This window comes from Diabrotica undecimpunctata, chromosome 4, assembly GCF_040954645.1.
Source record: "Diabrotica undecimpunctata isolate CICGRU chromosome 4, icDiaUnde3, whole genome shotgun sequence".
Lineage (NCBI taxonomy): Eukaryota > Metazoa > Arthropoda > Insecta > Coleoptera > Chrysomelidae > Diabrotica > Diabrotica undecimpunctata.
In genome coordinates, this window is record NC_092806.1 from 43,859,056 (window position 1) to 43,931,144 (window position 72,089).

The following is a 72,089-nucleotide window of genomic DNA, read 5'->3' on the forward strand; positions in this document are numbered from 1 at the left end:
AAGCTTAACGATGGGCCTTACAATAAACAGAGATAAAACGAGAATCATGATAATTGACAGAGCTAACAACAATCAAAATCATCTGGTCATGATAAACAATATCGCTGTTCTAGATAAATTTGTGTATTTGGGCTCATTAATAACCAACAAAGGAGGCTGTACTGAAGAAATAAAGCGGCGGTCAGCAATCGCAAAAAGCGCTATAGCAAAATTAACAAAAATTTGGAAAAGCCATGAAATAACTACCGATACAAAAATGAGACTAGTAAGAAGTCTAGTTTTTCCAGTTTTTACTTATGCATCGGAATGCTGGACCCTTACTGAGAAAGACAAAAAGAACATAGATGTATTTGAGATGTACTGCTGGAGACGAATGCTGAGAATACCATGGGTGGCCCGAAGAACAAATGAATCCATACTGGACCAGCTAAACATAAAGAAAAGACTAAGAACACAAATATCAGAACAAATAATAAGCTATTTTGGACATGTGCTGCGAAGAAATGGTCTTCAAAAAATTTACAATCCACGGAGAAGTAGAAGGCAAAAGAAATAGAGGTAGATCTCGCACACGATACACGGACCGTATTGTTGCTACCATTGGCGCTCCATTGTCAGAATGTGCTAGAATGGCAGAAGATAGAAAAACGTGGAGGAACATTGGGAAATTTAGCTAATAGCTTCATGATATCACGATACCTGCATCAGGTTAACGACTAAGAAGAAGTTCTTGGTAAATTTTTCCAAGAAAGGATAAGTGGTTTCACCAGTGTTTTTCTCAATTCCTCAAGAAAAAAAAAACGGTTTAAATACGTGGGTCATATTGACCGGAACGTAGTATAGGTAACAATTTAATTTTTATCAAAAAAATTAGGAAGTTAATTTTTTATCTCGAATGCAATTGAAAGACCTCATATTAGGTAATAAAGTCACGAAACACCAAAACGTTACACCGCGTAATAATTTGCAAAATAATAAATTTTTTTTGGGTCAAATAGACCCGATCAGGACAGCAGGGTTAAACGTTTTCGTGAACTTTTACATCTAAGCCCTTTATTCAGTATAATTATTTAAAAAATGTGTGTTTATAAGAAGATATAAAGCGATATGTCTCTATCGATCCAACATACCGAGGTCACCAGTAATGTGTAAATGTCTTACGTCACCGCTGGAGTGTTAATTTAAAACCTCCAATTTTCAACTTTAACCCTTTGGGACTCAGTGTGACTTATAGATCGCAGCGACAGTTTCAATTTGCCTGATGTTCCAAATAAGTCCCGTTTTACATTATATTCTTCGATATCGGAGTTTATCGACTACACTGCACATGTTTCTCTACTAAAGTGATATTGGCAACGTTGGATGGCTCAGTTCGTTCGTAAGTATGACGCAGTCAACACGTGGTTCTTACTTTTCGACGTTTTTACAGTTAAAACAACTTGTTTTCGACACAATCGTAAGGTAAGTTTGTTGTTTAGTGTATGTAATTATTCTACGCGTTAATCTGAGATTCGTTTACTTTTGTAAATTGGCAAATTTACATCAGAAATCACATGGGATTTATGTGTCCCACTGGGTTTGTTGGACGGGCCTTTTATATCCCATTGGATTTTTCAGCATGTCAAGAAAAAGAAAGCTTACTCAAAAGGAATTGCAAGAACTGGCTGATAATATAAGCGACATATCTTCATGCGATGACATAGATGCAGAATCTAATATATCTTCAGAAGACGACGAAGAAGATCCATTCTACGACAGTGATCATTCTTCTGATGAGTCGTATATGGCATCAGATGATTGTTCTGACAATGAAGAAGAACACACTCGCTCATCAGATGGATCAAATACGTCTTCATTTGATTCTCCCGAAAATGAAGAAGACGAGAATACTTGCTTGCCAGATGGGGAAGATTTAATTGAAGGTAAGAAAGCCATTATCAAAATAAAAAGAAAAGAGAACTCCCTATGGTATGGACATCAGTCGCAGCTGATCATAAACCGAGATTTGCTGTTCCTCCTGAAATACCTTGTGTAGTTGATGAATCAATTAATATGAATTCGTCACGTCTAGAAATTTTCTTGGAAGTATTCCCTCGAAGTTTATTTATTTTTATTGCGGATTGTACAAACGAGAGAATTAAAATGTATAATCGCAAGGAAGGAAAGTCTGAACCGCTTACTGATGCTAGTGAAGTAATGATTACTATTGGTTGTAGTCTAATAATGTGCTACAATAGAGTGCCTAAACTAAGACATTATTGGTCTTCGCATCCATCTGTCGGAAATAAAACGATAAGTACTGATAAGTATAAAATATCAAAAAACAGATGTTTATTCATTCTCTCCAAACTTTACTTCAATGGTTCAAAGAAACCCGAAGATTGCAGTAAGATATATTATGTAGAAGAACTGCTCTCCTGTTTCAAGTTCACATTTCAGAAGTATCGAACCGATAGTATTAGACAATCAATCGACGAGAGTATGGTGAAGTTCAAAGATCGGTCGTCCCTAAAACAATACGTACCTCTAAAACCAGTGAAAATGGGTATAAAACTATGGTGCAGGTGTGATTGTAAGACAGTATACACATATGATTTTAACGTTTACTCTGGAAAGGAAGTTGAACAAGCTGATGGAACTCTAGGTAAAAGAGTAGTAAAAATGCTATGTGAATCGATACGTATTGATAATGTTGTTGTGGCTTTTGACAGGTTTTTTACCTCAGTACGTCTAGTGGCCACTATTAAACTCGCTGTAGTTAGTACAGCCATTACAAATAGACAGAACATACCTAAAGAGTTCTCTATAAAAAGCAAAATGAACATGGGAGACCCTGTATTTCTAACAAATGAGTTCCAAACCATAGCCACAAAATGGCAAGATACCAAACAAGTATCCTTGTTGAGTAACTGTCATAAGAGTAGTTGAGTAACAACTATTGAAAGGAAAAATAAAAGTGGGACCAAAGTGGACGTTCCTTTTCCTGCTGCTGTTGCTTTATACAACGAAATTATGGGTGGTGTGGACCTGGCTGACCAAATGAGTGGAGTGTATGAAATGGACAGACGATCCTGTAAATGGTGAAAAAAAATTTTCTGCCGATTGCTTATGGTGTCAGTGGTAAATAGTTGGGTAATATATAATGATTTACATCTGCTGAAACTGCTAAGAGACGGCGTTGTGTTGGTTGCTCAAGAATGAGTAAAGAAAGAAGAACCACAACCATCTGCACAATGTGCGATGTAGGTTTGTGTAAACATTGTTTCACATTATATCACACATATTAAGTTACATGAAAGTATTTTTATGCATATTTTTGTAAATATTTCTGAAATAAAGTGTTCATTTATTTGTGGCCGTAATCTTCCAATATACCCTACGGGACATAATAATCCCAACAAACATTCCCATTGGGACATATATATTTCACTATTTTTTTGTTTTTTATGTAAAAATTTGGTTTGGTACACTTTAAAAACCTTCTATGGTTACCAGTACAAAGAAATAATTAAAGTTGAGATCGTAACAACACAAAAAAAATTGGGTCCCCTAGGGTTAATTTGGTTTGATAAAGTGTTTGTTCGCACTTTTTAATCAAAATATTTAAAATATATGTTATTTTTGTTTACGCTTATTCAGTTTACGCCATATTCCTGAACTAGCAAAACATACTGATGTTTGGATTCCTGATAGACATAATCTGAGGTTCCATTTTTTCCCCGGAAAAAGTTTTGCCAAGTTTATATAGCAATATATTTTTTAATAGATCCTAATAATTTAATCCATATCCTATTTTAAATAATTTAACTTATGTTACATTAATTTTCTCATCTAGTGTAAGAAATATTCGTTATTTAATGTAATACTGGAACTTAACATTTTTATTATATTGGTAATTTTAAAATATAAGGTATTATCGTTACAACAATCATGCCAAATTTTTTTCAAGATACTTATCTTCACACAAAAAAATAATAACCAAAATATTTACTTACAATACATATTCGACTGGGTCCGCTGCATCTCACTGAATGCATTTTTAATTTCCAACCGCCAAAGCAAAAAAGCGCTTGTAAAGGAATAAATCAGCATAGGCAAAAATCTCACAATGTCCATTGGTTTGGAAGTAATTCCTGTTCTTCCGCGTATCAAAACTCGATTGAAAGAGATCTTGCATCCCATTCTTTCATTCTTTGACCTTACCCCATGCAACTTGTAAAACCGAACCGATTCAAACCATCTGCCGCATACAAAAACTCGACAAAATTATGTTAATTATCCTGCACCTTAAAATAATGGAAACTTTAATCCTTATCCAAGCATGACAGCAAGGATGAGTCCTATTACAATTTTTTTGAAGTGAAAAAAATTAACGGAAATGTGACTGGTAATAACGGAAGTATATTACCTATGAATTTGACAAAATGTTTGACTTATAAAATCGTTCTCTTTTTACAAAAGGGATGTAATGAACTAATGTAGATATAATGTAAACCAATTAAGAAATTAAAGAACAAAAATTATTGATTTAATGCTAATAAAATAGTCTTTCTTTATCGTAGGCTAAGTTCCTTATAAACATTTTTACTGATTTTTTTTGATTATTTAATGCCGTCTTATAACTGATTTTTCACAAATACACAATAAAATAAAAACGTCATGGTTTTTTAAATGAGACTGAATAAGTATTGAATAAAAAGTATTTAAATCAAAATGGCCTAAGAATGTTTAAACAAAGTTAATTTAAAGCAAACAAAATAAATGTACTAACATAAAAGCTGAAATGGTATTTAAAGCAAAAAGCATAAGGCTCTATCCCTTTCTTTTGCGATGGAAATAAGTTTGTTTACTACTCGTTCCTTAAGAGTTATTTCTAAGAATTAAGCTTCACGACCTGTGTAGATGTTGCACTCGAAGGCATATTCAATAAACAAGTCTGACCTAAATCACATTTTGATTATTTTTTTACTAGTTTTAGCGGCATATACTGTTTAATTGACGATAGACCTTTGAATTTCTATGCCTATGGAATCAAAATATCCCAACAAAGTGGAATAATTCAATAACTGTAGTCTTACACAAGAGGGGAGATATAGCAGACCTGGAAAGATACAGACCAATCAGTCTCCTTAACCATCTTTATAAATTATACACCCGAATAATAACGAACAGATTAGAGACAAAGCTGGATTTTTACCAACATCGGGAACAAGCCGGTTTCCGCCCTAATTACGGCACAAACGATCACCTGCAGTGCCTAAAACCCTGATAGAAAAAACTAACGAATATAACCGTCCCTTGGCATTGATATTTGTAGACTTTAAAAAGGCGTTTGATACAGTGGAACTACCGTCCATCTTAAGAGCACTACAAGATTGCAGGGTCGACCACAGATATTGTAATATAGTTAAAAATATATATAAAAATGCCACAACAACCGTAAGTCGACATTCAGCAACTAATAAAATAAAGATAAAAAGGGGAGTCAGGCAAGGTGATACCATGCCACCAAAGCTGTTCATTACCGTTCTTGAGTATGCATTAAAAAGACTAACATGGCAACAGAAAGGAATATCCATCGATGGAGAAAGATTAAACCATCTACGTTTTCGGACGATATCGTGCTTCTGTCAGATAATCTGGGAGAGATCAAAGACATGCTCCAAGAACTGAATGACATACTACAAGAAACTGGTCTGGAGATAAATTTCGAGAAAACCAAAATGATGACCAATATGGTTCCCAGCGAAGAGATACAGATCAATAACAACAAGGTAGAATTAATCGATAAATACACATACTTGGGTCATGAAATTAGAATAACCAGAGACAACCAAACCTGCGAGCTAAATAGACGAATCATGTTGGGATGGGCGGCATATGGAAGTATGAGAGACATTTTTAAAACAAATACCCCAATTCACCTGACAAGAAAGGCATTTAAGCAATGCATCTTACCAGTCTTGACCTACGGAGCAGAGACCCTAACTTTAACGAAAGCTACTGCCGAAAAACTGAGGGTAACACAAAGACGAATGCAAAAATCAATGCTGGGCCTGACCTTGAACGATCGCGTGAGAAATGAGGAGATACGCCGAACTGGCGTAGACGATATTATACTGCGAATCAATAAACAAAAGTGGAGGTAGGCTGGACATGTTGCTAGAATGGAAGACGGAAGATGGACGAAGAGATTATTGGAGTGGAGACCAAGAGCTGACAAGCGAAGTCGAGGCAGACCACCCACCCGATGGACCGACGACCTAAAGAGAATAGAAACAAACTGGATTGCAGCAGCTAGAGATAGAGAGAACTGGAGACCTTCGGAGGAGGCCTATATCCAACAATGGATGTGAAAACGGGGCTGGATGATGATGATGATGATGACTGTTTAAGTGACGATATACCTTTGAATTTCGTCATGGACTTGACGATACTTTGAAAATTTCTGTCTTGTTAGTATTTTTAAAACGTATCTTTCAAGCATTCCTATGTATAATTGCATCAATGTAATAAATTGAAGTTTACGTTGGTATCCTTGGTGATACAATATACATGTTTATAAGATATAAGGTTAAATCAGTCACGGGATATAGAATTTTGAATAGAAATGTTTTCAAGTAAAGGATGAGTTGATCAATAATCATTGATTTGTAGTACACGGTTGTAGCACATAACTATTCTGCAACCAAGAACTTTTTGGGGCCCCAAAATTGACATTCTCAGACAATATTATTTAGAAGTAAAAAAATCATTTTGGACTGTATGTAAACTAGTGGTACATATATTTACCACATGAAATTTGGAACATGACTAAAGTAAGAAAAAAACTACAAACAAATGAAAAATGTTTTATCGCTCTCCAATGGCGCTACAGCCCAAATCGAGCCTTTGCCTCTTCCAAACTATGCCTCCAACCTTGCCAGTCCCGCGCCGATCTCCTCCAGGTTTTTACGTCTAGCAAATCTTACAGGTCTGCTACCAATTCATCCTCTTACCTTTTCCGTGGCCTTCTTTTTGGTCTTGCGCCCTGCATTTTACTATCTAGTGCTCTTTTTAGCATTTTTTCAGTCTCCATTCTCACAACATAACCAGCCCATCGCAGTCTCTGAAGCTGAAGGAATTCTAAGATCGCAGCTTCTTTAAACAGTCGTTAAAGTTTATGATTATATCTGGATCTTCATACTCCATTTTCGTTTTGTAAAACGAAAAATGTTTTACTTTTATCAAAGCAAAAGATAAGACAGTAAAAAATAAAAATAAATATGTTGGTAAAGCACTTGAAAGGAAAACAGTGTAACAAGCATACAAAAAAATGTTAAAAACAATAATTATAAATCTAAAACATGATTCAATACTATTGGGAACATTAGATGAGTTTAAAAAAGATAATTATGAGGCTAATATTGTTCTAAATAATTGTCCTTGTTCTAACGGATATGAAAAATTAAAAATTATAAAGGAAGCTCTATTAAGTAACCAACTGTTAATTTTAAGAGCTAGAGATTTATTAACATTGATGTTCGTAACTACTTTCTAGATTAAGCGAAAGCCTCTGACAAAGTTAGTCAAAACAACTGCTTTGAAACAATTTTCGGTAAGCTGATGATATGGTATTATCCTGGATATGGATGAATAAGCTTTAATATGGATAAAACCAAATTAATGAGCAAAAATCTCAACGTAAATTACCGTTTTCTGGTTCTGTTTACTCAACAATATCTGTTCTACTTACTCCCTAATACTACCTTAAAAATAGAAAAAAAAAACTTAATGCGAACAAAGTTTTGGGAAATCAGAATATATTTCGAAAGCTGTCTAAAATTTAGATCTCTTGTGAGAGTAATATCACTTAAATTTAATATGATTTTTTTTAACCTTTAAAATGAGAAACATTTGAATGCATTTCTTCAAATGTCATTTATGCACGTTTGCTTATCAAATGCAGATTTTCCTTTTATAAAAAATTGTTATATTCATGATATTTTATAAAAAAAAGTCTTTTATTATGACTTGTTCATTGTAAGGTTCAGTTATTATTGTTTCTTATTTATATGATGTTATTATAAGGTATAATATATGGTGAAGATTAAAAAAATGAAAATATTTCTCACAATACCTCACAATTGGCTACATTCTCGTTGCCTAAATTCGAAAAATCTGTTAATAAGAGAGGGGCAATAAATTAAATCTTAAAAACAAAAATTCAGATTAAGACTTTATTTCAAAACTTAACAATTTCACATATTATTTTGAAGTATAAATTATCACTGAGTTTATATACAATGTAACAAATAATATCAACAATTGCAAATGTACAAATTATGAACCATTTCGTTTAAAACTTAAAACATATCTACTTACAAACTTAAAAATAGTAATGCTGCTTACAAATTGGTTATAAAAATTAGTAAAATAAGAAAACTACATGTTTTTGATCATACAATTGTTAAAAACAGAAATTAAAAAATCCATCTTAATAATCATATCACATGTAAAAGAATCGTTCAAACCGGTATCTTGTGGGGTATAGTTTATATAAGGATATGGTCTATAAATTCGGCGATGATCGAATTAGGAATACCAAAAGGATTGGTAGAATTAATTAAAATGACAATGATGTAAGTCGAATGTAAAGTGCGCGTACAAGGGGATGTTTCAAAACCATTTAAAACCAACACAGGACTGCGCCAGGGAGATGCGCTATCATGCACGCTGTTCAACCTAGCGTTAGAAAAAGTTATGAGAGATTCGGGAGTGAACTTAAAAGGTACGATATAAATCCGTAGTATACAAATAATGGCATACGCTGATGATATCGTCATAATTGGAAGAACCCAAAATGAAGCAGTGGAGGCTTTCACACGTATCAAAAATGCCTCAGAAAACATCGGACTTCTGATTAACATCCAGAAAACTAAATATATGCCGGCCATATCAAGAATTCAACAAAATAACTTAGAGGTGCAACACGAAACGATAGAAATGGTAGAAGAATTCTGCTACTTAGGATCACTGGTGGACTACAAAAATAACACATACAACGAGATAAAAAAAAGAATATGCGTGGCTAACCGCTGTTATTTTGGCCTGGGCCCTCAACTAAGAGCGAGAAGTATGTCAATAGCAACAAAGTGCAAACTTTATAAAACAATAATACGCCCAGTGCTCACATACGAATCGGAAACATGGGCAATGACGACCCGAGATGAAGAGTTACTGCGAGTCTTTGAAAGAAAAGTATTGAGGACCATATATGGCGGAGTAAGCGAACAGGGTCTGTGGAGAAGGCGATATAACTTTGAACTCTATAGACTTTTTGGTGATGCAGATATTGTGAAGACCATCAAAATAAACCGCCTAAGGTGGGTGGGCCACGTTATGCGGATGGATGAGAGTAATCCCACTAAAATAACTATGCTAAACAGGCCGGTCGGAAGAAGAAGAAGAAGGGGGCGACATGTACAGGAAGATCTGAGGGAGATTGGAGTGAGGGGCTGGAGAAGACAGACACTCGATAGGGAAGGATGGAAGAATGTTTTGAAGCAGGTCAAGGCTCACGAAGGTCTGTAGCGCCAACTGATGATGATGATGGTCTATAAAAGAAATCAAGCATTTGGACAATTAAAGTGTCAGAGACGCCTTAATGAGAAGATATATTAATAGCTGAATCCCAAACGACCAATATGATGTCTAGCAAACGTTCCACCTTCCTTTTTATATTTACGTTTTGACCATTCGTTTTTGTTTTAGAAAAGATAATAAAAAATTTCAATAGGCAGTTACATAGAAGAAAACATAAACTGTAATTCAAGTTAAAGTTGAGATGAGTTTTAATGTGAGGAAACACAAATTACTTGGAAACTTGAGATTTGACTTGCTTTGAAGCTTTCCTAAATCATTCGGTTAGGTTCCTTAGTAGTACTTTGCCTAAGTAAATTTAATGCATTACTCAGTATGAACAGAATGGTGAAAACTCATTTCCAATGCAGATAGAAACCCGGTTATTCTTCCATATGTTTTACTTTTATTCGAAAGTTATTATGCAAGAGACACTAAATCTATATTAATACACAACTGTAGCATGCCGACGATACCGTGGCAATGGCTAGAATATTGAGGGCCTATAGAAACTTCTTCATTATAGATTAAAAATGAACGTGGAATAATGAAATAATTTATTTTCTCCCAGAAATCAAGTAATAAGGCTTATTTTATTATTGTCAAACAAAACATCGAGCGTGTACTCCAATATAAATAAAGAAAGACAAGACATGGTTTCGACAACCAAGGATTTCTACTTTTTGGTTTTAATCTTGGATGGCGCCGTGGCTTCCTTATGAAGTTATTTTATTATTACTTCCTCTGTTATGGAACAGATTTGTTTTCACGTTCAGTTATTCACTTCTTTATTTATCTTTATTTACTCTTTATGACTATAAGAAACAAGTTCACGAAAGGTTTCTGTCTAGATGATATGTCGTGAAATGCAATTTTAGATTCCCCATGTTGGTCTTTTCATCGTCTGTTTTGTCTTGTAAATTGCAGAAGGCACAGATTTAATAAAACATCTGAATTTTGGTTTCAACAAGTGACAACCAAGGAATTTTCGGATTTCTACTTTTTAGTTATAAATAATAATATGTATCTTCTAATTGAAATAAATGAACTGTTTACAACGGAACTAAAAATAAGAATTAACCTAAATACACCACAAAATACTCATTTCGAGATGTAATATGTTTAGTACAAAGTATAGTACTTTAATAGCTTACAAAAGCTATAAAAAAGGTAAAGTTATCGAGAAATGGATATTAAATAAATCTTAACTAGGTCGAGTTATAAAGGAAGAAGTATTGACAGGACTGTCAAAAATGACAGATTTGTTGGTCTGTTTTAACAATTCCAGGAAAACTTCAAATTGGAACAAAACGAACTTCCTATTGCCGCAATTTTAGAGGTTTTTAAATTTCCTATTTGTCAACTTTTTGCAAAATATTATTGACAATTTTTATATATAGGTATATATAATTTTATTTTGTGAGATTGAAGAAATTGCTATTTACCACGTGGTTGTATACGATTTATAAACATGTACCTACTTACATAAAAAATTGTATGAACAAAAACAAACTCACAAATTTGGTACATAATATACATCCACTAATTTTTATAACGAAGCAAAATATTTAAAGTAAAAGGGCCTTACATAAAAAGAAATTTTAGTATTAATTGTAAAAAAATTAGTTATTGTTTCAATACTCTTATTTGTTTTTAAGTACTAAATATTAAGAATTCTCTGCCCTTTTACTCTATTTTATATCTTAAATAACTAACATACTTATCGTATAATATTTTACACTATATAAAATTTTTAAAATTGATTACTTATTTTAAAATATGCCAGTTTTTATAATTAACTAGGTACTAATAAATAATTAGAATGCATTTGATCTATATCTTTTATAAGTACAAAATAATGTGACAGATTTCAATATAAAAACAAATTTAATAATACAACCATTATAATATTTCTAAATTATCAAAACACAAAATATAAATTATAACTTATTTTAACTGTGATTGTCTACAACGCGTAATCTTATATACTAAAACGCTAAGCCCTTTTCTTGTCCACCACTTTACTCAAAAACCATATTAGATAATTAAAATATTTTTTCGGAATATTATTAGTATTACGTATGAGATTGTCAAGATATACTTTTGGTACAAAAATTCACTTCCGGTTTTGAGATGACCGGAAGTCAAAATTTACTTTAAGTTTTAGACCCCACAATGTATATATGGATCGAAATCTTATATACTAAAACGCTAAGCCCTTTTCTTGTCTACCACTTTACTCAAAAACCATATTAGATAATTAAAATATTTTTTCGGAATATTATTAGTATTACGTATGAAATTGTCAAGATATACTTTTGGTACAAAAATTCACTTCCGGTTTTGAGATGACCGGAAGTTAAAATTTACTTTAAGTTTTAGACCCCACAATGTATATATGAATCGAAAGGTCTCGTCGAGACGAATCTAAATATGTACTTCCGGTTGCGATCCGACACCGGAAGTGACCCGAAACGCGCATAAAACGTCAAGATAGAGCAAATCTGACACCGGATTCGTGATCAGCATGCAAAATTAACTGCTAAATGATATCCATGTCGACATTTGATGAACTAAAAATTGCATTCCGGTTTTGAGGTCGACTTCCGGTTTCGTTTTTATTAGTCAAATCAATAGATAATTCAACGTAGAGTTCAAAAATGTAAGTTCACGAAATTATCATTTATAGTTTTTGAGTTATTGATAAAAATATTTTTACTTCCGGTCATTGTATATATTGTATATTTTTCTCGCAAAATAAAAATTTCATTTAAAAAACTCGATGTCGAGTTGGTCCGCTAGTGAGTCCTAATACAATACCATTGGGTATGTATATTAGCCCAGGAAAATAGGAAAATAAGCTCTTTTTGTTACACTGATCCTGCCAGGCAAGTGACAGTTGTTTTGAGTAGTATGGACCTCTGTTACAAAAACCTATAGTCCATAAACCTATAGCTTCCTCCTGTCGATTTTTTGGGTTTAATTAGTTAATATCAAATTAATGTCAAAATCGGTAGGTAAATGTTCGCTTTTTTCGTCTATCAGCAAAAAGTGAAGCGTTTGAAACAAATGGAAGACTAAGAAGATTGTAAAAACGTAATAAAAAAAACGTGAAGTCATATAAAAACCTTAAAAATAGCGATTTTTAAATGTTTATATCTTATAGAGAAAGTTGCAAAATTTTGTTTTTTATGAATGTTAAAAACTTTTTTAAAAATAAACTTGAATGTTCGGGTCTTGTAGTGCTAACATATGATCAAAATTTCAGACAAAATTTTTTTGCAAGATTTTGGAAGATTCTGAAAGAAGAAAATTTATTGTATTAATACCATTAAAAAAAAAAGAAAACATTATTAAAAATTGCAAAATAATTTTGCAAAACCATATCAATTTTTGGCTTAGAAACTTTTAGAATAACTTTTTAACCATTGCATGCAAAATAATTATTTTTTCATATTTAGAAAACCTGCAAAAGTTCTCATAGGACAATTTGGGATGAAGTTAGTCCTTTTTTTTTTTAATTGGTAGCAGATTTGTTTACAATAATTAAGAGATATTATTGGCGTAATTTAAAAGAACATACTTTAAAGTTTTAATGTTCAAAATTCAAAAAAGATTTCCCTTTAATGAAATCGTTCACAAAAGCTTTTCAAAAACGGCCGGCTTTGAAACTTGCAGGAGGAGTTGTGGGGAAAGGAGCTGTTAACTAAGTATCTGGTTCTTGTTTATGGATTTCTACGTTTCTTTTTTTTAATTTGTATGTATTTTTTGTAAAAATTATAAATATGAATTATTTACATAATTAAATTTTTATAGTATTAACGAAATAGTATGGCAAGTGTACACCAGATCTCTAAATTCGGAACACAACAAAGCAAAAGTAGCAAAAATATATGATAAGGAAAGGAGAAACCGAATATTAGTGCAGTGACTAGTGAACAGTGTAGTATTGTCCAAGGGGTTAGGTGACTGAGATACAGGAAGCCCTGAAAAAGACGACAAAGAGGATGTTGAAAGCTCGACGCAGTAATAATCGAAGCGGTTCATCTTGGAAGCCTGGTGAGTTTAATATTAATATTTATAATAATATTGATCATAGTTTAAGATTTAATGTATGTATATATAAATATATATATATATATATATATATATACATATATATATATATATATATATATATATATATATATATTATTATATATTATATATATATATATATTATTATATATTATATATATATATATTACCGAAATAATTTATAATAAGCTAGATACAATATATTTAAATACTAATACAACATAATATGTATTGGAACATATGCATAAATCATCAATTTCTTTTAAAGTATAGTCTAAATTATATACTTAACTTATAATATTAACTGTACAAAAATTGCATATGTTTGTACAGATTATAATGCATTATTGAACACATTATAATACATTATTCTAAGAACCGTGAATTAAAATAGTATTTAAGAAATTAGAACAAAATATTGAAATGTTCTTTTACATAATTATAAATAGACATCAAATATTTCAAGGTCGAATAAAAATTCTTTTTTTATTCGAATTTGTTTCTGGCTCAAACATTTTATACAGTGTAAAATTTAATAAATATTTAAATTTATAATTTTTTATCAAAAATAATTTTGTATAAATAATTCGTGGTAAAGATAGGGTCATGTATTTTCAAGGACTAGATTACGAAGACCCTGTTTACCTATTAGAGTAACACACGAAGGGCTAGTCTTGAGATCAATATACACTGGCGACAATTATCTGAAACAAAAAAAAAATATTTAAATATATAAAAAATGATTTAATAATAATAAATAATAACAGTTATAATTTAGGATTTGTGATTTATGATTTAGTAAATAATAATAGTTATAATTAAGGACATTTTTATCTGAAATACGTAACCTACAGCGATTTGTTGGTTAGTAGTGACAGTTTCGTGTATTGTGAACGTGAACATCAGACTGCTTTATTAAATGGACCCGTTTGCTGTGAATCTCAGTTAGATCTTAAAATATCAACTGAGTTGGTAGCGGCATAATTTTTAATTTAATAAAGAAAGGTCGACAGTGTTTTAGAAAACTAACCCCTGCTAAAATTCTGATAGATCTCTTTTGAACTCTAATAATTTTAAGTACATTGGTTGAATTGCCCCATATCATTAATCCATAGTTTAGGTGAGAGTGAAATAAAGAAAAATATGTTATTTGTAATGTCTTAAAGTTGCCAACCCTTGCTAGTTGGCAAATAACAAATTATGAACTTGATAGCTTTTTCTTTAGTTGTGAGATATGAGCTGACCAGTTCAGTCGATTATCAATGGTTATTCCAAATAGTTTAACAGTCTCTTTGTTATCTAGATCGTTATGTAAATTACTTGCAGATATAACCAAATTTTGCGTTTTGTCAGAGTTAAGTTTTAGTTTGTTTGCAGAAAACCTTGTGGTAGATTTAGTACAAACTTCCTCATAAGACATTTTTAAATCATCATTATTTTTTCCTGATATAACGTATGTCATATCATCTGCGAATGGTGTGGATTTGTACGGAGATATGAATTTAGGCAAATCGTTGACATAAATAATAAACAAAATAGGTTCTAAGACCAAACTCTGTGGGACTGTTTTACAGACTGTGTGAAACGCAGTCAAAGAGAAATTGCTATGAGATTGCCGCGTTTAAGCTCCTTAATCACCTCGCTCACAACATTAAACACCGCGTTCGTAGTAGAACGAGCACGTCTGAATCCATAGTGTGAGTTGCTAAAGTAATTATTTGACTCAAAATAGGAATAAAACTTGATCGATAACCTTTTCAATCACTTTCCCAAAAGTAAAAATGATGCTTATGGGTCTGTAATTGTCAGTTTTTAAAAAATAACCTTCTTTGTAGATACATAGGTAGTACTTTTGAGTATTTTAGTATTTCCTTAAATACTCCAGTTGATAGAATGAAATTAATAAGATAAGTGAAAGGTTTATTTGGTGAGTTTCTTTTAAAATTTTGCTATTAATTTCGTGAACGTTTCTACAATTAGAATTACTAAGAGACTTTATTATTCGAGAGACCTCTACTTCCACAACGGGATAAAAAAAGGACATGCTCTCGGAGAAGGATAATTTCTATAATTAAAGAGGACATCGGCGTTAATAGTGGGAAGAGATGTAATTATATTCTCTGCAATACTATTAAAAAATTTATTTATTTCGTCTGGAGGTAGATCAGGTTATACCTAACTGGATCTTGTATTGTTATTTTTGAAATTTACTATTTTTCAGCAGACTCTAGGTTTATTATTAGAATAAGTAATAAAGTTACAGTAAGCTGACCTTTTAGCATTTTGTAATTGCCGATTATATTCAAATTTTTGTTGTTTATATAATTGAACAAATCGGAATCCGTAGTGGCATCTGCAATGTGTTTAATAAGATAAAGACCTTAATTCATTATTAAACCATTTTTATTGGAATTATTGATTCTTTTATTATTATGATGAACGATTTTTTATATACTGATTACACACAATAACGTCTAGGTTATGTTCGACATTGAATGCCATAATATGTTTTTGCACTATCTAAGTTAATCTGTTAGCGTACTCTGATAACTGAGGATTAGAAAGAGACAGTGGCAACTTAAAATTCACTGTTATGTCAATTAGTTCATCCTTTTTAGTTTATTTAATTTCACCGGTAAAACTGTGACTTGACTATCGGACGCCATCTTGTAAACTGAAGGACAATCTATATTCTGAGAAGCATTAGATCCAAGGTGAAATCAATTATAGGGGTAAATATGCAATGTGAATTGCATATTTACCCCTGTTTCAAGTTATTAGTGTCGATGCATACTAGCCCAGGGGGACCGTAGCTTTACATGCCCGCTGAAGGACGCTGACGGTTCGTGTCATTTTAGTAGTGAAAATGTAATTGTTGGTGCTGAGAATTAGAATCGTGCGCCCTATCTTAGAAAGCCAATATCTTTTTATCAGTCGTATAGTCAGTATATGATGATGATTCTTTAAGAACTTAATGTGTCATATCCCTATATCAACGTCCTGTATATATGCAATGCAAAACACGGACAAAAAGATAATGCAACGACGAAATAGGTACAAGTGACAAAAAAACTAGCAAATGTTATAAGAAAGAAATCCTATAAGAAAATTCCTTGTCCAAGGGTCTCCAAAAATGATAAGAGACAATTATCCATCTACCTTTAAATAAAATGCTACAATGTTGATATTAACATCGACATATATTTATTAGATGAAATAAGTAAAATATAAATTAGGTGTTAAATTTGTTTAGAAGACTAAGGTGAAATGAAAGTCAACCAAATTATTATAAGAATATTAATTAAAAAAATTATGAAAACGATTTAAAGAATACAGGAAATTGATAAAACAAAAAGGATGTTGGATTTAATTGGAATGAGTGGAAAAGTCTAGACTGCACAAATTACCAGATTAACACAAAGAATACTTCTAGTGTATATATATCTAGTGGTCTGACAAGTAACCGTCTTTGAAGATTAGGGAGCTGCAATCTCAAAATATATAACTGGTTCTAGAAAGTCTAATCTTTTTACGCATATATGTAACATTTTAGTGTAACGCAGCTATCAATCTATCATTAAACAATATTATTTAATAAATTAAACAAGAAAGGAAACAAAATAAAAGCTGGATAAATATTATGTGACTAATGCTCCTTCACCTTCGTGCAAGCCATCCTGCAGGGAAACATATTTGGTAGGCGAGGTCCAGAAAGAAGGAACACATCCTGGTTAAAGGACAGAATCTGGATTTATATAAAAAATGTACAGCTTTTCTAGGTTGCTTCAGATAAGATAAAGTTTGCTATGATGATCGCCAACATTCACACAGACACAAATCAAGAATAAGAATGTTAGACTACACTGTTAAATTTTGGTTCCATGAATTTCTTAGTGACCGTATATCTATATTGAATGAACCACGTACTGGATGACCTTCCGACGTAGTTACACCAAAACTATAAAGAAGCTACATGAAATGGTTTAAGCTGAGCCGAAAGTGAATGTGTGTGAATTGCCAGATGCCACAATAATTAGTAAACAGCTCACTAGTCCTATTTTAAACCAAGTTTAGGATACAAAAAAATTCTCATGTCGATGAGTGCCGAGTTTGCTGACCATTGAATAAAAAGTGATCATGTGACCACTTCTCACCAGTGTTTGGACCATATGAAGCGCAATTCCTCGGACTTTTGGTCGATTAGTAACAGTTGATGACACCAGGATCCACTACTATATACCAGAGAACAGAACAAACGCACGACAGTGGACTGAAGCCGGCTAAAGTATTTCGAAGCGTCCAAATGGCTCAATGGGCCGGAGAGGTTATGGTCAGTGTATTTTTAAGTGGCAACGGCTTTTCAATTAATTATGTTGATAAAGGTGATACTATCAATAGTCAATATTATTGTGCATTATTTAACAAATTAAAGCAGAAACTGAGTGAAAAAATGCAGAACTGATTGAAAAACCGCCCCATATGCAAAAGAAAAAAGTGTTGTTTCTCCAAGACGGGCTTACAAGAGCCTTATGACAATGGCAAAAATTCATGAGTTGGGCTTCAAATTGCTTTCTTGTCGGACTTTTCTCCTGATTTGATCCCTTCTGATTATTATTATGTGTTACCAAATCTGAAAAGAACGTATAGCAGAACATCAAAAGGCTTTCAATAGTAGAAAAACGGATTCTACACGCGCACTTCATCTTTTATATCATAATCGTTTTTTTAATCACAAATTTCAAATTCTTCACATCCAAAATAAAGGCCTTAAGCTAAGAGAAAAAAGTAATACAATGCTACATAAAAGCTTCGCTTAAAAAAGTTGGTAAAAATAAATAAGTCGTCAAAATATCATCAATAAACCAAGATATTCAAAGATGCACTGAGGAAGTATACATGCAGATCATAAACCGGTAATGGTTATAAAAAAAATTAGATTTTTTATTTTTTAATGATTTGTGTGCTAATGATTTTAATTAATTTACATTAAATACAGTTTCATGATTGGCTATAAAATATCATATTAACTATGAGATTAATTGAAACAAGTTCACAAGAGACGTGAGGTAGTTAATCAATATTAATTAATAATCCAATAGCATATAGACAGACAAAAATATAAAAAAATTCCGAGCAAAATTGAATACGTATAAGTTAACCTGCCTCAAATTCATGCGAATTTTGCATAAAATTCATGGTGATGTGCTTTATATCATACGTCTATCTAGTCGGTGGCCGTCTTCTGCTTCAATATGCCTCTTACAAAGTAAAACCAAAAACGCACAAAAAAAAAAGAGTGAATAACTAACGAACTCATGAAGTCTATAGTAGGAAGGTGTATAAAATATATAAAGAAAAACGAAGGGACAAAATATCAAAATACAACTATAGAATTAGATTTAACTTTAACAATATATACAAAAACTAACTTATTTTTTTTTACAAACAGGCCCAAAAAAATTATTTTTTTTTAAATTATGAAATACTATTGAAATGTCAATAAACTTATTATAAACTTCAATTGTGGCTTATTCCCATTAAAATAGTAATTACTTTAAGATGCCACAAGAAAATAGCTTCATTACCAAATACTGTTACAAAAATTTCCAATTATTGAAAACAATTTCCGATGTCCATAATACGATATCAGTAACATATGATAAATATGAAGAATTAGAATTAAAACCAGTAAGATTAAGATCATTTTTACCGATCATATAAATATATCCGTCTATATCCGTATATATATAACGTCATATTTTATTGCAAACAACACAAATAAACCGTTATATTTTTAATTGTACAAATTGAAAAAGAGAGAATTTAATACATTAAAGAAACAATGTTTTTCTCTTTTTTTTTTTAATAAATTTCTTACTGCATATTTAATGATCGATTAACGACAGTTTATCTCTGTTTTTACATGTTTTTTACTCTGTTGTTGCTGTTATAAAAAAAGACAGATTATATATTCCTTAATAACCTCCTCCTCAACAACAGCATAAAGCAGACATCGTTTTTGCAGAATCCAAATCGATGAAGAATGTAGACAACTTCCGTTCTTCAAATTGAAAAAAATTACGAACCGAATGGATAGACAACCCACTGATGAACATGTTGGAAGAAGAAGCAGTGAAATAAAAACGCTGGCGACACAACAACAATATATCAAGTGGGATATTTATCTGGAAGTCAAGTGATTGCCCCCGATGCTTCAACGGTGATGTAAATTGTCTACTACTAGTAGTAGTAAGTAAACTTAAGCTCCTAAGCATTACTGCTCAGTGGCGGAGAGAAACTGTTTTTTCGATAAAAAAAAATGATTGTTTGCACTTAACGTTTTTCCTGATCTAATATTGGAGCATATTTCCAGCCTACTGTGACTTTTCCAAATATGGTCGATTCAGCCCCCGCTTGTTTGCAATTTCTGATCTCTCCTTTATTTCATGGTATGTATGTAGTTGAATTTTCTCAACTGTAGGTTATCTCACAAATTTGTTAAGCTACCGTCAAAAAATATTTTGAGAATAAACCACAATAATTATTGGAAGTAAAATTGTGTTTTGTGTTTTGTCATAAAGTCAGAAAACCTTTTTCAAAAAATTAAATTATAAAAAATGATAAGGCCTGTAAAATATTAATTTTGTCAATTGGTGGAAACTGAATTCTTAAAAATTTGGACTTACTTTGTCTCGATCTTAAAGGTATCACCCATGTACACTTCTACAGCTAAAGGTCTTGAACATTATACCCTAGACTGACATCAAACTGTTGTATTTTTGGATATTGTAAGTTACGAATATAATGTCATTCTTAATTATTAATGATGTGTCCTTGATATATATCTTACTCGTGTTGGTATTTTCTTATTTCTGACTTTTTTTTTGAGTATTGGTTACTTAGAAGAAGTTTCACGCTATTTTACATGAAGTAACGATATCAAGAAGGGCCTATCAGTGTACTGCAGATTTTATACTGAGAACAACGGATAAACGAGTACGTTTCGACCTAGTTTTACTTCTAAAATGGTAGCATATGATGAAAAATTACAATGTATAATCAAAATAAGTTCATAAAAGACATCACAAACATTTTTAGTTACTAATGTACCGCAAAATATTTCTAGTGGAATGACGAATTTTACGACCAAGGGAGTGATATGTCAATAGAAGCTCCTTCTTTTTCTTCTTCTTTCTTGTATGTAAGCTTTAAAGCCCGTTTCTTCTTCAATATTAGCCTCCTAAATTGTTTAAATTATCGCACCATCTTTGTCTTGGTCTGCCAATACCTTTTATATATATATATATATATATATATATATATATATATATATATATATATATATATATATATATAAATTATGTGCAAAAGATCAATAATCACACACGCGATAGAAACGAATGTAGATATAGCAGAAAAAAAAAGTATACTTAGAATATCAGAAATATGAGCTTTGAGAATATCTGGATAAACATTATGAGACAGAATACCAAATAACCACAATATTAAACGAATAGATAGTGAGAGACTTACTTCGGATGTGACCCAAATGAACAATGTGATCGCAGGCATGAAACAAAGCGACGCATTGAGACAGCTAAAAGTGCTTTCAATAAGATGAAAGCAGTATTATGCAATAGAAAACTGGGAATAGAAATTATAATTTGGACATGCTACGTATTCTCTGCCCTTTTATATAGAGTTGAAGCCGGGACAATTAAGGACGTAACTAAAAAAACACTTGCCAGTTTAGAGATGTGGTGTTATCAAAGAATATGGAAACAAATACGGAAACAGTAAAAAAAATGAAAAAAAAAATACTCAACACTATAAATGAAAGAAAAATAATCTAATTTAGTCACATACTAAGAAATGAGAAACACTAGTTGATGCAATTGGTTATACACGGGAAAGTGAAAGGAAAAAAGAAGACCGGGGAGACGGTGCATATGCTGGTTGAAAAAAATTAAAACGATTGGAAAAACAAAAATAAAACTCTTCAGAACTGCTTCAGGCAGAGTAAAATGGGCTGTGATGATCGCCAATATCCTTAAAGGATGAGGCACACGAAGAAAAAAAAGTGAGAGAGTAGCCTGAATAGCAAGATATTTTAAGACCAACACGCAACCAGGACGACCGTTTAAAAAAAGGCGACATAGCTGGTACGAGTAGTAAACATCAAACATACGACTAAATCTTTAAGGTCGAACATGAATGGGCCTAAGGCGTAATATAAGAAAACGAAGAATTTCAAAAATAATGCTTTAATAAGAATATTTTCTTTATATTCAAATAGCTTATTCTTTATTTGGTCTTAACTAACTAAACAATTGAAATTAATGTAGACGACTTTATTATACCGCAACAATTATCTAGACAAAAAAATACTATAACAATTTTTGGTTACAGCTATTAGTGCTGTTTAACAAAGTATTTAGACTTAAATGGTTACACAAAAATTTTAAAAAGGAAAAGACAGTTAAGATTTGATTATATAGTGCGCTTCTGTATCCGGTTATACGTATTTTGGCCTAATAGGCCTCTTCAGAACGGCTTTCACAGTCACTCTGAACGTGAAAATAAATCTATTCTGTCTTAGGAAGCAACTCTAACATGGCTTCGAATGGACGCAAATAGCGACATCTGGTATAAAATCCGTAAACTAATTTTCGAAACCAAATTCAGATTTTTGCTTTAATCTGTGCCTTCTAAGAATTGCAAGGCAAAACAGACGTTGATAAAGATGTTATTAGAGACATGGGGAATCTAAAATTTGCATTCCACAATATATCTACTCAACTAAGCAAAAATCCTTAGCGAATTGGTTTCTAGTAATCGTACAGAGTAAATCGGAATAAAAAGAAAAAGACAGTTAAGATTTGATTTCACGTGTAGTGCGCCTGTGTATTTGCTTATACATATCTCGGCCTAATAGGCCTCGTTTAATTTTAAATTAATTTAAAGAAAATAAACATTTTATCAATATTTCTTTCATTATAAAATATATGACTATTTAACGAACTCGTCTTACCATTATTGTTACTACCTAGTCAACATCTTAATTCTACATAAACCTTGTGACCCAGTTGGCGTGCAGCCTTTGGTCAACACTTATTAATATCAGTCGGAGATCTAGATAGATTAAATATTCAACACGCAAAGCGAAGACGCGCATTCATAAAGTTACCGATGTTACAAGGACATGAATAAGCCTCGCTGAAAGGAGCTTATAAACACTTCAATAAAGTTATAGCTGTGCTATGGGATATCCGATAGTTCTTAGTCTCCTGTGATTAGAAATAAGAGAAAATAAAAATAGCAAAAGACATGAATTGAATATGCAGTTTACGAGAAGCAATAATATTGTTTTAGTAATAAAAGTTTATAGTCAATTATATAACATGATATGCTAATTTAGTTTAACATCAGTACCGTAAAATGACATGAAATATAGACGAGGCAGAAATCGTCACCCAATCAGTCAAATTAGAAGTCATTCCAAATTTCTCAAAATACCTCGAGGTCAATGTCGTTAATATCTGCCCCAATTCACTAGATTCTGGTCTTGATATCTGTCTTCAGTTAATGTGATAGTTATTTCCTTTACTTTAATTTTATAACCAGAGAAAAAACGAAAACCACAGTAATTGCATAAAAACCTCTTCTTGAGAAATTATAATAGATAACTACACATCATATCATCCTCCTCATTCCTTGAGCCCTTGTCAGGGCGTGGTGATACTGTAAATATTATTGACTTGCTGCCTCCATTAGCTAGGATTCTGTACCATATGGACAACTTTATGTATGGAGTCTTCATTTGGTCTGCCCATCGTGTTGGATATCTTCCTCTTGTTCTTCGGCCTTCTACCTTATCTTCTACTACCAATAGTTCCATGGTCCCCGCTCTTCTAACTATGTGGCCGAAGTAAATTAGATATGCTCGGTTTATTTTTTTTAATAGTCTGTCTTTTGTATGAAGCTCTTCCAGAATTGACAGATCGGTTCTATGTTCTGTCCAGGACACGCGTAGAATTTTTCTATAGAACCCATTTCGAAGGTTTCGATCTTATTCCTATCGATTTTTTTTGAGGGTCATGTTTCAGCTGCCAGCATAATATGTCTAATAGACGAATATACAAAAGCTGCTGGCATATATTAAAAAAACATGTAGTGAAAAGAATAAAAACGAATACTGACGTACTGTAAAAACAAATAGAACAATTAACAACAATAAACACTATCAAAAAAGAAAGCTAGTAAGACAATTAGTAAGTTTAAGGCTAACTTTTATCAATTTACAAAGGAATAAAACCATCGAGAATCAAAAACAATCACCTGGCCCTAAAGGTATACCTGTAGAACTTTTAAGTTTTCGTCGTAGGTCCATCCGAAAGAAAAGCTGCCTGTATCAGTTCGTATATAATAGAACGGGAAAAAATAACTGTAGAAACTACTTGGTTTACTTAGTGTAGAGATGCAGGTTGTTGACAAAAGACCGGTTTTCGGTTATGTCGGTTTTTTTTACTTACGGTTTAACCCGGCGGTTATAACTGGTCAAAAATACCGGTATTTCCAAAAATCGGTATTCGATTTTTTAATCAATAGTCAAAATACCCAATTGGTTACAATGTTACATTTGCATTGCTCTTTAGTTTGTGGTACTCTATTCGAATCGATATCAATATTATCGATAATCAATCCATATATAAACAGCATCTTTTTTCCAGCAAACTTTACAACGTGGTAGAGCCATAATAAATTCCGAATCACAATGTAGCACAGAAAATCCAAGTCAGGAACGAAAATCTTAGTAAGCGGCTTCTCTCATCCCACACAATATCGTTCAACAATGAAAGCAGTATCTTTGATGCCACCGAATTTCCGATCAACGGCATATATTTTTGGCTCTAGAAAATAAACCTGGCATACAGGTTTTGCTCTGCTACCAGAATATAAATGGGTCACTCAATTTCAGCAACAATGGCTGCTGCAGGTACAGAGTAAGTTTATTTGGTAAAGAATTTTGAATTTGTGTTTACGGAGCACCTGAACTGGAACCACTCTTCACCAACTTCAGGTCGTGTAAGCACCAAGAGGGTTTGATTTTGCACCCACTTTAGACTCTTCAATCTGAAAAGAGTAGAAAAGAGAAAGTTTTCCAATTTCAACACGGTACTTCCTGACTTCTGCGCCTAAATTAAAAGTGGCTTTCCTCGATATCAACGGATTCATAAATAATTTTTTAAACCTTGGTCCCGTATGTGTTGTGTAGCATGGCACAGAAGAGGGTTTTGTAAAAGCTTGGTGCCTCTCTATTAAAGGTTGGTTACAAACTATTGGCTTAGTCTTTGGGCTGCATTATGTTTTGGGGAAAGGTTTTTTAACGACCTTTCGATGATGGACACAAAAGAGATTTCTTCAAGGCTAGCAGTCTGCATCATAAATAATTTTCAGTACTTTTTTAATTGAAGAATCTACCAATATTGCAGCTATGTAAGGGGATATTAGTGCGAACTTTTTTAGCGTATAGTAGATCATATAGTAGATGGAATTCCATCTAGTTGGTATGGATTGTACTAAAAGTTTTTCCATAAGTTTTTTCCCTAAATACGGTTCTGCGTCCAGCAAAAGTGACTGTGGTTTAAAATTCAGTAATTACTTTTTTTAATACCGCATTGTCTACATCCTCTAGGCCATTTGTAATAACTAAATTTAATATGTGTGCAAAAGAATGCAGGTTTTTGCCCTCTCCGAGCAACTTCCTCACTCCAACCAACATGTTCGCTTCACCATCCGTGCAAGCGCCAAAAACTCTAGCGAGGGGGATAGGGAAGCCGAATTCTTTGGGGGGCTTCTTTGTGGTTTGGAAGATATAATCTTGGAAATGCGTCGAACCCCCAACATCATTGTCTCAAGACTGTTATTTTCCTGATGATCTGTTTTCCGGTTTTTTACCGGTTATTAACTTAAAAATAAAAACCGATTATAACCGGGACAAAAAATAAACCAGAAAAACCGATTTTTTTTAGTGGCGGGTCACAGTCCAATATTCTTTTCGGCCACCTATTCTCTGACATTCTTTGTACATGCCTGTATCAATGCAGGGCTTTGTTTTCCAACTTTTTTGTAATTGCGCAGTCTACTTCCATTCTGTTTCATATTTCCTCTGTTCTTACTCTATCCGCTGCGATGATTTGTGAACATCTTAGCATAAAGTATAGTTCATCTGTTCTTATTTAATTTCATATTGACGTTGTCATTGACCATACTTCCGCTTTACATAGGGTAATATTCATCACTATGGTGTGAAAGATCCTTTTCTTGTTTTCTTTGATTAGATTGTTGTTCCATATGACTCGATGGAGTGCTTTCGTGGTTTGTTTTCCCTGTGCTATTTTCATTTCCATATCTTTTATACTCTTTTTCTAAACATTAGTTCAAATCTGCAACCTAAAATTTAATATATAACTATTTGGTCTGGCACATTTTTATATTGAGTCGCTATAGCTCATATTTTTCTTTTAATTTGTTTATCGAATATTTCATGTCGTCCTTTTATTGTGCAAAAATGACTTGATCTGCGAAAATTAGTGAATGTAATATAGGTATACTCTTGTATTGGTATGTCCATTGTTCCGCATTTTGTATTTCATCTTTTCAAAGCCTGATCTATATATGTTAAAAAGTGTAGATGCTAGACCATATCCCTGTTTGAGGCCTTTTAGTGTCGTAAATGTTTTTGTTATTTCATTTCCTAACTTTATTTTATATTTTATTACACAAAAGTGAACGGAAGTTAAATTAATAACATTAGGAATGCCGACGATACACTCATAATAGCCGATAACTTGAAAGACTTAGAAACAATAATAAACAAAATATTAAGATATAGTGGAGAATACGGACTCTATCTTAACATCAAAAAAACCAAATTCATGAAAATTAGCAAGAACAACAATACAAATGAAATATTAACGGTAGGTGGCCATCAGATTGAGAGAGTAAAAAGATATACTTACTTGAGAACGATAGTCACGATTATACTACAGAAACAAGAGTCATAATTGAAAAAGCACGTGCCAACTTCGTGAAAATGAAAAAGATTTTATGCAGCAAAGATCTGACATTGGCCCTCAAAATAAGGCTAATTAAATGCTATGTACACAGAATACTCTACTATGGAGCTGAATTATGGACATTGTCACGAATACAGAGTGTTAAGGAGAATAGGCAGAGAGAGGGAAATGGAAAATACAATAAAAGAAAGGAAATTGCAATATCTCGGACGTGTGATGAGAGGCGAAAGATACAACATCTTGAGACTCATAATTCAAGGAAAAGTATATGGTAGGCAAAGCGTAGGAGAGGAAGACGCGTTGCCTGGTTGACGAACCTGAGAGAGTGGTTTGGTTGCAGCTCAAGGCAATTGTTCAGAGCAGCTGCTTCGAAGGTCAGAATAGCCATGATGATTGCCAACCTTCATCGCGGAGATGGCACTTAAAGAAGAAGAACTTTATTTGCACTTATTTCTTTATACACTCTTTGTGTTATATTCACCCATTTTTCTTTACCGTGTATTTTTCTTATTGCTTCCCATAGTTGTTTCCTGAGCACGCTATGATACGCTTTCTTCAAGTCGATGAAGGCCATAAGTGTTTTGATATTTTTCTCTTGGTTTTTTTCTATCACCTGTTTCATGATTAATATATTATCTAGACACGACCTGTCTTTTCGAAATCAGACTTGTTCTTTACCATAATGGTCCATCTATTCTTCTATTTTTTCTTTTATAACTGTAGAAAAGATTCTTGCTATTAAAGGCATTAAACTGATCCCTCTATAGTTATTGGGTGACCTTTTGTCATTTTTTTAATATATAGAACATATATGATACATTCCACCCCTCTCCTGCTTTGATTTTATTGAACAACACTCATATAAATGATACGATCGTTGCGCCTCCATATTTCAGCAGTTCCATTTTTATGTCCCATGTTCCTGGTGCTTTGTTGTTTTTGGTTTTCTTTAGTACTTCTAGTGATATCTTCCTCTCTGATTTTGGCTTCCTCTGTTGTACCAGGGTTCTGTGAGATATATTCCGGTCTATTCTCCTGCAATAATCTTTTATAATGCTTTGTGCACTCCTTACTTCACTTACTTAAATATTTATGTAAAGAAAACAGATATGAGTAGATAAAAGTTGAATCTCACAGTTTAAGGAAAATTCCTTGTTTTCAACTAGTAGTATAAAATAAAAAAATCTAGAAAATTGTATGGACAACTTGAACCCCTCTAAGGCTTGCAGTTTAAAAATTGTGGCAATATATTGAATAACAAAACATTTGTTCTCTATAATTTTCTTTTGCTTTCCCGTTTATAACTCCCGTTTAGGAATTTTGGAGATTTCTAAACAATATATGACAAAATCCTATACCTATATCATCAATTATTCGAATGAATATTAACATTGTTAACGAAATAAAATAATTTGTGTTTTTCCTAATGATTTGTTGATGCAGTTAAATTTTATAATTTTAGATTAGTATAAATATTTGTTTCGATCAGAATATTTTCATATCTACATGACTTTTCTTAATAGCTTAATAACATCCTGTAATATCAGGATGTTTAAATATTTTTCAGAACCTCGTACTCTACCGAATAAATCATCTACGAAGTGAGGTAAAAGTCTTATAAATCAGTACAACCAATTAACGTCATTTATTCACATGGAATTCGCATGAAAACGAATCAATTTTTACCATATATACGAGTAATTAATAGTGTCACATATTTTAAATGAATACTGCACGTATAAATGACTTGAGTTATTAGTTTATAACCGTCCATTTTGGAAAAATATTGTATACTCAGTGGCGTTGTTCTCAGGCATTGGTTGTTAATGATAAAGAAAAAACTAGTCTTTATTAATGGAGAATACTTCAAAGTATTGCTTTTAATAGTTGAGAGTGGTAAATTGTAAATCATTCATTAACACAAACGAACAATTAAAAACATGCAAACAACGTTTGGAAAAGTATATAACAAATGAAAATCTATTAATTCCACACTTTAAGTGGGACAAATATCTAAAGAAAGTAAGAATATAATCACTAATCAATTGTGAAGTTAAAAATATAATTTCATTCCCACATTTTTCATCTACTTCTTTATCCTGTCTTGTTTTTCGCATTATTTTTGTTGATTGTGCTGATTTTATTTCTCTTTGTTCATGCAAAATTTCACTTTAAATCATTTGTTTTTACTATGCCACTTATTTAGCTCTTCTTTTTTGCCTACTTATGTTTTAATTTCTTTCGTTTCCTTTACATTTATTGATTTTGTTCTTCAGTTTTATCCCTTGCATTATTTGTTACCATAGCTTGTCTGAATTGATTATATGACTATTTGTTTATTCGACTCTATTTTTCGATGGGCAAAATTAGCAAACTACCAATCGTAAAAACGAATACTGCTCAAAGAAACAATGTAAAGCTTCGGAACCCGATTGGTAATATGACGACGACTACGGCAAGAAATACGGACGAAAAGAGAAACGCTGAAATGCTGAAAGAGAAACAAATAGACATATGCGATCTATAGGAAAACCAAAAGAAAGGAAAAGGATAAACAAAATTAGGTGAATATATACTCAATACGTTTGAGAAATAATTGTAACAGCAGAGATCAGAATAGAGAAGGAAGACCAGAATATCATCGAAGTATACGACTCAGAAAATATTAACAGAACACCTCAGAACCTTAAACAAGACGTGAAACATTTTATGACGAATTACAACAAGTAGTTGTAGATCAAATCAGATCAAAGATGATAATACCAGGGGATTTTAATGCTCGAATAGGCAACCAAGTAATACCCGTAATTTAGCAAAAACATAACGAAAATATTAAAAAAGAAAATGAAGAACTAATGATAAACTTCTGCATAAATAACGAACTTAGAATAAATAATACATTTTTAACTACAAAGACCAACAAAAATATACATTCAATAACACCTGTGAACAAAGATCTATCATAGAATACGTTATAACCAACAGAGATATACATCCATCAAGAATAGAGAGTTACTGCAAAGTTAACAGTGCCTGCGTTGCACTATTTACACCGCGCTATTTCGACAGTTTTGTCATACGGCTGACACATCACAAATAGAGATATTGAGCTTATGCATACTTTGTTGCGTTATTTACGTTGTTTATGTTTTCTTTTTATTTTTTTTCGCAAAATATTGAAAATGGATCATGATTTAGAAGCACTTATTTTAGCAAATGCTCATGATGATGATGTAGAGTTCATTATTTTAAATAACATTGTGGGAGAACATGTATTACATCCACCAAATCAAGAATTTTATTTAGAAAACATGTTGCAAGCAGATGTAAAAAAATAAATTTTAGTTTTAGCAGACAAGATATTCCTACATTTGCAAGAGCTTTACGCCTACCAGATTTTATTCGTACCAATACTAGAAACTCTGTTAGTGGTAAATATATTTGCATTCTACATTACTTGAGTGATGAGAAGGCTCGCATATCTCAGCAGGCTTAAAGATATTCAGCTTTTATTCAATTTGTCACCTCAATCATTATCTTAAATTATTAATTATATTGTTGCATTATGCTACTGTCTAATGTACTCATATTAGAAAATTATTATTAATAAACTTCGTTTAGATGAAAGACAAATAACATACATAACCTGAGAAAGAAAATAGCGTAACGAATTTCGCACAGCATAACGGCCCCCTTAATAACGGCAGGCCGTATTTTCAATAACGCAGCGTAAGCCAAATATCACATCTGCGCATGCTCTACTGTCAAAATAACGCGTGCTGTAATACAGCAAGTGCAAAATTGACTCTGCAATATCTCTCTAATAATCGAAGCAAGATAAGTCCAACCCAAACAAAAATCAGAGTCGAAGAACCAAATACAGAATCCACAGAATACTTATACAAAAAAATATTATTAGAGAAGATTGCTGAAAATAAAATGTTAGAAAACGATAGCATCGAGAAAAGCTGGAAAAACAGCAGTAATACCTCTCTTTAAAAAGGGAGACAAATCGGGCCTGGAGAATTAGAGAGAAATTAATTTATTAAACACAACACTGAAATTAACAACCAAAGTGATAACAAATAAATTGAATATAATTAAATCACTAGCAGAAGAACAACAAGGTTTCAGGTCGGGAAGATCATCCACCAAAGCTACATTTATAATAAGGCAAAGTGCAAAGTGTTTTCGTGGACCTTAAAAAGGCATTTGAAAAGGTACAATAAAAGCACATTATTCATTTATTGTACTTAAAAAGAGTTATCTCTGAAATAACCAAAACGATCAAAATATATACCAGAACAACACAATAAACGTAAAAGCGGAAGAAGAACTAACTGACTTATTTGAAGCTGGTAATGGGATAAGGTAGGGGGATTCCCTGTGTGCTCTATTCTTAAACCTGATTAAGATATAAGGATAAAATATAAGGATAAAATAATAAAAAAAAGGAAGAACCAAAAAAGATTACCAAATGGGAGAAAAACAACTCAAAATAATGCTAATAATGCAGACTGCGCAATACTATTCGTTCAAAGTGAAGATGATTTACATCCTGAACCAATATGATCCCGAAAAAATTTAACATGTTAATTTCAATAAAAAAGACAATATGAATGGTTATAGCAGCAAATGTACTAGCAGATATAGTAGCAGATATAAATTCGAGCTGGAGGGTCAGATAATAGAACAAGTGTTGGAGTTTAAATATCTAGGCATCACAGTATCTAGCTACGAAAAGCATGAAATAGAAGTAAAAGCTCAAGTAAAACAGTCTCAGTGTAGTTGAATAAAACAATAGGAGCAATAAAAATATCGCAATAAAAAATGAAATACAGAATTCACAAAACAGTCATTATAGCAATAATAACATACGTAACAGAATTTAGGAAAGGATTACTACTTTTCGGTTGCTTTCCATCGATATACCTATTTTTTTTTTGTTTTCTTTTTTGCGAGATATGATATTACATTTTACCTTTAATATTCACTCACATTAACCTTTTCTATTTGTTTTAAACGTTTTAACGTATTTCATTCCTTTCCTTAGGTAGCTGTAGCTCTCTCCTTGGTTATTGTTAGTTGTTGTCCTGAAAAACCGACAGGGTCTTCTAACTTTATTGCCAAAAATTGGTCAAATTGCTCCTGTAATGATCTTTTTCCAAGTCAACATGCTTCTTTTCTCTTGGCTACACCGTATTGATGACGACCAAGTAGTCAACAATACATATTTACGGTTGCCTTCCATTGATATACCTTATACCTCAACTTATTCAGTATAAAGTGTAGATGCATAGTAAAAATACATTAATTGAGAGAGTCACTTTACCGAAACAGCTGTAGTGATAATAACTTTTTATTAAATTTGTTGAAAACTAAAGTTTTTAGTGTTTGATTGTTAGATTGAAAAACAAATTAATTAGTATTAATGTTTTGTGGTCATTGTATTGTATATGTTTTAAACTCTTTGTTTGGCAGATTTAGCGTAACTTCAAATACTCTTTTTGGATCAACATCTCCCTCCTTTGATATTATTATTTTTTATTTTAGTGCATAACTGAAATTGACCCTCTAGATAAAGGCATTAAGTTATTAAAGACATTATGCAGTGATCAAGAAAAAAAAAGAGGAAGAAAGACAGCTGGACCAACGGCAAAGGTAAGAGTGAAAGATGCTGAAATTTGAAGCTAGAAAAAGGGGTTAGACTGTATGAGTTAGAATGCGTGAGTCAGACTGTGGGGAAGGAGGAAATGCCCGTCTGGGAATGATGCCATACTAAAAGCGATTAGGGTCTTCTACGCGCTACCTGTAACGAGACAGGGAGACTCCTTGCTGATGAATGGAGTGTGGATGTGTATGAATGGAGAATGAATGAATAAAGGTAGTGCTTCAGAAGTGACGCCGATCTTACAGCGGCCATTCCGCTTCCGGATCGCTGGATGACAGAAGAGGGTCTGGTTTAGCAGGTAGGCGTTCGTCGTAGACTCAACGACGAGAGGGCATTTAAAGTACCTCGGGAACTATCGCCAGGAGTGCGAAGAACGAATACTGCACCAAGGTCAGCCAGGCGACGTCCTGGACTGAGATGTGTTTTAAAGATTCGAGACTTCCCCTCTATAAAGACGAAAAAAAAGATGAAGGCATTAAGGTTAAAGAAGTATAATCCAGTCGTCAGAGAGTTGACCCCTAAAAATTATACGAACAAGCTGAATTTTGCAGAGAATATTAATTTTGAGACCCCAAAAAATATGCAAAAATGTTTACTACTTTTACCCTCTAAAACCCCCTCTCGCAGGGGGGTAAAAACGCAAAAAAAATAATCGATTTATCAAGAATCTGTACACCGCAGAAAAAAATGTTTGAAATAAAAAATGTAGCGGAGATAATTTTAAACAAAAATGTATATAAACATTATTCCTGCAGAATGAATTGTTCTCTTAAAAACAACGCTTGAAGCGACCGTCGATTTTGCATGTCAGTTACGCGCGAGAAATCAATGTTCAATAAAATTTGTATGAGCTTGACAGTAAAAATTCGATATCTTTTGACCAAATGTCTTATCGACAGAAATCAAGATTCGTTTTAAAGGCAAAGAGTGCAGCTTTCGTATGCAGTTTTTGTATTTTGCCGAGAATAAACTCAGTTTTTATAAAGGTGTTAAATAAATTAACGTATCGCGATTTTTGCCATTTTTCACGATTCTCGATTTATCCATCACATATTGGATAAAAGCAAAGGAGATGATGATGATGATGATGAAATGTTGAATCATGAATATATGCATATTGACCCGAAATTAAAAAGTAAACTTTAAGAGCTTTTCAAAACATTAAAATTTAACAAAGGTGTCAAATATAGATATTTGTTTAAGAGCGTAGGCGCAAAATTTCGGGCCAATGCTTTTTAAATGCAATCATTTTTTTCGAATCCTGAGAAAACTAACAAATATTTTTGAAAAATTTAAACGCAGAATAAAAGATTACATTATTACCGAGGGCCGAAAGTCCCTTAGAATAAACAAAAAGTTTTTTTGAATGAGATATTTGAAATTAAAAATCACACTAAATTTTCTCTTTTTTTTTCACCCCTGTAACTTATTAAAATAAACATTATAGAAGTTTTCAGGGACTTTCGGCCCTCAGTAATAATGTATTCTTTCATTCTGCGTTTAACTTTTTCAAAAATACTTATTAGTTTTTTTAGGATTCCAAAAAAAATAAATGCATTTAAAAAGCATTGGCCTAAAATTTTGCGCTGACGCTCTTAAGCGCAGGGCTAAATGGGCTTGGCATGTTGCCAGATTGTCGTATGATAGATAGATTCTGGAATGGCGTCCATTGAACGGATAATATAAAGCGAATTAGAGGCAAGAAGTTCAAGATACAAATAGGTGGCCTACGTTTAGCAGTGGACAAGTATAGGCTAGTTGATGATAATACTAATAAACTGGATTAACATATAACTGAATAATTTTAGTTTTTTGAAAGTTTTGTGATCTAGTTGTTTTCAATTTATTACCGGATCAAAATAATATACTGTCGGTATATTGCTTTAAAACTTTGAACATCATAATTTAATATATGTGATCCAATAAAATTATACCTGGTAAAGATATATGTACTTGTCAAAAAAGATTAATTAAATATTTTTAAAAAAATCGAAAGCTATCGAAATAAAGACTATATCGCTTTCAGTATGAGCACCCGCCGAAACCGAATATGGCACCGCAAGGCAAATATCCTCAATAATTAGAGCAAAAGCTACTTGTTGCGCCAATGCTTCGACATTATTAATTACTGGTTATTAATGCTTTGGTGCAATTTATTTTAAGAGCACGTACGCACGACAATGATTGATGTTTCACACTGCCGCATAAGTACAGAGAAAAATATAATTTATTATAAAAACCGACATAGGCTTTTCTTGAAAATATACGGTTATCAACTTCAGATGAATTCGAAAAAGAGAAGAATGACGATGCTATTCAGTAATTTAGCCGTCAATTAATGGTGTATGAAATTGTAATTGCTATTTATATATCCACCAATTTTAAGTCAGTTGATGATAGGGACCGTCATATTCCGCACTGCAAAGATTTTTTTTTACTATTAAACACCTTAATACCTCACTGAGTTAAGGTGCTCATTTTTAATGAGTCATTAATTGCCTAAAAAATCTAAAAAACTACGGTCCTATTAGTTTTTGCTTTCACACATATATAAACTTTTCACAAAAATTATCAAAAAAAGACTGGACGCTAAATTAGACTTATATCACCGTGGATTTAGATCGGGATACAGCATTAACGACCACTTACTAGTGAGAAAGAACCTGATAGAGAAGTCTGCAGAATACAAAAAAACATTGGTACTGATATTTGTTGACTACGAGAAAGCATTCGATACCATAAACCATCAGAAAATGTTAAAAGCTTTGACATAATACCGAATAGACCATCGCTATACTAACATGTCTTCTTCTTGATGTGCCTATCCGTTACGAATGTTGGCGATGATCATGGCAATCTTTATCTTATCTGCAGCAGCTCAAAAAAGCTGCACAGATGTTGTATTGAACCAGATTCTGAGGTTCTTTAACCAAGATGTTCTTCTTCTTCCTGTACCTCGTTTTCCAAATTTTTTTCCTTGCAGGATGGCTTGAAGGAGAGCATATCTACATAATCAAATATATTTACCAAAATGACAGCGTAAGAACTATCTGACAGGAAACAAATAAATTCTGTATACAGCGAGGAGTACAGCAAGGAAACACCGTCCCTCTAAAGCTATTCACGACGCTTTTAGAACATACTTGTAAGAAGGCACAGAACGAGCATGGCTTCAACATAAATGGAGAGAAGCTCAGTAGTTTGAGATTTGCAGATGACATCGTCCTTATAGCCGATCGTATGGATGATGCAATAATAATGTTTGAAAAATTATATCACGCTTCCTATGAGGTCGGACTAAAGACTAATATAAACCAGACGCAAATAATGACTAATCTGGTGCTAAATCGAAATATTGCTGTTGATATTGTGCAGACTACATCGTATAAGTACTTATGACATGAAATTCGGTTGGGCAGAAATAAACAGACATGTCGCATATGATTAGCCTGGGCAGCGTTTGATAAATTAAACTATGTATTCAAATTAGATCTACCCATATGCCTCAAAAGGAAAATCTTTGACCAATGTGTGTTACCTGTACTCACTCATGGACCGGAAACATTAACACTCACAAAAAAGTTACTGAATAAAATTTGCTGGACTCAGAGGGCTATGGAGCGCCAAATGTTGGGTGTGTCTCTGAGAGACCGAATCCAAACGAAGAAATACGTCGTAGAACAAAAATAATAGACGCCATCGAAAACATCGCGTTGCTAAAATTGAATTGGGCAGGACACGTCCCAGATTAGCAGACAACCTATAGACAAAACGTATTTTAGATTGGAGACCAAGATAAAAAGCAATACGGAGCAGAGGACTCCCGCCAACTAGATAGATTAACGACCTAAAACGTGTTAGCAATAACTGAATGCAAGCCGCACAAGATAGAGACAGATGGAAAGAGCTGAGGGAGACCTATGTCCAGCAGTGTACGCATACAGCTTGATGATGATGATGATGATTTATTGACTACTTTCTTATGCCAGTATTTTCTACTATACTAAAGCTAACGCCTCTCTCCATTTTTACTAAGTGTTTTTCACCATTTCCTCACCAATTTTTTCCTTATCCTTTTTAAATTTAGTTCAGCTAATTACATTGTTTGCCACTCTTGTCTCTTTTATCCTAATTCCTTTGTGGTTTAGTTTCCTTTACTGTTTTTAATTTTTGGATCTGATTTATTTCTGTTTGAGGTTTATTTATAAATGTCGTCACTTCTTTTTCGATATGTTTTTTTCGTAGTAACCATTTGCCTTAGGTACTTAATATTTTTATTAAAGCGATCTCTTTACCTGTCTTGATATAATTTTCTATCTTTTTTATTTATTGGTTTTTCTTTCCAAACTTTCTGCGTAATTTGATTTTCATCAAATGTTTCATCAACTTATAAAATAACTGCTTTTTGTCAAAGTTGTCATTAAGTGTTCTCATTTTCTTATTGTCAGTAAAAATCCCTATTTTTGGATGATTTTTTGATTTTTAATAATTATCTGTATAAAAAATAAACGTTACATACTTTATTACTAAGTACTTTTAACTTCATTGCCGTTATAAAGAGACGTACTGTATCTAAGAGACTACGACACCTTAAGCGAGTACTGATCAGATGAATATGAGAAACCGATTTTTGTAACAGAAAATTTTGCAGTCCAGCCGGATTCTAATTTGAGAGTAACTTAGCTTTTATTTGGTAGGATAAAATAAAAAATTGACAAATTAGTGAGATTTTAGAATTTGCACCAGTAGTTGATGTCAAAATGTGGAAAAAATTTGTTTAAATTTTGAATATTGTTCTAAAAGTGTCTTCTTTTGCACCTCAGCTTTAATCAAATTATTTTTATGACTTCAATTTTTTATCCTAAATAATATGTTTCTCTACATACCCATTTCTCTGTTTTATTACTATTTTTTGTACCGTTTTTTCTTTCCTCTTATTTCTCTTTTATTATTTTCATATTTATATAAACAATTAACACTATTATTTTGAGACTTTTTTATACAAAGAAATAAATAATTATACAAAATAAATTAATAATAAGTTGTTCATAGTTTATTATCTCATGAAACGAAACCAAAAAATCATTTGAAAAATCGAAAAATTACTGGACGCTATTTTTAAACTTTAACATCTGGGGGATGTCGATAGAAAGGGAGTATTGTCTCGTGGATATCTAATGCGTCATGACATTTCAGCAAAAACAGGAACTTTTTCATTAATTTTAGTATTTTAAAAAAATACGCATTCTAGATCAAAACATTCAACAGATGGTTTTTTTTGAAAATTCTTTCTCTTTAAAATTAGATTTTCTAAATTAAATTAAAAAATGTTTATAAACAAAAAAGTTATTGCCAATTTAATCCGAAAGTAAGCATGTTTTTCATTTGTTTATAATTATTAAAATAAACAACAAAAACATTTAAAACACATTTTATAATGTTAGTTTTCATGTAGATACTACATTTGCTGAAGATGGGCACAATCGGTGAAGTAGTTTTTAAACAATTATATTTATTTCTCATTTGAGAGAACAAAGGTTATTTTCAAATGGCTGTACAGGTGCTTTGTCAATGAATGTTTTTAGAATCTTTTATTTTTGGAATTTTTCTTTTGGAGATTTTCTTTTGAAGTAAATGTTTATGGTAAGAAAATATTTTTCATTCAACAAATGATCAAAATAATTCAACTGACAGAGATATTAACCTATTAGTATAAAACAACCAAGTATGTATTAAAAAACCTATTATTTAATTTACATAATTAACGATTAAGATCTAGTTCACTCTAATTTTTAATATTTAGCATACAGAGAAGTTTCTTTGTTTAAAAATATATGAACACCTTATACCAGGATACTGGCACCCACTTTAGTCCGTTCATACCATTAATGGCTAATAAAATAAAAGAAATACGAATTTAACGACTTGCATAATTATACAAATTATAAGAATTACAAGTATTTACTAATACTTTTTCATATAGATGATAAGTATCCTCTGAAAAGAATGAAAACTATAATATGATAGTTGTGATGTACCGGGAATACTTTGTTTAAAATTATAATTAGACCATTACGGACATTGTGTACCTTATGAGCTTATACTTTATGTATTTCTATACATATTACAAACGTATAGTCTAACAAAAGCAAAGCCAGAAATAAATGGAATGGAGTGTTTGCTTATTAGAGAATAAGTATAAATCTGAGATTTAAATTAAATTAAAAGTATGAGTGTAAAATTGATCATATGCATGAATATTTCCTTTGTATGTTTACCATACATGTTGCCCATCTACCTAACCGTGGTTTATATCTTGTTTGTTAAAATAAAGCCGCTCTGATAAATCCCTGAGCGTGAAAAGTGTCCTCCTTGTACAATCATGTATGAATGAATACTAATATTCATATGTATTTACGTGGCTAAAGGTTCCAAGCCAAAGCCAATAAGTAAAAAAAATCAGATTAGCATTGAACTGTCTCAGAAAATATACGTGTTAAACAAAGTAGGGATAAAAAATGTTACACATCGCAAATAATAATATAGAATATGTTCCCCAGACAAAACATTCTTTCTCTTGAAATCTATGTTTAAACCTTAAAATGGAAGCCCTTAAGAAAACGTCAATGATACAATGATCATTAATCGAATTCCTCCCGGAATATAAATTCCTGTTCAAAAATAAAGTATTCCAGCATGGTTGCTGTCTGTGACGTCTTGTTCAGGATTTGGAATAAATACTGATATATGTTAAGAAAAAATATAAAAACCTGGAAATACCCTTAGATCATGACACCATTTATACTATTTAGTCGCAAATGGCCCAATGTTGTTAGCACAATGCTAAAATTACATCGAATATATGACACGTAAATTATTGATAAATAGTAGATGTGGAAATTATAAGTAAACAACAAAACCTACTGCTTGTAACCGGACAACATATTATTTTAAAGATTACAAATATTTGGGAATATGATGGTAAGCTGGACAACTGAAATCAACTTTAAAAACACGTAGGTACTCGGAAAAAAATTAATAGCAATACTATAACTAACTAATACATTTTTTGTCCAAGATATTTCAGAGAATCACAAACACAGAATATTCAGTACAATCATTAAGAGTAAAGTATTATATAGTAGTTAGATATGTCAACTACTATATGAGGAAATGGAAAAAATGCTCAAAATCTGTGAAGTTGGAATCTGTGAAGAAGATCGGCAGGAAGATTGCCGGAAGATTGGAAAATATACAAAGATGTATGAATATTTTTATATAAATAAAATATTAATTGAGGAGCAGACTTTCAAATCGCACTTTGTCCATATTTTCACATTCTGACTTCAAGGTGGCGTTGGATTCGTCAAAACATCATTTATTAATTAACATACTCCTAGATATTCTAAACGTAATATTTCACGTATATTTTTGGCTTTAAAAATCACCTAGACAAACAAAACGCATTTTGTCCAGTAGTGAGAGACAAATAAATACATTGTAGGAACAGAGAGACATATTTTGTTATTATACATTGTAGGAATCAACAGTATATGATATTATTAGTGCTTAATAAGTTGTTTTTGATTACAATAATAATATTAAAATGAGCGGAGGTCGGCATGTTGTGGGTGATAAAAATAGAGAAACGAGAAAAACTAAGGATAATATAACTATTCACAAGACGCGAGCAAAGCAGTTTTTAAATCAATGAAGAAGCAATCTTCTGATAGCGTGGCATATTGCTTTGATCTGCAACAGGTCCAAAATCTCCTAAAAGCGCCTATTACGGAAGCATTCTATGCTCAGCAACTGTCTTTTTATGCATTTTGTGTGACAGATATTTTAACAAAAACTCCTGTTTTTTTATATATGTTGATCATGAAGCAGGAAGAAGTGTGGTAGAAATAAGTTCCACGTTGACTGACTTTCTAAAAAAGACTGATTTTGACCCAGATATTAAACATCTAAGATTGATTTCGGATGGATGTGGGGGTCAGAATAAAATTCCCACATGGTACATGCACTCACCTTGTGACAGACCTTGTGGCTTTTGAATAATGCCCCAAAAACTATTAAAACAATAACCATGACGTTTCCTGTTCGTGGCCATTCGTTTATGCCAGCTGATCGAGTTTTTGGTCAAGTTGAGCTAGACTTACGTACCCATGCTTTTATAAAGTCTCCAGACAAATATTATGAAATCTATTTTAAGAAAGAACAAGTACGCAAGCTGGGCTCTGATTGGACTTTGTATGACATAAAACATGCAGCACTTTTACTCAAAAAAGCTATATGTATCAGTAGAGCTAAAAGAATAATCATAACTCGAGGCAAATAAACTGCTGAGGAAAGTAAAATCTTGTATAAAACAGAGGTATTGTATAGAAATGATGACTCTTCAACTCTTCTTGATGAAGTTTTTAAGTTTAATTCAACCGCAGAAAAAAGTACTGCCGGAATTGCCAAGGAACCATGCTGTAAGAAGAAAAAACTGGATAGCTTATCAAAATTTTTAGTAAGTTTATCAGGCAAAGAATGGGCATTAGATCCAGAGTTAACTTGGTTAGATCCAATTTTGAAAGAGCGGTATCATGAAAATACAATTGAAAATGACCAGATCTGCGAACAATGTAAAGATGGAGAAGAATGTTGCTGTCTTCTGGAGAACGATATACATTTCATATGATTTTTTTTTTACTAAATTGCATTCCAAACACGCAGAAATGCATTTTTAGTTCATATAATTTATTTTAATCATTTAGGGACAATCTACACTAGGACAATCAAACTACATTTTGTCATTTAAAGACAACCAAATGGCGTTTTGTCCATCAATATTTTTTTTTTTTTGAAAAAACTAATAAAGCTCAATGACACTTATAAATATGATAAATTAATAATAAAAAAGTAGATTTATTCATACTTTGTGTTTTTATTTTAAATTTATTAATAATTGAGTAGCAGTGTTTCTCACTTCCTGAAAAATGTTAAAAATGGACAAAGTGCGATATGAAAGTCTGCTCCTCAATTTACGAAAAGGATGTCAAAGAGAGATGAAAAAAGTACTTTTACAGTTTATTAAACGAAGAGTTTGGTAGAAAATCAGTTAAGTTACCGAAGACAGTAACAGCAATGGTCACCAAAATATCAAACGGGAACTTCAAAAAATAAAAAAAGGAAAAGCAGTTGGACCAGATAATATTTCTAGGGAAGTGTGGAAAGCATTAGGAGAGACAACGAAAAATAAGTTGTCTAATAGGTTTATTTATCAAAATTATATTGACGAATGGAAAAGCAGTATATTAGTATATGTTTAACAAAAGCAAGGGAGATATACAACAATGCACAAACTATAGGACCATAATACTACTAAGTCACACCATGAAAATATGGAAAAAAGTAACTGATAAATGCATAAGCAGAGAAACCGAAATTAGTTTGGCTTTATACAGGGCAGATCAACAACAGATGCAATTTTCATTATAAGCAGTTAATGGGAAATGATGAAGTTCCTTGAGAGATTCAGTGGTAGGTACTGAATGATAAGGAGTTGTTACATATTACATGCTACAAGGGGTAACATTTTATTTGTTCAGTTACAACAAATCAAATACTATCTTTGGATGGTGAAACAATTGTGAAAAGTAATAGTTTTAAGTAGCTAGTACCTAGGATTGGCATTACAGACTAATGGGGAAATAGATGGTGATACATGTAGAAGAATAAGGGTTGGATGGATAAAGTGGAAGAAAGCGAGTGGTGCGTTATGTGGCAGAAAAATTTCAATGTAGCTAAAACAAAAATAATCTATATAAACTTCTATAAAACAGGCAGGAGACCAGCTATATTGTTTGGAACTGAATGTTGGGCAGTTAAAAAGAAAGAGAAATAACAAAAATGAGAATGCTTAAATGGATCAGTCTTCTTCTTCTTTTCGTCTAGACATGACTCTGTCGGTTTTTCAATGTGCCCAGTAAGTTGTCATCCCATTGTATTTGTGGTCTTCCCACTGATCGCCTTTCTATTGGGAAACCATCTCTGGTCGTTTTCGCTACCCTATTTGTTGGCATTCCGCTTATGTAATCGTTCCATTCTACTCTTCTATTTCTTACCCTGTTCTTGGTGTTCTTCATTTTGTATCTTCGTGGTATACCTGTAGTTCTAGCTCTGTCCCACTGTGTGGATAGGTAGATGGATACGTCAAGTGACAAAAATGTATAAAGCTAAGGCTTAGTATATTAGGGAAAGTCTAGGAGTGGCAATGACTATCGGACAATTGCATTAATGAGCCACACATTGAAAACCTTCCTTAAAACCATACATAACAGAATCCACATAAAATTAGAACAAGAAATAAGTGATTCACCGATGGGTTTTAGAAAGGGTCTAGGAACTAGAGAAGCATTACTCGGAGTCAATGTTCTGACACAACGCTGTCTGGATATGAATCAGGACATATATGCTTGCTTCATAGATTTTAAAAAAGCTTTTGACAGAGTTCAACATGAAAAGCTTTTAAGTATTCTTAAGACCAAAAACATAGATAGTAGAGATCTACAAATTATATCGAATCTGTATCAAAATAAAAAAGCAAGAATAAGAGTCGAAGGAGAACTGACAGAGGAAGTAAGTATACTTAGAGGAGTTCGACAAGGGTGCATACTTTCACCACTTTTATTCAACGTCTACAGTAAAATGATATTTCAAGAAGCTTTATTGGATATTGTGGAAGGTATTTTGGTCAACGGAAATAGCATTAATAATATTAGATATTCGGACAATACGGTCATATTTGCAAGTGTCATGGAAGATCTACAGTACATAATACAACATGTATACTATGCATGTGAAAGGTACGGACTGCAAATGAATCTCAAGAAAACGAAATCAATGATATTCTCAAAAAAAAAACACAAAATGTAGATAACCTGATCATCAATAATGATCGAAACAGTAAAAACATATAGATATTTAGGAACGTGGCTAACCGAAGATGGAGATCAAAGAAAAGAAATCAGATCTAGAATAGAAATGGCAAGAAAAACGTTCATAAAATTGAAGAACTTACTTTGCAACCGTAACCTTAATCTAGAGATCCGCACAAGAATGCTACGTTGTTACGTTTTTTCTACTTTACTATACGGCATGGAAGCCTGGACAATAAAACAGTCTGAAATCAAAAAATTAAACTCCTTTGAGATGTGGTGCTACAGGAGAATCCACAGAATATCGTAGACTGAAAAAGTTACTAATATAGAGGTGTTACAAAGAATGAAGAAAGAATGTGAAGTCATAAAAACTGCTAAAATTAGAAAGATTCAATATCTGGGTCATATATAATGAGGGGCGCGAAGTACGTATTGCTTAGGTTAATTATGCAAGGGAAGATACAAGGGAAGAGAAACCCAAAACGACGCAAAATATCCTGGATAAGAAATTTAAGAGAGTGGTTCGGTTGCAGCTCATTAGAATTATTCAGAAGCGCGGCCAATAAAATTAAAATAACGATGATGATATCCAACCTCCGATAGGAGAAGGAACCTGAAGAAGAAGGAGTGGCACCAATTGATTCAAAATGAGAAAGCATAGGTTAATTTGGTCATGTTAAACGTCGAGATGTTAATCACCCAATACCAAGAATTGCTGATCTGCGGGTTCCCGGAAGGAGTAGAAAGGAGGACCAAAGAAGGCCTGGTTGGATACGCTTAGGTAGGACATGTTGGTATAGGGGATTAATATTGATATGATCCAAGATAGAAACTTAGGGAAGCCGACCCAGCATAGGGATAAAAGCAAAGAGAAAGATGATCGGCAAGATGACTGCGACGATAAAATGAACGGATTTAGAGGATAAGTGAATTCGTGACAATTTAACTTCCAATAATAGACAAGAAATCTAACTACTAAAATAATATGAACATCTTCAAAGACTGGCGGGGGCAAGAATACATAAAAAATGCTAATAGGGCAATATTGGTACACTATTAACTACACAAGCAACATGCTTGGAATACAGTTCATTATCGAAAGTAGACGGACTTATAAATATCACAAAAATACTGGAAAAATATTGAATTTTATTTTTTTAATAAAATATTATTTCTATAAAGGATTAAAAAATCAAAAATCAGATATACCCGAAATAATAAGCCATTAAATAATTTTATGTTAACATATTCAGAAAAAACAGTAACATTATAATATTATAACGACTATGAATGGCATTGTAAAAAAAATCAAACAATGGAAAAACTAATAACGTCATTAAAAAATTTTTAATGTGAAAATTCTAAAAAGTTCTGATAACTTGCTGAGACATAATGTATTCGCCAGAAAAATATAATCGTACTTAATTATTAAAAAAAAAAAAAATAAATTCAAACTAAAAATTATAATTTTGATTAAAGAAACCGCTGTTAAGAAAATTGGTGTATTTCTAATAACCAAAATAGCCCTTGAATTCAAAATAAATTTTAATGCAACTACGATATAAAAGTTCAAATCTAGTCAATATTGGAGTGTATTAAAATAAGTTTCAGAGGTATATTAAAAAAGTCCTAAAAGTTGCAATAGGTTCATAGAAAAAATATGAAAAACCAGCCACGACCTTCAACGTCGAAGAACACAAAAGAACACAAGTACACTAATTTTAAAGAAGTACAGTAAAAAATATCTTTAATTTTCATCTAGATATTTTCCAAAAATATATTAAAAAAACTTAATTTGAATGAATGAGCACAAATTATGGAACAGGCAAATACACTGTAGGGGATAAGGATTTTCCAAGTGCATTCTAAAAACATTTCTGATCCTGGTCAAATCATTTAAGAAACTTCTAGTGACTGCTGGTGAAAAAGATTTTTAAGCGACAACATATTTCCTGTATATTGAAAAGGTGTAAGATACGGCTTTGACTACTGTGGGTTTATTAGTGGTTTCTGTCTGGAACGAAAAGCTGTTTATCGTAATAAGATAATATTTTTTACGAGAATTTCCAAAGAAAATCAGGAGCATGAAACAAAATTAATCGATTTCTCGATAAGTCTTGAAAGGTGTAAATTATATTTTTGAAATAAAGCTGCTGCAGATTTGTCAGTAGTTTCTAAATGAAACAAATAACTTCTTAACATAATCATTCGACATTCTTGGTAGGACTTTTTAGCGTAGTCGAGATGAGACTATTTTTTCAAGCGTTATGCCTCAGAGCTTTGCTCAGAGTGGAGACAAATACAGCAGAAGGTAAACGCTTTTAAAATTCTGCTATGCATCAATGTAAATAACGACAAAGAAAGGACATCTGGCTCATGACAAGAGAGCATAAAAACTGGCTAATTAATTTTGATAATTTACTAGAAGAATCTAGAGAGAAACTTTAAAAGAACTTGAAGTCCTAGACAATACTGAGTCTTATTTACTACATTACACAACTAATCTCATGTAATGTTAAACTATTAATTCTATCACCGAATACTAGATTTAAATGTCAGCTCCTACATCAAGGGGTTAAAAAATGAATTAAAAAATATTACAGAAAATGTTTGATACAAAAGCTACTGTCGTCAACTAAAACATTAAATTCATAAGAATAGCTTGAAAAATAAATTAACTTTAGAAATGCCTTAATTTCATGGATATATATATATATATATATATATATATATATATATATATATAAACTACATACGAAAGCTGCACTCTTTACCTTTGAAACGCAGTTTGATTTTTGTCAATAGGACACTTGGATCAAAAAATATCGAATTTTTACCGTCGAGCTGATAAAATTTTTATTGAACATTGATTTCGCGCCCGTAACTGACATTCAAAATCGACGGTCGCTTCAAGCGTTTTTTCTGAGAGAACGTTTCATTTTACACAAAAAGTGATAATAAACATTTTTATTTAAAATTATCTCAGCTATAGTTTTATTTAAAACATTTTGTTCTACGACGTACAGATTCTTGGTAAATCGCTTTTTTTATGTTTTTACCCCCCTACGAGGGGGTTATAGGAGTATGCCCAGGAGTGGAAATGGTAAACTTTTTTGCATCTTTTTTGGGGTCTTAAAATTAATATTCTCTGCAAAATTCAGCTTGTTCGTATGATTTTTAGGGGTCAACTCTCTGACAACTGGACTATAATGAAACAGAAAAACTTGAAAATATTGAAAAAAAATTTTTCTTATGTTATACGGAGAAAATATTTTATATTCTTTCAAGCTGTTAATTCGATAGAAAGTTAAACAATAAAAAAAATAATCGCTACATTGAAAATTGATAAATTATTAATATTACTGCTTTAGTTTATTTCTATGATGGCAATAATGTTTGCCCTTCAGTATATAGTACTGAATCCAACTAGCAACTATGTTATATTTACTGACAGTAAAAGCGTGGTCGACAGATTTAACAATATTCAAACAGTCAAGTACATAAACCACATTGAACTGAAAATTCTTAAAATTATTTATGAAACTATACAATTAGGATTAAATGTAATAATTACATGAATCAAGGGCCATTCGGGAATAAAGGACAATGAGATCATTGCTAAATCAGCGTATATGCTTGGAGAAAAAGTAAACAAAAATTTAATTCCAGCGACAGATTTTGACACCATTAGTAGACAAAAACTTAAAAATAATTGGCATTTACATTACAGAGAATGTGAGACTATCTTAAACTTTTATCATTGTAACCGTAGGATGCCCTCAAGAAGATGGTTCTACACAGAATTTAATTGACATTTTATAAAGACCATTATTCGGCTGAGAGCAAATCATGCTCTTACACCATCTTACATGCATGGAATCGGCCTATCAAATACTCCCAATTGTACTTGTGTCAAAATAGGCGATCTAACACATATTATATTAGAATGTGATTTCTTTACATGGCGCCGTCTCCTTTCGAAGGTTGGCAATCCAAATGGCAATTGTAGTTTTGGAAACTGCTGCGCGAAAGATTTCTGCGGATGAGCGGTCGAACCATCTCCTCAGGTCTCTCAGCCCCGAGTTCTGGCTTCTTATTACTGATCTTTTGCCCTGTACTTTTCCTTCCAGTATAACTTGATGAATGTGATTTACAAATTAATAATATAAACGAACTTTATAAGGAATTAATAAATTCTAAGTGTTATTTTCCAATAAACCTCAATATTTTCATATTTTCAAATAATATCGAAATTCTTCATTGCATTTACAAACATGTTAAAATATAATATGTAAATACATGTTGTAAATAGTATATAGGCATAATCTGTTAATATGATTTGAAAAAAAAAAAATTAAGAAAATAGAAATAGAACAAAAAACAAAAAATAAATACAAAAAAAAGCAAAAAAAAGAAAACAAAACAAAAAACCAAAAAAAAGATAATAAAAGAATGTAAAAACAAAATAAAAATATATCAAAACAAAATTTATGTAACCATACAAATATTAGGTATATACTATAATTAGGTACTAACATTGATAACTGATAACAAGAAAGTTTTGACTATGAATCTGCAATCAATAATAATGAAAATTTAGTCGATTTTAACAATATACAGAAACAAGTCTGGCTAATTGGCTCCGCCATAACCATTTTTCAGAAAAAAAAAAATAAAAAAAATAGTTTATTTTTAATTCAACAAAATACGAAAATGTGTATCTAAACACATGTTGTAAAATGTGCAACAAAATACGAAAATGTGTATCTAAACACATGTAGTAAAATGTGTAAATTTTGATTTTAAAAAAACCTCCATTCTAAAACTCAAAATATTAAGTAAATAATTTATTTTCCAATATTTGGTTTATAAGGAATAAGAGATATAATATATATTTATATATATTATATTTTGAAATAAGTCGTATGTAAATAGGTATACTTATTTAAAATATAATGCCATATATCAAATAAGTACTTATTTGATATTTGTAGTAATGAATATTGGTTTATACAGTAACCAAAACTTAATATTTCCATATTAATTTTCTGGCCCCCTACAGATATCTACTTTCTTTTGATTAATATTATACATTTATTATCAAACAAAAAATAAATTTTAAAAGTAGACATGGAATAAATTCAAAAATATTTAACTTAAAAGATTATGCGTGTACATACCTACATTATATTAGGAATCATTAGTTATTATTAGCTCCCCCTGGGTTGGGGTCGCTGTTCCCACCATTGCAGAACATCTTCAATATTTTCTTTATGTTCTTCGGTCAACCCGTTTTCAGTCTTTAAGTGAATAACCGGAAGTTCATTGATGTTTGGTTTCACATCACATAACTGTTCTTCCCTCGAGTTATTAAACACTGGTATGTAACAGTTGGGATCACTTTTTTCCAAAGAACCAGGACTTAGAGAACTGTCACTATAGATTCCTGGAGAGATTGATCCTGTGGTATGCATGGTATTTAAATAACTTAAGTCCTGAGCGTTAACGTTAAATGCTAAATTCGGATCTAATAAAGAAGGATCTGTGAGCAAATGTTCGTCGACCATAGGATCCAAGTTTTCGTCATCTTCATAGATGGTGTTTGAAAGAACTTGAAAGGCTCCTGATGAAGTGTCGATCTTGATGAATTGTTGTGGTGAAGAAGTAGTAGTAGAAGACATATCATCGTCGTCATCTGGCGGTGATAGTATTTGATATGTGTAAGTAACGTTGTTAGTAATTTGGTGGTTAGGAGATGCTGAAGACGTTGGTGATGGATAGGGATGTTCTGGTATGCCATCCGTTGTATCCATAGCTAAGATATCTTCCAAACTACGTATATATTCAACCGCCATCCGAAGAGTTTCTACCTTACTAAGTTTTTTGTTGCCACCTCTTCCATTACTAGACTCAAAGGCTGCAGCTATGAAGTTGGGAATATGTTGCCTTAAATTTGCAAATCCATTGTTAACTTGTTTTACCCTATTACGTTCTCTAGCATTTCTTCTAGCTACTGATACCGGCGCTGGATTGGTTTTAAGTTCCTTTGCTGGTTTACTTGCTGACTTCTTTTTAGCTGTGTTGGTGATAAGAACATCATCTCGGTTAAAATCCTTGGGTTGAGGAAGAAGTTGTGGAGGTTTTCTTAACACAATAATCTGCCGTTCACTTTGTTTGTTATTCACGTTATTTTGCTGTAGGATGTTAAGTTTATTTAACGGAGGATTATATTGTACGACACTGATTTGAGACATTGTAGAGTGTTCGTTCAGAGTTCTCAGAATAGACTAATTTTCGCGCTCGAGTTTGTCATCACTTAGAAAGTTCACTTCGGTCACTAAATAATAATATGAGAGCTCGTAGAAACGGCTGCACCGGATGTTACAATTAGTTTGGCGCTATTATAGATTTGTCGCGTGCGACAGTGTTTTGAGGAATGAAGTTTTATATCAACTAATTTGAAAAGAAACACATTCGCACATGGCACGAGGCAAACAGTACAAACCCCACCCATTTTCGAGGGGTGGTTTCTGGATCACCAGCTGTTGGGTTACGTTAAAAGGCGGCATATAAGGGACCCGTACGGTAAACATTCGGAATTGGACGTGCAGGTCCGACTTTACCCATATTTTCAAACTAACGTGAATGCAATTTGCTATCATAAAAATATGTATTATTAATTACATTCGTTGTGAATATTTTATAATAAAAGTGGATCATTTAAAATTATAAATTCGACTTTAGAAAATAATTATTCATTAACTGAGAATATTGAATTTTTCAGATTTAAAAGACATGTATTATACTAAAATAAATTAAAATAAATTAATTGTTAATAAATTTTATAAACATTTTAAAACTTGTGGTTTTGGTGTTTTGTATCTCGGAAAAATTGATATCTATTAATCACATAAATCAATACAAGGAAAATAAAAGCGGTTCAAAAATAAATCAACCAACTACTTCAAAAGAAATAGTCATCAGCAAAATTAACAGGTATTAAATAGTCTCTATTCTGTAGTCTTTTTCCACTTCCAGGGTTTATTTGTCGATTTATTGTTTATGATTTATAACTTAGAGTAACCTTTCAACATAAGGCTATCCTAAAGATGGGAAAGTTCGTTTTTGAGGGTATCGAGTTCAGAAGTAAAAATGGCTTTCAACCATCAATGGTTTATGTCTTGTTTGTTAAAATAAAGCCGCCTTGATTAATCCCTGAGCGTGAAAAGTGTCCTTCTTGCAAAATCCTGTATGAATCAATACTAATATTCATATGTAATTACGGGGCTAAAGGTTCCAAGCCAAAGCCAATAAGCAAAAAAAAATTAGATTAGCAGTGAACTGTCTGAGAAAATATACGTGTTAAACAAAGTAGCGATAAAAAATGTTACACATCGCAAATGATAATATAGTATATATTCCCCAGACAAAACATTCTTTCTCTTGAAATCTATGTTTAAACCTCAAAATGGAAGCCCTTACGGATCATCAATCGAATTCCTCCCAGAATATAAAATCTTTTTCAAAAATAAAGTATTCAAGCATGGTTGCTGTCTGTGACCAGTCTTGTTCAGGATTTGGAATAAATACTGATGTATGTAAAGAAAAAATATAAAAACCTGGAAATAACCTTAGATCATAACACCATTTATACTATTTAGTCTCAAATGACCCAATGTTGTTAGCACAATGCTAAAATTACATCGAATATTATGACACGTAAATTATTGATAAATAGAAGATGTGGAACTTATAAGTAAACAACAGAACCTACTGCTTGTAACCGGACAACATATTATTTTAAAGATTACAAATATTTGGGAATATGATGGGAAGCTGGACAACTGAAATCAACTTTAAAAACACGTAGGTACTCGGAAAAAAATTAATAGCAATACTATAACTAACTAATACACTTTTTGTTCAAGATATTTCAGACAATCACAAACACAGAATATTCACTACAATCATTCAGAGTAAAGTATTATGTAATAGATATGTGAACTACTATATGAGGAAATAAAATGCTCAAAATCTGTGAAGTTGGAATCTGTGAAGAAGATCGGCAGGAAGATTACCGGAAGATTGGAAAATATACGAAGATATATGAATATTTTTATATAAATAAAATATTAATTGAGGAGCATACTTTCAAATCGCACTTTGTCCATATTTTCACATTCTGACTTCGAGGTGGCGTTGGATTCGTCAAAACATCATTTATTAATTAAAATATATTTTAAAAATTAATATTAATTAAAATACTTCCACTTTCTCTCAACATCTTAAAGAATACAAACACACCCTTAATATCCCAGAAGACGTTTCACTTATTCACAACATCCCCCAAAAAAATTTCCTCAAATTAGATTTATACGAAGATCTTGAAATTCTTAAAGAAAAACAAAAAAGCCCAAATTGCGTTAATCGTCATGTTTCATTCAATCGAGATTTTCTCCCTCTCCATCGTCAACTATTCTCCTAACTTACATCCCCAATTTACTTCTACAATTAAATTCCATATTAATTATTAGTTCACCTAATACTCATCTCCCTTAGTTCACTCTAAAAACCTTTCTTCCAATACATCTTACTTTCTATCTATCCTACTCTTTTCTTTTCAACCCAAACTTCATGTCTTAATCACTATAACCAATACTTTCCATGCTTCTATTTCGACACTCCCAAATTCATATCAGATCATCCATCATCCACCACCCATTCCATATTATTAAATTCTTATTTTACTTCTCTACACAATTCCCTCAGGGTTTGGCTTCGGTTCTCTGGGGACCTCAGTCTTTCGTAGTCTATACGTTTATCACAATTTTCTCAAAACACGTTAATTTTCATTCTCTTTACTCAAATTTAACAGAGCCACATACAACAATTTCATTTTACTATTATAGTCAATATAGACCAATAGTTCATTCAACTTACCAACTTATAACTTAATCTTTTATCTTCCTATGTACCTAGTGTTGCTTTATAACAGATAGGGCTTTTTCTCAAGTTATAAGTTAAGTACTTTACGACCAATATATTACAAAACCACTTTCAACCATCAAATTTTATCCATTTCATACTTGTCAACACACAAAATATAACTACTCCACTCAGTTTGTCAACATCCAATCAGAAATTCATATTCATGAACTTACAACTCAAGAAGTTTTACATTTTCCAGGTACCAAATGTTGTTTTTTGACATACAGGGCCTAATATAATTGAGTTGTAAGTTAATTTTTACATGAACTTTATATCATAATAGTTTTATTTCATTCATTGAACAACATCCTCACATATTAAATATATCAATTCCTATATTTTTTCAAGAACCCAACTTTCCACCAGTGTCTAGTTTCCATTTTCCAGGTACCAAATGTTATTAAAACATAAAGGGCCTTATATAAGAATCTTTTCATCACACCACTCGACACTGTATAGTTGGTTGCCTAACTATAATCACATAATTTTCTCACCACAATTTCATTTCACATACATAATTTAAAACAATAACATTGATGGTTGATACTGTTATAATTTTATTTTATTTCAACTTTCACAATTTTAAACAACGTTGGCTTCTGTCTTAAATAGACATATACAGTTACACTGACTGCTCTGTCATAACTTCCGTCTTAACCTGCCAAGATTGTCATTTCAATCAGTTGCTTTGACAAAGTCCTCGTAGACATACCGTCTCAGGACTCGCAACTAATGTAGAGTCATATGTCGCCATGTTACCAATCCAACGGTAACTTTAACATCTTAACTGTAAATTAGACATAATGTAAATCAAATCTTATTTAATAATTTTTAAAGGGTTTTTACCCACATATTTAGTGGCTACATCCATGTATTAACTTGTAAGTATTAACCACACTTTTACATTAACCTTAGTCAAAACTTAAATCATTTCATGTTCTTTTTAATTAAGTGGTTAAATACTATTTTAGGACACTGATGATGGAATATTTATTCCGAAAACGTTTTGTCAATGCAACATAGCCCAACTGGGTTTTTTATATACCTTTTTATAAAGGATTTTATTCAAAGTTTTTTAATATATGGTATACAGCCAAATACAGGAACTTTGTTTCCTTGTGGATTGTTTATTAAATTTAAATATATATATATATATATATATATATATATATATATATATATATATATATATATATATATATATATATATATATATATGGGCATCTTGCTCTGCCTTTCTTCCATTATTTGCCAATCCCCTGTATTCGTCATCTTCTGGTATCTATTTAATATTTCTGCGCTGCTTTTTATATAATCCATTTCTACCTAAAAACATTCTTCTTAGAGATCTACAATAGGTGTCCACACTTTGGACCCATAGATCAAATTTAATTTCACCATAGTCCTACCCGCTTTTCTCTTATTTTCATTTGAAATGCTTTTATACAGACAAAATAAACTAAAAGTTGCTAAGACTTTCCTATTTTATTAATTCTTTGCTCCATTTCTGCTTTTCACAATAAGTTCTGATTAAATATAGCTTTCCTGTTTAGTACTAGGTATTCTGTTTTATTCAGGCCTATCTATTATCCCAATTTTTATATTCATTATACTCAGCCTTTTCATGAATTCTAAAGCACGTGAGTCCCAAAGACTCGCTCTAGCATAACAAGATCGTCTGCAAGTGGAAAAATCATATTTTTGCGAATAATAAATTGTGAAGGTATTTTTTATTTGTACTCTGTTGTCTCTATATGTTCTATAACCTGTGACAGGTGTCGATCAATTCTTAGGTCTTTTAAAGCTTCCAACAACTTTGATCTCAAAATATTATCATAGGCTTTTTCTTAGTGTACAAATGACAAAAGTAATTTCTTTCATACACTCATAAACTTTTGTACTATCTGTTGTAAGATAAATAAGTTTCTGTACAGCAAAGGATCTATCTAGTCTAACCGCTTTGATCTTTTCTAATTCTATGACTGATGGTCCGTCTTATTATATCATTAATAACTTTACTACAGAGTCAGCTTCCATCCATCCAATGGCACTACAGCTTAAATCGGGCCTTGGCCTCCTTCAACAAGCTTCTCCAATCATTTCGATTTACCGCTGTTCCTTTCCATGAACGCGTTTCCAGGCAGTTCCTGGCATCCTCATCGACTTCGTCTTCCCATCTCTTTTTAGGTCTGCCAACAGGTATTTTTCCTTGCATTCTTGCATTTAGTAATTTTCTGGGGATTCTATTCTTATGCATGCGGACCACGTACCCTGCCCACCGTAATCTCTGCAGTTTAGTGTATTGTGCTAGAGTTGGTTCGCTATATTGCTCGTATATTTCTCTATTATACCTAATAAGCCAGTTGTTGTCTTCACTTATTGGGTCCAGGATCCTACGTAATATTTTTCTTTCAAACACATCTAATGCATTGGCAGATTTCTGTGTCACCACCCATGTTTCACAACCATAACTTACTATGGGCCTGATTATTGTTTTATAGACCCGGAGTTTTGTTTTCCGGTCTGACAGAGTTAGCTTATTATACTATTTATACTCAAACTTCGATAATAATTGGTATCTCGTTCATTACTTTTCCTAAAAATAGTTGTCGTTTTTCTACTTTTTATTAATTCCAAAGGAATATTTCTATGACCTGGAGATCAGCCACTTCGTTTTGGATAGTAAGTTTGGATAATTTGGTAGTGCGCTTTTAACTTCTTCTATTGTAATAGTGACATTTATGTATGGTACTTCGTTATGAAGTAGTGTATTTTCAGCTGAGTACTTTTTTCTGATTTTAACTAGCAGAAAAACGTAATGTTTTTTTCATTCTGGTAAAGGAATACAATCAGTCTTTACTTTGTTTGTATTATTTCTTTTCAGGTTATTTTCAGGTTATTTCAGAATAATGTTATTTCCTTTTTTTATTGATTTATGGATCTTCTTTATGTTGACAAGCTTAATTGTCAGCCAATTCTTGTTAAAGTAGTTTATTTCTTTTATTAATTTCTTTATCTCGTTAGACAATCAATGATATTCTGTTTTTCCTTCCATTTTACGTTTCTAATACTTCATCTGCAACCTTACTTACCACTCATTTTAGATTACGATATTCTTCTTCTATGTTATTACTTTTAGTTATATCATTTATTCATCATCATCATTCTGGCTTTACAACCCTGCGTGGGTTCTAGCCTTCTCGAGAATTTCTCTCCAGTCGTCCCTATTCATCGCCTTTCTCCGCCAAACACGTATTCTCATATTTCTCATGTCTTCATCGATATTATCAAGGAAACCTGTTCTGGGTCTTCCTTTTCTTCTCTGACCAATAGGTCTATCAAGGAGCGTTTTTCTAGATGGGTCATTTTGTTCCATCCGCATTACATGTCCTATCCACCTCAGACGTCCTATCTTAAAATGTTTTACGATATCAGGTTCCTGGTCTATTCTAAAAAATTCGAAGTTGTATCGTCTTTTTCACACTCCATTGTCATTCAATGCTCCATAGATTCGCCTTAGTATTTTCCTTTCGAAACATCCTAGCATATTTCCATTATTTTTTGTTTCAGCTCTCTGAACCATACGTTAGGACTAGGCGTATTATTGTTTTGTAGAGTTTTATTTTTGTAATTCTCGATATAATTATGGATTATGTAATTTAATTTGAGTTTGAAATATTCATCTTTGGAATAGGTATTTGAAACTGTCGTGTTTTATGAGAAATAGTTTATATTTTATATTTTTTTCGTCCATCATCTACAGAAGCATTCTTCTGTTCTTTACGTTTTGTGACAGACTTCACAAGAATCAAATATTGTAATAAAAATTGTGTGAGAGATATGCCAGTCGAATTTTTTTATAATTATAGCTCAGTTATGTGCGCAAATTCAATTTAAATCTGATATAAACTCTTTAATATGTCAACTCAACTGTCTATTTACCCATAGTAATTAATGATTTTCTTATAATACCTTCTTATAAACCTTCAGATTTTATTTTATACGAGCGATAACATGACGGTCCTCAGGTAACGTCAACATTTCGTTTCCAATGACAAGCAAAAAAAACTTTTATTATTAAGTGATTAGAGAAAATCATTGTATTCAAGTATTTAAAAAACGAATTACCCTGATGCTTTCAGGAAAAGTTGCTGTGTGTGTCTTGAAAGTAAAGTGTGTTGCAAGTATGTTATCAAACCACACTACTTTAAGAAATATAAAAATAAAATGGTTATGTAGAATCGTTAAGATCCAAAATAGTACAAAAATTGTTATAATAAATATTTAAATTACAATCAAAATGACGCTTTGAAGGTTCATAAATCTGGATTTTTGTACCGACTCAAGGTATATGTAAAAACGGCCCTGATAATGTGTGAGCGTGTGAATATTTGAGCTAGGTAGTGAGAAGAGAACAGGCAATCTGGATCTGTTTTTGGAGAGTAGATAGCGGTACTTGACATACGTGAAATCGGGAAGTTTTATGGTTTTACGATTTTGACACACGGGAATTTTTTTAGAAATAGAAAATATGAAACTACCGTTTAAGTTATGTTATACAGGGTGTTTCAAAAAGGTATGTCATAAATTAAATCACGCATTCCGGGGACAAAAATAAATTGATTGAATCCAAAGTACAAAGGTGTACACAAAAAAAGTTACAGCCCTTTGAAGTTACAAAATAAAAATTGTTTTTTTTTGCATTATCTCCTAAGCTACTTGACATTTTGTAATAAAAATGGACAAGTTACTTTCTTGTTCTAAAAGCATTTTTCATACAAATGAAACAACAAAATCTAAGCGCACAGAAAAATTTTAAGGGGGGTGTGCATGTGCAGCCCTAAATCCCCCAAACTTTTGAGTACGTTCAAATCAAATAAATTTTGTGGCATCATTAGTTTAACACATTATTTTTAAAACTTTTTTGCCTCATCACTTTTTGGAAAAACTAGTTTTTTCCTAGTTGGCCATAAAATTACAATTAGTTTCTACGGATACAATAATTACAAACAGTTCCATCAATAATAGTCAATAATTTGAAACTATCATTTAGTTTGTGAATAAGATTAATATTCAAAATTTTAATATTACAATCGCCTACACATTTCAAGAAATGGCAGATATGCATTTAACTTTGGTTAAGTTGGATCAGATTAAATTATGATTTCAATAAACTATCGGGAATATCCTAGGTGAATGTCAAGGAAATAGTGCAGCAGTCGCAAGGCGTTATGCAGTAAAATACCCCAATATAAAATACACCCGATAGACGATTATTTCTGACCATTGATCGTCGTTTACGGGAAATGGGTAGATTCCAACCGCAAAATTTGCTGGCAATAGTGGTCGTCCAACTAGTCCCTGGAACAAGTACAAGGGTAATAGGTGCTCAACTAAATGTTCCTCACGTAAGGGTTTGGAGGCGTTTGAAGGATCAGCTGCTTAAACCCTATCACTTAACAACGGTTCAAGAGTTATTGGTTGAAGATTATCCTAAAAGGATTGGATTTTGCGATTGGTTGTTAATGGAAAATACTCGAAATGTTAATTTTATTAGAAATATTTTGTTTACCGACGAGGCTACCTTCAGTAAAAATGGAATAACAAACCATTATAACGAGCACATTTGGGTCGACGAAAATCCTCACGCCAAAAATACGACTCATCACCAAAGGACTTTCAAAGTTAATGTTTGGGCAGGAATTTTGGATAAAAATCTAATAAGCCAAATTTCTTCCCAACAATGTAAATGGTGATAATTATTTGCAGTTCTTGGCAAACGATTTACAAGAGTATTTGGAAGAAATTAATATTTCAATAAGGCAAAATATGTGGTTTCTACAATATGGCGCTCCACCGCATTACAGTAATAAAGTCCGGAAATACCTTTGAAGGCAGTATTCTGGTCGGTGGATTGGAAGGGGTCGTGACGCACCTATTTCTTGGCAACCCAGAAGTCCAGGTCTTAACCCCATGGGTGTTTATAAAATAGAAAGTGTATTCTGTAACAATAGAGGACGAACAACAATTGAGGGTTAGAATAATTGATTTTTCAGCGCATTCTGTTTTCCTTATTAGAAGTATACCGAATGTGTATTAAAGAAAATGGGGGTCATTTTGATCATTTATTGTAATATCATATTTATAGAGGTTATAGACATTTTTCGTACTTGTTAATTCATTTAAGCCATTTATTTAGTTGCACGTAATTTTTTAAAGGTTAATGAAAAGGGCCGTAACTCAATTAAAACTGTTTTTTAAAAAAAGTGATCAGATGCAAAATTTTTTTAAAAATATTGTGTTAAACTAATGATGGCCACAAAATTCATTTGATTTGAACGTACTCAAAAGTTTGGGGGGATTTAGGAAAAACGCTTTCAGAACAAGAAAGTAACGTGTTCATTTTTATTACAAAATGTAAGGTAGTTAAGGAGGTAATGCAAAAAAACAATTTTTATTTTGTAATTCAAAGGACTGTAACTTTTTTTGTGTACATTTTTGTACTAAGTTAAGTTGGATTCAATCAATTTATTTTTGTCCCCGGAATGCGTGATTTAATTTTTGACATACCTTTTTGAAACACCCTGTATAATATAACATATTGTAGAGTTGAAAATTCTCAGAATTCTTTAAAGAAAAATATATGAAAATATGTATGTTTTGCGAGACATGCCATTACGTTTTACTTTTATTATTCACTCGCATTATCCTTTTCTATTTGTTTTAAACGTTTCAACGTTTGGCATTTCTTTCCACAGGTAGCTCTAGCCTTCTCTGTGTTTATTGTTAGTTGTTGCCCTGGAAACCATCAGGGTCTTCTAACTCTAATGCCACAAATTGGTTGCATTGCTCCTGTAGTGACCCTTTCCCAAGTTAACATGTTCCTTTTCTAACTTTAAATATATATATATATATATATATATATATATATATATATATATATATATATATATATATATTTATATTCACCTTCATTAGGAACATGCTACAAAATTAATTTGTGTTAATTTTGTAGTATGTTCCCAATGGAGTTGAAAAAATAAATATCAACGAAATATCAAAATGATGAAATAAAAATGTAGTTTCAGTTTAACCCACAGACCGTGATCCCGACATTTCAACACGATTCCGCAGTGTTATACAACATACCTGTGTGAACAGAAAACTAAAAAAGGTATATCGATGGAAGGCAACCTTATATACGTATTTCTGACTATTGGTCGTCTTCAGTACGGTGCAGCCAAGTTAGAAAAGGAGCATGTTAACTTAAGAAAGGATCACTACAGGAGCAATGCGACCAATTTGTGACATTAGAGTTAGAAGACCCTGATGGTTTTCAGGGCAGCAACTCACAATAACCACATAGAAAGCTACAGCTACCTGGGGAAAGAAATGCCAAACGTTCAAACGTTTAAAACAAATGGAAAAGGATAATGCGAGTAAATAATAAAAGTAAAATAAAAGATAATAAAAAGAATGCAACCGTATATACGTATTTCTGACTATTCTTCGTCTACAGTACGGTGCAGCCAAGTTAGCCTTCCATCGATATACCTTTTTTGGTTTTCTGTTTTGCGAGACATTCCACTATATTTTACCTTAAATAGTTAACATCAAAGAAGTACTTGAGAATGACCAGGGAAAACCTACGTTTGACAGTTGGTTTTTTAACTGGTCATTGTCAACTAAGCAAACACCTCCACACAATGGGGCTAGCAGACGCACCTCTATGTAGGAACTGTGAACGAGAAGACGAAACTGTAGAGCATGTCCTATGTGAATGCCCAGAGTTATCGTTAATACGAGAGTACGCGTTCGGCGAGTCCTGGCCCACACCTGCCCACATAAGAGAGATGTCTTCTGGTGACTTCTGCACCTTTCTAGAAATGGCAGGATGGACAATGAGCTAAGGGTGACAGCTCCCTGGAAGGATGCACAATGGGTCAATTGTGGCCTAAGTGCTGTGAAACTTAACTCGCCCTCCCTACTCTACAGATACAGACACTTGATATGGATGAATTATTAAATTAAGAATAATAAGATATTAGATTTAAAATATGAATATTAAACAAGTTAGTTGCGTTATCGGTTAGTTATTATTCGATTATGTCTCGTATCGATTTTAAAAGCTCTGAGAAATTTGTAGAAAGTTAATTATTAAGGTCCGTTGTTAGTTAGTTCATCGAAAACAAAATTTGGAAAGTTTAAAGTCAATTTTGAGACTTAGGGGATTACGGTAATTTAGACAGGAGTAAACGATCATTGGTTAAAGAAATAAAGTGAAAGGAGAATTTTTGATTTAGGATGGATTGTTCGAAGCCGAGAAGGTGGTTATCTGTTGCAACTGTGAGAAGAAAAACATCCAATTCTGATAAGTGAACTAGTGCCGAGAGTCTAGGAGTCTAGGCAGACTAGGAATGATACATGATCTTCTTAAGGTGCCTTCTCCATTACTGAAGGTTGGCTATAACTACAGCAAATTGCTCTCTATCTTGAGCTGTTCTTAGTATCGAATGTGTGGCTATGCCTGTCCAGTCTCTTACATTCTTCAACCACGAGCATTTTCTTCTTCCTGGGCCTCTTCTTCCTTCCACTTTCCTTTTCATTATAAATCGTAGGAAGTTGTATTTTTCTCCTTTGTAAATATGTCCTAGAAAACTCGTTTTTCTGTTTTTTACAATATTTAGGAGTTTTCTCTCAGTACCCATTCTTCTTAGCACCTCGTTGTTGGTCACGTACTCTGTCCAAGAGATCTTCAGCATCCTTCGAAAAACCCACATCTCAAAGGCTTCTATACGCCTCATACTTGTAATTCCGAGAGTCCATGTTTCCAGTCCGTATAGCAATATGAAATAAATAAACGTTTTTACAAATTGGTATCGGATATCCAACGATAACGTAGAGTTTATTAGGAATTTTTTCATTCGCTGAAATGCGGACCTAGCATATTCTATACGAGCACGTATTTTGACCTCGTGGTCAAGATCATTTGTTATCCAGCAACCAAGATACTGGAATCTTTGTATTGGTTCTACATGTTTGTTATAGATACAAATATTAATATAGACATTTGGTGCACGTGTAACAGCCATTACTTTTATTTTATTTTTGTTTATATTTAGGCACAAGCTATCTCCCTCTCTGGTTATGACATTCAAAAGTCGCTGTAAACCCTTAGCACTGTCCGCAATAATGACGGTGTCGTCTGCGTATCTTAAGTTGTTTACGTATTCTACCTTGATTTTTATTCCTTCTTCAATATTTTCGAAGGCATTTTAAAAGATCTTTTCGGAATATATATTGAATAACAGTGGAGAAAGTACACAGCCCTGACGAACTCCTCTTTTTATTTGCAATTCTGCTGTCAGATGATTGTCTATTTGGATCGACGCCATTTGATCCCAATATAGTTTTTTAATAAGTGCTACAGTGTTATGGTCTATACCATGTTGTGTTAGGGTTTCTATGAGTTCTGTGTGTTTTACTCGATCAAACGCTTTTTCGTAGTCGACAAAACAGAGAAGGCCAAATAATGCCTCCCTTGTACCAAGCCCCATACCAAATCCAAATCGATTGTCGCTCAGGTTTCTTTCGCATTCTCTGTATATTCGTTGGTGTACAATTTTGAGTAAAATTTTCAGAAAATGGTACATGATACATGCAATAATTTTCCAAGGTATTTTAACATATTATTTAATTATTGCATTGAACAAATTTGAATTTTATTTATTTCCTTCTACTCCTTTATTTTTAGTGAACATTAGACAAAGGTATCTATGAACTCAGATAAGAAGCCTGATATAAAATAAAAAAACTAATTAATAATTTGGCGTCTGTAATTATAATTAGCCATATATCTTAATTACAAAATTTTTGTCTATTTCATTTTGTGTGTTTTAATATTATTAAAATTTATTAAAATACGAATTTTATTTAATTTTTAAATATATTTCAAAATCAAACTAAAAATATACATGTATAGTATTAGCCCAGTCTGGTTATACACAAATCATCGATTTCACGGCAAAATGTTTCGCAGATATCTGAAGCTTTTAAGACAGGTGGGGGTTACTAGGTGACGAATAGATAAAAAGATACTCACTCCTATTTTTACCTTGCGTTTTTTTTAAACAATAATTTATGGTCAGAATTTGATTTTTTATCTATAAGTTTTTCTCTTATAATTTAAATAAACAATATTTATACCATTTTTTTATATCAAGAATATCTTTATTTTCCCGTTTTTTCAACTAAAATTGATAAATAATTTACAGGGATATTTAAAAAAAACCAGTTTTTTTACACTAATTTATAAATTTAATTAATTTTTTAATAACTTGTTATGTTATAAAATGTTACTAATACATTTTAACATTGAGGAATTACCGTCCTTTAAATTTGTGCCAAATTTCCCCCCGATCGGTCAAATAGTTTAAAAGTTATTCAATTTGTTTATCCCTGGGACCAATTATTTAAATAATTGAACTTGCCCTATGAATGATACTAGACACATTTAACAAATTTCATAGGATTCTTTAAGACTTATACTATCTCAGAAGTTAAATGTATATTGCGTTTTCGTCGAAATTATTTACAAAATAAACGTTTGAAAAAGGAGTATGTTTTTACTTATAAACAATTGTAATAACTTCTATATTTTTCAAGCTACAGACTTGTACGTACAACCATTAGATAGCTGGTAAAAAAAACTTACATTAAACAAAAAAAACAAACCTTCTATGAACAATAGGAACGAAGTTAGCGACAATTTTTTTGTTAATTATATCTACATTGTTTATAAACATTAAGAAGTAAAATTTGCACAATTTTTGAATAAGAATCTAAACTTTATATTGAATTTTATAGCTATAAAATTCATCTTATTTTTCGAAACTTAAAACCTTTCGAAACGAAGTTACTTTCGAAAGATCGACATAGGAAAGTGGAGGGGAAACTGTTTTAGCTCCTCGCTGCAAAATTTAATATTATGGTTACGGATTTATCATTCAAAAGCTTCAACAGTTCTGTAGGAATTTCATCAGGTCCATTTGCTTTTCCATTTTTAGCGTTTCTTATTGCGTATTCTACTTCTTCTTTCAATATGTCTGGCCCAGTTGCATTGATTATCTGAATTAAGTTGCTTCTATTGTCTTCAAATAATTCATTCAGGTATTCTGTCCATCTTTTTATTTTATTCTCTATATCTACAATAAGATTTCCATCTCTGTCTTTAAGTTTACCTATTTGGCATTTCTTTATGCTTCCTGTTATCTCTTTTACTTTTTTGTGCATATTGAACGCATCGTACTTTTTCTCATAGGTTTCCATTTCTTCACATTGTTCTTTAATCCACTCCTCTTTGGCTTCTTTTATTCTCTTTTTTATGTGTTTATTTATTTCTTTGTATTTGTCTGGGTAATTCTTCATCTTTCTTCTTTGTTCCATCAAGTCTAGTATATCTTGTGTCATCCACCCCTTACTCTTTGTTGTTGTTTTTGTAAAATGTTTCTTTCCTGCCGTTTGTATAGCTGTATTTATGTACTTTAATTTTTGGTTAACGTTGTTTTTATCGTTAATTTGTTGCTGCACTGAACGGAGGTTTTCATTTATTTTTTCTTCTGTTTCTTGTCGTATATTTTTGATTCTAAGTTTATTTAAATCTAGTGCCTTTCTGTGTGGTCTTCTAATCTTTGTTGGTCTCGCCTCTATCACAGTAACTACCGGGTTATGATCTGAGCCTATTTCCTTTTCATCTATTCATAGTAAAATATGTAACATAAAATATATATCAAATAAGTAACATATTTAAAATCAATAAAAATATTAATAAAAAATAATAAAAATGGTACTATTCTTGTACCTATATATAGTTTTTATTTTATAATCAAATACCTTTAAAAAGTGCTAACTCATTTTAAATTTTGGTAAAATAAACAAGCAACTCACTGTATCCCCCATAACAATAGATCAAATAACGTCGAAATTAAATTTAATATAAGGATCCTCAATAACACATTAACACAATAGTTGTATCAACAACCATTGTAATATTTAAGAAAGAGAATCACCTCTTTAACCTCCTTATATAACAGAATGTTTACTACAAGTTGCTACAACTAAAGGTAGACCACATGTTAGTGGGTGCAACGTGCAATTATGGGCACATGTGGCACTTTAAAAGATCTATTTTTATAGCGATGCATTTCATTTGATCCAACATTTGGCATCCAGCTCGGTGTCGATCGAAGAGAGAAGAGGGAAAGAGAAGGAGATAGTTCCTTGACGTTAGCGAAAACATATCCACCGCGCACAAGACCCATATGGTCCCTAGACACGACTCTTCGTAACCCAGATGATTCGTCTGGTTTTTGGGTTTTAAGAAGAGAGAAGTGACTTGAAAATTGGGTAATTTATTCTAATATGCATGGGAAACACAAATTTTTCGGAGATCTTAGGAAGAACATGTGGTTGTTAGAGTATTTTAAGATTTGAAGTAATTATAGTATACAGGATGGATATATCATCCACAAATATACACGTATATACACGTATAGATAGACATTTGGAGGCAATTAATATATTTGTGATGAAAATACAAGCAATAAGAATAATAAGTTCAAAACTGTCAAACTTTATAGAACATAAAATATAAATAGTATACATCTAATGTGATTATCACAAAAAATACTTATATTTCGGACAGTCATTTACTTCTTTAATTAAAAACTGTCCTTTCAAAGCCCGCAAATCAATTAAAAATCTTTTTGACGCCTCTGCTGACTTTATACATATTTGAGTAATTTTTAAAATTCTTGTCTACAAACAAATTATAACAACCTTATATACAGTTCTATTTGATACTATGGTACCTTAGATGTCATATTAATATTAATTTAAATGTATATATCGCCTTTCGGCGATAATAGTGAGACAACTCAAAAAGACGCTTTTCGAGAAAATCGAGTTGCAAGTTTTCGGCATTTTGCACAGCTATTGTATGCTTTGGTTTGTATTCGTTTTTAACTAAAACTATGTCCTTTATTTCAGTAGATATCAAAAATTGCTTTTCAGTTCATTTTGGCAATCATTTAGTACCACTTGAATTATCATGAGATTGCAAGAATTATTTCAGTATTATGAAATATCCACTAATTCCGATCTCCCATTTAGAGAGTAATAGCATAAAACCAAATAATAAATAAAAAGTAGACGGTAGTTTAATAGTTTTATTAAAAAGTAAAATAGTTCACAAAATTTTTTCCACGCATCAGAAAAATGATGTGTAATGAATTAGGCCAGTACACAGACTTGGTTACTAAAAACAACACTATGAGCTCTATGTTTTACTTTTTTTGTTAATTATTAAGTAAGTTTTTGTAAAAATTGTGGTAGGTGGAGATTAGAATGTCTGGTTAGAGACATCGAATCGTTTTTCTTTTTGGCAGATATTCCCAACGGTTTGTCATAAGCCTTTTTCTTGAACCAGTTTTTTATTACAGTAATTTTATCAGTAGTAGTGAAATAGTCATTATTCTTGCACAATTTTCGCTTCTTCTGATTCTATTTAGCGAAAATACCAACAGTCTTTAAATTCATCCAAATACGATAATTTGTAAAGAAATTTATAAGGTTTCTCTCTGACAATTTTCACTATTTTAATATCTGAGAACGAAAAAGTGTTAGAATCAATATTTTTGTTGTAATTTGTGCCGATTTCTCCTGCCAAATCCTTGAAATCAATAAAATCATTGTATGAAAATTCTCGTACACGGTACAGTGGAAAGGTTTTCTTCGCACTTTTCATTAGCTGGTAATACTGGGCCGGCACATAAATGGGTAGAGTTTTGCGAGTCCTCTTTAATTCTGCCTCACTAATTGCATGAACCAAATCACCCTCGTTTTTAGTGTGCCCGGAGATCAGATATTTATGGGAGATGCTTTTGCTATTATTGAACTGTGTAATGGCGTACATGTACATGCTCAACAAAAATTTGTTTTTTTGTTGTTGCACCAGCAGTTGTTGGTGAAGAAAATGAACTCTATATATCCTTATGCGCTCAAAGCTATCTCTTCAATAAATTTAAAAATACATGTAGCTATTTCATTGGCACCTCTGTGGGCATCATCCTCGTACCAGACATGCAAATAGCTTGTTTTGTCTTCCAAACACAATTAGGTTGTATGTAGAGAGTTTCGACTTGTAATAAAACATTAAAACTTCTCTCTTAGGACTAGGCAATGCTGCTTTTAAATCATATGTTGCTACGATGACATCCGCTGGCAATTGAGTTTTATCAAGTTTTGAAACACTGTGCAAAATTGACACTGGTCTTTTTTGGGAGTAAAAAATGATAAGTTGTATTTTTGATTGAAAATACGTAAAAACGTCGTCTGATTTGCGAAATGTTTGCCTTGTTGTCTGCATTTCTCAACGTAGTCACAGATTTGCGTTATTGACTTATCTCCTTCGATAAACTGCCTTGTGGTGTTAACCCTTGTACAGTACTTCTCCACTTTTTGGATAGAATCAATGTGTGCTCTGATGTCGTTCTTAATAAAAACATCAACTACTTTTCCATTAGTGTGTTTACCACGCTGGTCTGGCTGAATGAAACCAGCTTCGTTATTAAAGAAAACTCGTCGAAATTGCGCGTTTACTGATTCCCAATGTAGCCATAAAAAAAGCCTTACATACTCTATGTAGCAAATTATTTGCTTTAAAATAGAATGCAATATTAAATTTTTTAGTATTTCCTTTAGCATAACGATATTAAAGTTTTATTTCAGCTGAGTGACGAACCACAAAATCTCGCTGCTTCTCTATACTGCCAAGTTCCCAGTATCGATTAAATAAAGACATCCGTATTTCTTCTGAAAATTTAGAAGGGCAGTTGTGTTAACAATTTCTGCAAGGAGGTCTCATTGCTTTACCGATTTTGTTAGATTTCCGAGAAGTATATTCCTTACCTGAATTACGAAGCTGTTTAGTCTTGTTACTTTTCCACTCCGATGTACAGGCAACTCGTTTTTTCCCCTTCTTGTAGTGAATCCGGCTTCGTTTTCTGGTGAAATATTATTCACATCAACCAGAACTTTAGTTGCTGGACAAATTTTATGATTTTTTTTGAGCTTACTTTCTTTAGATCATCTGATTTCTTTTGCTTGCAATTTCCTCAACCGATTCATGTTAACTCCATGCATTTCATCACTGCTGGGGGACGTAACGTAGGCCGATACATCGAAATCTGGATCTTTTATTGAATCGTCATCTCAGAAAGTTATACCTATATCACTACTTGTGGATTCGTTATCCAGATTTTCAATCCTGACTTCAGCATTGTGTGTGGGTTCAGAACATGCTAAAGTACTTTTATTTGAACGAGGTGAGGTTTGGGTGAACTTTTGACATAATATGGTTAAGCCTTCATCAGTCATTATAGTTGAGAAGTAATCATATAAGGGGTTCCATACACTTACATTATCGATCTTGCGTGATGCTGCATTATTAGGTTCTGAATCTAGATTCTCCTTTTTATTCTGAGTAGTCAACTCATTGAAGAATGATAACGGTCTACATAATGATATTATAATATGAATGAATAATATTTATCAGAATGTGAACATTGACCTATTCAGAGATTATATTACGATATTATTGCATTAGTGCCAAACATTACCGCCGTGTTGAAATTTATTTTGGAATTGTAATGTGTGTTTTTAGTTTCAAAAATTTATTTAATACCTTAATCTTTGCCCGAAAGTATTTGCAAAATTGCACCAAATTGCTATGTTTTCGTAATTATAACATTTTTGTTAAAAATATACCTAGGTAAAATAATTCTTTAGTTATGACGAAATTAAAAATATCACATAGTGAATAATACATAAATATACAATACTTACTTCGTAGACTGAATTAATGGACATCTCTAAAACAGTACAAAACAGTGTGACTACTCAAAATGTAGAAGCAAAGTTGAAGCATATACACTGAGACCTCTGATGTTGGTAGTTCATTATCTTCAGTTTTAGCATATAGGGATCAAAAGTAGTCTGCCCATGTTTCCTTCTGAATGTGTTTTGTTTTTATTAGTTCGTTCATCTATTTTCTTTGTCCTCTGATCATTCTTCATATTGCTTTTTGTGTTCCTTAGAAGCTGTGTTCCATTTGTTTTGAGAAGCTCTGCCAGTGTTCCCTTTTTATGTATCTAACTAAAGTATTTATTTCATTTTTGATTATTTCTTTATAGTGGTTGTATGCCTGTTATGTTTGTTATGTTATGTAATGTATAAAGGCTTTCTTCTTTTCTTCACATTTTATCTAAACTTTCTTTTTAAACCACGGAGTTTTCTTCTTGATATATTAGTGTACATTACTTTCCTTTCTCCAAGTGATTCTGTTGCTGCATTAATTATGTTATTTTTGAGTTTTTCCCAGCTTTCCTCGATGTTATCGTTTTCTGATATTTCATCCCCAGCAATCTTCTGTGATATTCTTTTTTTATATAAGTATTCCGTGGATTCCGTATTTAGTCATTTGACTCTGATTTTTTTGTGTTGGCGTCGCTCTCTTGGGTATGAATTTTTTCATTGAATGCGATATATATTTTGCTCTTATTAATTGGTTTAATTTGATAGCAGGGATCAGTAGAAAATTTATTGTGGTGAAAATGCAGCCTGAGAATTGATAGTTTATATCTCCCATTGACAAAATAATGAAATCCAATTTTGGAGGAATACGTTGTAATGAGTTGGTTACATTTTAAAAGAGTACCTAGCTCTTTTTAATACTGATTTTCTTTTTTACGAAATTGATTTTTCTAAGAAAACTGTCTTTGCGTGTTAAATCCTCAAACATTTTTCTACCTGCATTTTATGAGAATTCTCCAATGATTAAAATATCCAAATTTATTAACTTAATGCAGCTTCTACGCATTCGTCATCCGACGGATTTTGCACTGAGCGTCCACTTAATATCTACCGTTTGTGACGTCAACAAGTCGGTACAGTCTGCGAAACATTTTTTGTAAGTACGAACCGCAAAGGAGAGTCATTTCCAAATTTGCAAATCTGTGTTGTGTACCTATATTAAACATGAAGTTTAAATCGAATTTGAAGGGAAAAGTTTTAAATAATCAGACACGGGAAGTGATAGCAAATGTGATTCATTTTATGAGAAAGGAAGCCAAAGACAATAAACCGTGTAGAGATTTGAAAAAGTACAGGAGCGTGTGGTATTGGCAATAGGTGTTAGTTTAAGCAGCGTTCAAAAAATTGCTCGGGAAATGCAATTAATTGAAGACGGTGAATGTTCCTCATTTGTAACTCTAAACAAAAAGAGAAAAAAAGGCGCTTCAAAAACGTGCTTGGACGATTTTCATATAGGGCATCTTCGACGTTATATAATGGATTTTTGTATAACACAAAAACAAGTGCCAACTGTGAAACGCATACACAGAACATTTGCAGAGGAGTACAACTACTCAGGTTCTATAGAAAGCCTACGAACAGTAATTAGAAAGATGGGATTTCTTTGGCGAAAAACCAGAACTCATAGAAAATTAATAATGGAAAAGCCCAATATTCAACAGCTTAGACTGAATTTCTTACGTAGTATGAAACGTTACAGGAACGCAAATCGCCCAATTATATACATGGATGAAACATACGTCCATTCATCTCATACCTACCAAAAGAGCTGGTCTGATAGTTCAAACAAGGGCCTATAAAAACCAGTATCTAAAGTACAGATGCTTGTGATAGTGCATGCTGGAGGTGAAAGTGGTTTTGTTAATAACGCTTATCTGCGCTAGAAATCTACTATAAAAACAGGAGATTATCATAATGTAATGAACTACGACAATTACAAAAAGTGGCTTTAGAATAAGCTGATACCAAATTTGCCCCCGAACAGCGTTTTTGTGGTTGATAATGCACCGTATCACAACGTACAAACTGAGAAATGTCCAACTATGTCTTTCAGAAATGCAGAAATGCAGCAGCGGCTGACAACTCGAAATATTTTGTTTACAGATGAAATGTTGAAATTGAACTATTATTATAAAATTACACAAACCTCGCTTTAAAACGTATGAAATTGACAAAATACTCGAGGATAAAGTATATTCAGTGTTACGGTTGCTCCCGTATCATCCGGATTTGAATCCTATAGAATTAGTATGGGCTTCTATGAAGAAATGGAGCCAACCGACCCAGCTAGAAAAACGCTCCTTGATAGACCTATTGGTCAAAGAAGAAGAGGAAGACCCAGAACAAGATTCCTAGATAACATCGATGAAGACATGAGAAATATGGAAATACGTGCTTGGCGGAGGAAGGCGATGGATAGGGACGACTGGAGAAAAATTCTTGGGGAGGCTAGGACCCACACAGGGTTGTAAAGCCAAAATGATGATGATGATTCTATGAAGAAATGTGTTGCTAAAAAAATGTTAGTTTTTATTTTAAATTAGCGGAAAGTTTGTGTGATGAATTTTTTAATTCGTTTTTAGTCAAAAAATGGATAGTTATATGGCACAACAGCCAGCTTTTGACACCGTGGTGGATCAAATAATCATAAATGTAGGTGTCGATAGTGACAGTGATTCAACTATATAATACTAAATATCTCATTTTTTTTAACTCCGCCATTGCCTGGTTCCAAGTCCAGGATGAGAAAGGAGGAGGGTTGTGCGTCGGGCTAACAACCCAACCAAATATTTTGGTATGGTATCGTCAAGATGCCTCGGAACTGGACTGAATAAAACGATGACGTTAAATGCTATGTAAATGAATACGAGAAAGGTTATATTATAAATATCTCGTTTTTTACCATTCTATTTTCGTAATTTTAAATATGTACACATACACAGTTCTCTGTAAATTGACCTGTTCTCAGAGTTTACACTTTTTTCATACTTTGGGTAAATATTCAAAGATAAAGGCTGCTTTTAACAAAAATTACTGGTATAATACAAAGATACCATATTTATGCTTCACCAGAACCAAACATATAATTTCTATTATAATAGTATTGCAGTAGACGATTTTATTACTACTTTATTACCCTACTGCTTACGCCCTTTTTCTCGGAAACCTTTTGGTTAATATAATGGTAACATAAATAAATTATAAACGATCAATATAAAAATATAATTTTTGGTTTATAATGCCATAATTTATAGCAACACAAGCGGTTTTTGTTGGATCAATTTTTTTACACCTCACTTTGTAGAACAAATACCACAAATATATTGAAATATACTGAAGAAAAGTAATAACAGTAGTAATAATTGTGTACGGGACCTATTAGAAACTATTTAAACTTCACATTTCTATATTTGTGTCCCCGATTGTACCTATAATATTTTAAAGTTCATCCGCGCGTACAGGCTATCTTTTCCTCTGGAGTGCGTTCTCATCTCATTGTTCGCGCAGGCAGTTAGAATTTCAGACTTTCAGCTATTTTTGGTGAACTGTACTACTCTCAGGTCTCTGTTTGAATCAGATGATGAATAAAAAGTGTAAAATATGTTACAAAAAAATTGTTTCTATATTTTGAGCATTTGTATTACTTATAGAGTTACTTATGTCTCAATATTACGGCATTTTAAAATTTTTTTAACAACCCTCTGCCAAAATCCGGTCCTGTAAGAAAAGCACAGCTCAAAATGTTAACTAACGTAATAAAGTATAAGCATAAACAAACTGAATAATATTTGA

General features: G+C 32.2%; 1 protein-coding gene across 1 annotated transcript; it reads right to left on the reverse strand.

Annotated features, from left to right (window-relative positions):
- Positions 1-14,083: 14,083 nt before the first annotated feature.
- Positions 14,084-49,794, reverse strand: LOC140438220 (uncharacterized). Its single transcript, XM_072527926.1, has 2 exons — positions 48,560-49,794; positions 14,084-14,402 (listed from the first exon to the last, which is right to left on the reverse strand). The coding sequence occupies exon 1, from the start codon at positions 49,631-49,633 to the stop codon at positions 48,590-48,592; it is 1,044 nt and encodes a 347-aa protein (XP_072384027.1). The 5' UTR covers positions 49,634-49,794; the 3' UTR covers positions 14,084-14,402; positions 48,560-48,589.
- Positions 49,795-72,089: the final 22,295 nt, after the last annotated feature.

Coding starts and splice junctions, on each gene's coding strand:
- LOC140438220 (XM_072527926.1), bottom strand. CDS start 49,633: ATGTCTCAAATCAGTGTCGTACAATATAATCCTCCGTTAAATAAACTT.